This window comes from Acomys minous, assembly GCF_964271855.1.
Source record: "Acomys minous genome assembly, chromosome: 18".
NCBI classification, from domain to species: Eukaryota; Metazoa; Chordata; class Mammalia; order Rodentia; family Muridae; genus Acomys; species Acomys minous.
Genome location: NC_140501.1, coordinates 53,353,378 through 53,423,924, shown reverse-complemented (window position 1 = coordinate 53,423,924; position 70,547 = coordinate 53,353,378). Strand labels below are relative to the sequence as shown.

At 45.6% G+C, this 70,547-nt stretch overlaps 2 protein-coding genes across 7 annotated transcripts in view; one reads left to right on the top strand and one right to left on the bottom strand.

The window, feature by feature from the left end:
- Window positions 1-11,043, bottom strand: part of ESCO2 (establishment of sister chromatid cohesion N-acetyltransferase 2) — a 20,443-nt gene extending 9,400 nt beyond the window's left edge. Inside the window, exons 1-7 of one of the 4 annotated variants that reach the window (XM_084767612.1) lie at window positions 10,813-11,043; window positions 9,544-9,621; window positions 7,307-8,108; window positions 5,815-5,899; window positions 4,024-4,078; window positions 2,595-2,721; window positions 1,888-2,019 (exon numbers count right to left, since the gene is read on the bottom strand). In XM_084767612.1, the coding sequence (XP_084623738.1) occupies window positions 1,888-2,019; window positions 2,595-2,721; window positions 4,024-4,078; window positions 5,815-5,899; window positions 7,307-8,108; window positions 9,544-9,608 (1,266 nt within the window). In that variant the 5' untranslated portion in view covers window positions 9,609-9,621; window positions 10,813-11,043. Of the gene's footprint in view, window positions 1-1,887; window positions 2,020-2,594; window positions 2,722-4,023; window positions 4,079-5,814; window positions 5,900-7,306; window positions 8,109-9,543; window positions 9,622-9,813; window positions 10,043-10,441; window positions 10,723-10,812 lie in introns of those variants that run through there. The other 3 variants (XM_084767609.1, XM_084767611.1, XM_084767610.1) reach the window with 3 other exon arrangements.
- Window positions 11,044-13,825: 2,782 nt separating this feature from the next.
- On the top strand, window positions 13,826-45,718 carry CCDC25 (coiled-coil domain containing 25). Of its 3 annotated transcripts, XM_084767007.1 has the most exons (10): window positions 13,826-13,981; window positions 17,111-17,158; window positions 21,355-21,394; window positions 26,572-26,623; window positions 28,603-28,678; window positions 31,042-31,145; window positions 31,316-31,518; window positions 37,159-37,204; window positions 37,706-37,860; window positions 41,314-45,718. In XM_084767007.1, exons 1-10 carry the CDS (start codon window positions 13,954-13,956, stop codon window positions 41,528-41,530), a joined length of 969 nt encoding a protein of 322 aa, XP_084623133.1. In that variant the 5' UTR covers window positions 13,826-13,953; the 3' UTR covers window positions 41,531-45,718. The 3 variants fall into 3 exon arrangements, with proteins under 3 accessions (XP_084623133.1, XP_084623135.1, XP_084623134.1); XM_084767008.1 differs by lacking the exon at window positions 37,706-37,860 and having other exon boundaries at window positions 13,834-13,981; window positions 41,314-41,551; XM_084767009.1 differs by lacking the exons at window positions 37,159-37,204; window positions 37,706-37,860; window positions 41,314-45,718 and adding an exon at window positions 33,676-33,763 and having other exon boundaries at window positions 13,833-13,981.
- Window positions 45,719-70,547: the final 24,829 nt, after the last annotated feature.

The window sequence follows — 70,547 nt, the reverse complement described above, 5'->3', positions numbered from 1 at the left end:
GGTCTTACCCTATATCACGTTTGAGTGTGAAATGTCTCCCACAGGTTAATGTGTTTGAATACTTGTTCTCTAGCTGACAGTGCTGTTTGAGAAGACGACTGTGGAATCTTCAGGAAATGGAACTTCACTGGAAGAAGTGGGCTCCTGGGGGCAGGCCTGGAGGTTTTATGGCTGGGTTCCATTTCCTGTCCACTCTGCTTCCTGACCACAGTGTGACCAGCTGGCCTCCTACTCCAGCCACCATGCGTAAAGCTCTGTCTTCCCCATATTGGGATGATTCCCTCCAACTATAATCCAGAATAAACCCTTCCCTCTGTAAGTGAGTCAGTGCCCAGTGCTTTGTCATAGTAGGGAGAAAAGCATTAATTCTCTACACAAAGGAATGCAGAAACTCTCACCCATACCCCTTTAGTGTTTCTGCCCACACCCCTCTAAAGATGTAGAACCTTGGAGGATGCAGTCCTGGAGAGTCTACTAATTGTGCTAGGCTCTCTATTTCCATGGTTTCTGTCAACGAATCTTCTCTTTCTTCTTTCTTTCTTTTTTTTTTTTTTTTTTCTGGTTTTTCAAGACAGGGTTTCTCTGTGTAGCCTTGGCTGTCCTGGCCTCACTTTGTAGACCAGGCTGACCTCGAACTCACAGGATCATCCTGCCCCTCCCTCCCTGAGTGCCAGGACTAAGGGTGTGCGCCACCATGCCTGGCTTCAGTGAATCTTCTCTATGCTTGTGCATATATAAGGGCCATGTATGCACAGGCAATGTCCTTATATTTTTGCCCCTATACTTCAAAAGAGTCCACATTCATTGTGCAGGGGTTTAGTTAATAATGTTGTACACTGGATTGCTAAATCTTAAATGGCACTATATAACAGCCTAACCTTTAGGTTTAGGAATTGCTCCACAGTCACACTTGCCTAGTATATGCAAAGACCTGGGTTTGATGCCCACTACTGAAGGGTAACAGAAAAGCTAACCTTGTTTCCCCCCCCCCCCCCGAGACTGGGTTTCTCTGTGTAATAGCCCTGGCTGTCCTGAACTCCCTTTGTAGACCAGGCTGGCCTCAAAATCACAGAGATCTACCTGTTTCTTCCTCCCAAGTGCTAGGATTTAAGGCCCGGCTAAAAAGCTAACTTTTTAATAGCATCATCAACCTCAAGTATTTTCCCCCTAGGGTTTGTGTGTGTTGTATACATACCTGTGTGTATGTGACAGCCAGAAGAGGACACTATGTCCTCCTCTGTCATTCTCTTCGTCATTCACTAAAACACGGTTCTCACAGACTCTTTAATTATGCTGGCATGTAGCAGAGCCCGAAAATCCCTCTGCACACTTCCTCTCACAGGCCTAGAGTTCAGGCTCCTATGCAGCCACATCTGGTGCGGCGAGCACTCCTACTCTCTAAGCTATTTCTGTAGCCTGATATGTTTGCATTCTTTTTTTTTTTTTTTTTTTAAGATTTTTTTCATTGTGAACACAGTGTTTTGCCTGCATGTACCAGAAGAAGGTACAAGATCCCATTACAGACGGTTGTGAGCCACAATGTGGTTGCTGGGAATTAAACTCAGGACCTTTGGAAGAGCAGTCAGTGCTCTTAACCTCTGAGCCATCTCTCCAGCCCACGTTTGCATCCTTAAGACACGATTCACTCCTGTAGGCCAAACTGACAGACTGGCCCGAAACTATGTACCCAAGAACAAATCTGAACTCACAATGATCCTCATGCCCCAACCTGTTCCCAAATGCGGGACCACAGGTGGGAGCTGACATGCCCAGCTAGCTTCTACTAAAAATGATGACATATTTATGGATATATAGATCTTTTTTTTTAACAATTTATGGTACCAAATGTGTCCTTTCACACAGTTTCACTGAGCCTTCTCGACTCACCACATATTTAATTCCCTCCAGAAACCTGTGGTGATGCTGGAGATGATGAATCTCATCTTCAGGGTTGGAAGCAGTGTAGATCATGCCACAGGACTTACATATGGTCGCCCCAAAATGTTTCTGACCTGCATCCTACAATTGAAGAACAAACACAATCATAAACATTGCCTCGTTTAAAAGAGAAGGGACAACATTCTGAGACTTCTATATCAATCACAGTGTTTTTTGTCTTAAGTCATTTGGTGTGTTAAATTCTTTAACATTACGTATTAATTAAAATTCCTTGCCTCAAGAGTTGACAAAGCTCTACAAATCTCATTCTCATAAAGCATTATTTTCTGTTCTTCGAGATAGGGTCTCTCTGTGTACCCCTGGCTGTCCTGGACTCACTTTGTAGACCAGGCTGGCGTCGAACTCACAGCGATCCACCAGCCTCTGCCTCCTGAGTGCTGGGATTAAAGGTGTGCGCCACCACACCTGGCTTGATCAGTAATTTTCTTAGCCAGGAACAAACCATTCACCATAGCATCCTACTCAAATACTAGCACTGCCTAAAACTAGGAGCCCCAAAGTACTGACTAGATTTGAATGCTACCACAACAAAACTGACAAGTACAAACTTGGAAATCTACAGCCCAAGATAACCACGCTAAAAGGCTGCCTGTGTATTCTATGTGTGGAAAGACCTTTGTTTTAAATTTACTCACAATGATGAGCTGGTCTTTTCCTCCTTTATTTGTATCTCTGGAATTAATATTTTTCTGTACATTTGTCTGTTTCAAGAATTTACTACATGCAGTGGATCCCACAGAAGACTGTTCTTCAGGCAGTGACCTTGGAAGAGAAAGTTGGTGAATTTGGAACAGTGAGAAACCCGAGGCTCATCCAGAAATAATCATTTAACGCAAAGGAACATAATGAGTGCATTCAGTGTCAAGACTCAAATCCATATATGACTTACATGCAAAGAACTTTCCTCTGGAGAATTAGACACATACAGAAAACCACTTTGTAAGCTAACTTTACTCTATAAGTGGACTTTGCTCTGTCAGGTCAATATTTACCCATTTGAATATTTACACAAAATTCCTAGGCAGACATTAATGTTGACCTCACAGACTCAAGGCCATCAGTCACCAGCATATTAGGATCCAGCAACTTTTTACTTGGGCACGTGGAGTGCCAGTGAGAAGCCCAGTCTCAAAATGAGGTGAGCAGCTTCTTAATTATCACCCAAGGTTGACCTCTGGCTTCTACAGGATGTGTATACATGTGCACAAGTGCCCACATCATTGTGTACATGTAAATACATGTGGGGGGGAGGGGAGGGAGACAGGGGGAGAGGGAGGGAGGGAGGGAGGGAGGGAGGGAGAGAGAGAGAGAGAGAGACACTAGGCCAAAAATCTCTTTCCAAATACTAGTCATTCAACACCAAATAGGTGGGGGTTAAAAAAAAAATCACAAAATCAGTGTTTTTCAGAAAGATGTTCAGACAATATAAAACTTACACCTTCTACTTGTCTTGTTCTCTACCTACCCACACCACCTCCCCTATCACATTAGCTAGCTTTAGCCACGACTTATAACAGCATTAAACTACTATTAATTATTAACTTCTCTGATGATAATTTTCCCCATCTCTAAAATGGAAACTACTAGTACCAAATAGAATATAAATGCTCATTAAAATTTATTTATTGTTAATATGGTCATCCAGGGAAGGCAATATTCAAATGTGAATATATTACTTGCCCTAGCACTGAGCACCTAGTAGCTGTGCAATGGTGGCTAAATTATTGTTTCCTTAGCTGAGATGATTACAATTATGGCAATACTTATAGTATTTACCTGCTAGATTGTCCTAAGGATTGTTATGTGAAACAATAAACTAAGTGCTATAGGCCAGGTACTATATAGTACCCTAACAATTATTACTCAAGTTCATGAAGAGCTATTCCATCTCTATGGAAAAAACAACAACAACAACAAAAAACTAATATCATCTCCTATTCTCAATATTATTCTTATTGCCCCTTAGTGGTAAAGAAAAAAAAATAATAAAATAGCCTTATAAAAGAAAATTAAACCTATATAATTACTAAAATTAAAACATTAAAGCAAAAATAATTCCCCTACCTTTTTGTATTTCCTGAAGAAGCACTGAAGATGGGATAGACAGACTCGGAAGAAACTGTTAGGGGAAAGCAGCGATAGGTTGCATTACCAAATAAAATTTAAGCTCTGACCTATCAGACTCTCAAGGTTAAAAAGAACAAAACATTTACATTACTTTACTTCAAGTGCCAACCATAATTAAGATAGTACAAACTGTCAAGAGACGAGTAGGTCAATCATACAAAAGAGGTCAGAAATTGGCCCACACAAAAATAAAGCAACAATTTTGGCAGAGTCAAAGATAGTCATTGACAAATGGTGGTGCTTGAGTAATTGAGTACCTGTCCAAAATGGATCATCAATCAAAATGTAAATTATGCAGTGGTGGTGCATGCCTTCAATTCCAGTACCAGGGAGGCACAGGCAGGTGGATCTGAGTTCAAGACCAGCCTGCTCTACAAAAGAAACCCTATCTCAAAAGAGAAAAAAGGTATAGAATAAATCTCATAACACTAGATTAGAGACGTCAATATGAACTCATGCTAAAACATGAGGAAGGAGACACAGGGAAACTAGTGTGCTCTCCAGCCTTGCCTGGAGAGAGGGCCTGGGAGCAATAGCACTCTCAAAAGAATTATACTCAGTGCCCAAATCTTGATTTCTAAATACCATTCTCCAATAACAGAATCAAGGGAGATACAGAATGAGCCCATAACACCAGGAACTAAGACAGTGCTCAGAAAACAAAACGAGACATGCCAAAGAGAACTAACCTGAAAGAAACAACCCTCATGATCAAACAGAACAAGCTGAGCAATAAACATATATTAGAGTTGGGGCTGGAGAGATAGCTCAGCGGTTAGGAGCACTGACTGCTCTTCCTGAGGTCCTGAGTTCAATTCCCAGCAACCACATGGTGGCTCACAACTATCTATAATGTGATCTGATGCCCTCTTCTGGCCTGCAGGTGTACATGCAGGCAGAGCACTGTATACATAATAATAAAAAATAAATCTTTAAAAAATATATTGGATTTAAACACAAAATGTAAAATAAACATTCACTTATCCATAACGACACATATCCATGAGCTCATTTGTTTATTTACACGAAGGAATAAATAAGAGATAAATCTGATAACGTCTAACTCTCTAGAGAGGGTAGGTAGGGCTGGTAGCACAGCTCAGTAGATAAATTATCTAGGCCTGATCCCAAGTTCAAACCATGTAATAATAATAATGATGATGATGATGATGATGATGATGATGATGATGACGATGATAATAATAATGATAATAATCCAGATGCAGAGTTTGGTGCCTATAATCTTAGTACTCCTATGACAAGATGGAGTTAGAGTAGAATCACCAAGGAAGCCCACAAGTTAGTTAGTGGGAATATAGAAAACAGAAACAAGAGACCCTGATCAAACAAGGTGGAAACAGTGAAGGCATTACAGAAAGTTGTCCTCTGACTTCCTCACATGCACCATGCCAAAAGTGCACCTACACTCCCACGCAGAATAATAAATGGAGAGCTAAGGAAATTAGAAATAACCAGAGATTTCCTAAGGATAAATTTGTTTTTTCTTGTTGTTGTCTGATGTTTTAATCTGAAAGCTTTCATGCTTTTCAAACCATGGCATTGCTTTATCATAGACAAGTTCCCTAGAGATAACAGATATTAATGATAAGCACAGCAATTTTTTAAAAGGCCCAGAAAATATTAGTATATGTAAAATTTCATGTTGGTGTGTACAATGAAGCATTGTTACAAGTTGCTAGGCTAAGTAATGCAAATTTTCTTACTTACTTGTTTTGTTCTCACCAAATGATTTCTCTGAAGGAAAATTATCAAGTTTACGTTCCTTTGAAGAAACTACTGCTCCCGAGGAATTCTGAAAATAATGAACAGATTAAAAGAATGAAAGAAAACCCCCAATTCTTAGTTGTTTTCCCTTGGGTGAGTGATCTCACCGATTTATCACATGTAATGCTTTATAGCAAGATTCATCTATTTTCAACTTGTTTTTTAATTTCTTCTTCATTCATTGAATATGGATATCTTTTAAACGTCAGATACAGACATAGAGACTGTAATACTGTAAAAATGCATGCTTCAAGGGTTGGAGAGACGGCATAGTTGCTAAGAGCTCTGGCTGCCTTCCAGCCAGATTTGGTTCTCAACAACCACATAGTGGCTCAACTCCCTGTAGCTCCAGTTCTAGGGTATACAGTTCCCCCACTATACTCACATGCACATGACTAGCCACAGGTTAAACTCTCACACACCTTAAAATAATAATAATACATCTTTTAAGTATACTTCCAGATGAAGATGGCACAATGAAAATTGTAGACCATTCTTTTCATAATAATGAAATTAACTTTTAAAAAAAATTCAGGCTTACCTTAGTAAAAAAAAAAATTTTTTTTTTTTTTTGGTAAATGATTTATTTATTTATTTTGAATACAGTGTTCTGCCTGAATGCCAGAAGAGGGCACCAGATCTCATAGATGGTTGTGAGCCACCACGTGGTTGCTGGGAATTGAACTCCAGACCTCTCTAGAAGAGCAGACAGTGCTCTTAACCCCTGAGCCATCTCTCCAGCTCATGAAATTAACTTTTTAAAGTTAGTGAAAATGGAAAAAGATAACAAACATTCTCTTAAACTAAAAAGGGAGAATTCTCATAATGGACTTTAAAAAAAAAATACCTAGGGCTTGGGAGAGAGGTAGGTGGTAAAGTTCTGGCTGTGCGGTATGAGGACCTGAGCTGGATCCCAGCATCTGGTGGTACTGAGAGTCCCTGGGGTAGGGAAGCACAGACAGGCAGCATAATTGGATTCTGGGCCAATGAAGAGACCTCATCTCATAACAGTGCCTGCTTTTTGTTTGTTTTTCGAGACAGGGTTTCTCTGTGTAAGAGCCCTGGCTGTCCTGGACTCACTTTGTAGACCAGGCTGGCCTTGAACTCAGAGATCCACCTGCCTCTGCCTCCCGAGTGCTGGGATTAAAGGAGTGCGCCGGCCACGACTCCTCAGTTCCTGCTTTTTAACAGTAGCAGAGAACTACAAAGTAGGAAAATTCCTAACATTCCAGAAAATACTGCTGAAAGCCATAAGAAGTCTCATTTTTTCCCCTACCTGTCTTTATGTTTTCTGATTTTATAAAGGTGAGCCTCCAAACCGTAAAGAGAAAAAAAAAATTCCATTTATGTGAGCTACATAATCTTACACACATAATTTATACTTAAGTTTTATTAAACTGCCAACTGTTTTAAATGATACATTTTTTTTTTTTACCTTTCTTAGTTTCTCTTCACTTTTACTTCTTGCATCCAGTAGTTCAACATCTGATTTCTCTTCCACTAACAAGGACTTTGGTACCTGCTTTGCCTCTGGAGCAGAATCTTCAATCCCCTCTCCTTCACTTTTCTGCAAGAGCATTGGTAACAACGTCTTATCCTTCGGAGATGATTTTTTAAGAGAGTTTCTTTTCTTAACAAAAAATGCTGCTCCACCCTGGAGTGTAACTTGTGGCTTTATTTTTTGGCTTAGAACTCGAGGAGTGTTTGGATGATTTTCTGCTGGAAAACAACTGTTCTCTTTATCCACGACTGGCTTATAGCTCACTTGACTTGGCTTGGCATTTTTGGGGTTTCTTGATATAGACTTGATGTGCTTAGAGTTTGGTTGATATTTAGCAGTTAAACTCTTCTGTGGTTTTCTGTTCCTCTTGATACAGACTGTTTTTTTCTGCATTCTTTCTGTCACGCTGGGAAAAGGTTTATCTCCATCTTTAGTTACTAGATGAATGGATCTACACTCTCTTACCAACTTCCTCTCGAGTGGATTGAGGTAGTGCTTATCCTTATTGTAGAAAGATACAGCAGACACACATTTAAATAGTGAGCTGTGATTTGCAAATGGCAGCCTATTATTTTCAGTTGTTTTGAGTGGGCTTAAAGTGAAATGGCATTGCTGGGAATAAGGCTTTTCTACCTTTCGAGTAGTACTTTGACACGTATGTTTTTCATTAGGTGATGGAAAGAGATTTTCAGTAAATCTTAAATTTAATTTGCTTGATGAAATATCTGTTAATAGGCTACAAAAAGGAAAGAAACAAAATTCATCAGTAAGTTTGTGTCCTTCTTTAAAATTTATTTAGAACCACTAATAAACTTCTACTAGTCATACAAAAATAATGCATTCCTCTCCATTGTTTGACATATTCATATTATCTATTAGTTTAACAGAATCCTCAAGTTCTGTCTTTATTAAATAAAGCATTTAAAGATATTTCTAAAGATAACATTCATTAGCTGAGCATGGTGGCACACATCTTTAACCCCAGCACTCAGGAGGCAGAGGCAGGCAGATCTCTCTGAGTTGGAGGCCAGCCTGATCTACATATGGAGTTTCAGGACAGCAAAGAGACCTTGTCTCAAAACCAAACAAATAAACAAAAAAAAAATAACATTCATAAAAACAAACATGTTTACAAAAATATTTGATATACATGTATCTATATTTCAAAATCTATTTGTGTAGGCCATATAAAAATTGTCCTCCATTGAGTCTGGGTATGACATTCAGGAGGCAAAGGCAGGAAGATCGCAATTAGTTTGAGGCCAACCTAGCATGCATAGTTAAAACTGTTTCAAATAGTGGACGCAGTGGAACATGCCTGTAATTCCAGCACTCAGAGAGGCAGAGGCAGGCATCTCTTGAGTTTGAGGCCAGCCTGGTCTATAAAGCAAGTCCAGGACAGGCAAGACTACACAGAGAAACCTTGTCTTCAAAAACAAACAAACAAGCAAACAAACAACAAAAACAAACAAACAAAACCAAAAAGCCAAAGGGGTGGCTTTTTGGAGGTATGGCTCAGCTGTTAAAAGCACTGGCTGCTCTTCCAGAGTACCCAGGTCTGACTCCCTACACATGGTGGCTCACAAATGGTTTATAGCTTCCATCTATCTATGGGTACTGTACACATGTGGTACACAGACATATATGCAAACACAATACCCACATGCATCAAATAACTTAAAAAAGAAACCATACAAATTATTCTCCATGCATTTTCCTCAATTAGCCATTAAAATACCCTATGATAAAATTTCTGTAATAAATAATCTTCTTGAGACCTTTTGTATCTTTGGCAAGAATGGATTTTTTTTCTTTTCTCCCGCCCCCCCCACCCCCTCCAGACAGGGTTTGCTGTCCTAGACTTGCTTTGTAGACCAGATTGGCCTCAAACTCACACCTTTGCTCTAACAAATGCATGCATTCTTCTCCTGAGCTCAGTCTTTTCCCTATGTCCCCTCATACATAGTTGGTTTGGTTTGTTTGGGCTTGTTTGTTTGTTTTCTCTGTGTAGCCCTGGCTGTCCTGGACTCACTCTGTAGACCAGGCTGGCCTTGAATGTATTAAGATCCGTGCACCTCTGCCTCCCGAGTGCTGGGATTAAAGGTGTGCGCCACCACACCAGGCTGGATTTAATTTTCTTAAAGAAATCATATGTGTGGGTTAAGACCTACCTATCACCATTATCAGCATTCATAGCATGTTGTTTCCTCTTCCTTGGAGTAAAAGCTGCCATCATCTTAACTGAATTCCTAAAAGCAATAAATAGATCAGTAAGAATGGTCAAAGTCATCAAATAGATAGAAAATGTGCTATGTCAAAATGTTATTTTTAAATTATGAATTCCAAATAAGTGATAGCAAAGAAATTCCCAAGTGCAAAAAGTTATTTTTGATATAGGGCCTCACAGAACTAAGGTTAGTCTCAAATTCAAACTCACTCACTCTGTAGCCAAGGAGGAACATGAACTTTTGAGCTTTCCAAGGCTGGGATCACAGGCTAAGCCCCCCAGGCCCGGCTCCAAGAAGCAGATTTAAACAAAGAACAAAAATTCACACCAAAACCGAACTACAGAGGTGTGCAGGTGCCAATGGGAGGCTCAGGCAAAGGGATCCCGAGTTTGAGGCCAGCCTGGAACACAGGGGTCTAAAAAAAAAAAAAGAAAAGAAAAGAAAAGAAAGAAAACAGTAAAATATTTTAATAGAGACTTAAAATAGTGACAGAGGGAGGAAGAGCAGGAGGGTGGGTTGGGGAAATACTGCACCACAGTGATGAGAGCAGGAAAACATAGGGATCACCTGCATTTCAGGCTGAAAGGTGATCACTACTAACAAGGCCAGCTGGTCCCTAATTAGGGGTACACTTCCCTTTAATTAAACTGATCACATCAAGTTTTAGCACTCTTGGTAGGCCTTCCTTGGCACTGTCGTCCTCCGCCCCTGCCCACTGATGCGCTCTTATGCCCAGCTTCCCTGGCACCTTATTCCTCCTCCACACACGTAGGCGACTTTCTGACTAGGTACCTCCACAGCCTGAACGTTCAGTGAAGACAGAAGCTGTGCGGACCCTTACCAGGAATCTGGGCAAGGTAATATGGGGAAGACGGTCCTCTCCACAGATCCCGTCTGGGCTCTCTCAAAGGAGCTTCCGTATTTATAAGCGACTCGCACCTCGTCAGGCAGCTGCTATGGAGCGACCGCAGGCAAGCGTCTTCCGGAGGGAGATATCTCTAGAATGTTCTTTCCTCCCTTTCCCCTTCCTTAGAATCGGGTATGTCAGTCCTACAGAATTCCACAACCTCTAAGCTAAACAGACAAGTCTGCGGGGATGAGGGAAGACCTATCGGGGCTGCGTGAGAGATAAGCCGGAACCCGGAGCCCGAGCCCCGCGTGAGGAGCAGGCAGCGTGCACCCACATCCCAGGCCCTTGCCCCGTGACGTTACCCGCGTTCCTCAGTCTCCCTCTGGACCAGCGTCCACTCGGGCTGGGTACCCACGCAGAGTGTCTCCGCACCTCAGGACCCCCACAACTCTCCTCACAGGAGTCCGGCGCACAGCCAGAGCATTCAAATTCACGCGCGCACTAAGGGAGACCGCCGCTGCTGCGTTCTGATTCGCCGCTGCTCAGAGCTTCCTAGAGCCTGCACTGTGATTGGTTTCTCGCTAGCCCTTGCCCCGCCCTCGAGGAGTGGTCTCTAAGATTCTCCCGCCCTTGAGAGGCAAAGCGCTCCCCAAGTCGAGGAAGCCACGCCTCCTGAAATCCTGCAATAACTTCTGGCTCCAGACTGCCGGCCTGTGAAAGTGCACTCTGGGAATTGTAGTTTGTGGATCAGCCGACTCCGAAGTCAAATTCTAAGGCAGTTTAGTGTAGGCAGCTACCATAAAGTGATTATCTCTTAGGTATTGGAGGCTCTTATTTTTCATATTGGAAGCCTGATTTAAAAAAAAAAAAACCAAAAACTGGGGCTGGAGAGATGGCTCAGAGGTTAAGAGCACTGACTGCTCTTCCAAAGGTCCTGAGTTCAATTCCTAGCAACCACATGGTGGCTCACAACCATCTATAATGTGATCTGATGCCCTTTTTTGGCCTGCAGGTGTACTTGCAGGTAGGGCACTGTAAAGAAATCTTTAAAAAATAAAATAAAATTAGAAAAAAACCCCAAAAACTCAGTGATACTTAGGCTTCCATTTCACTCTTTTATTCTTCAAATTATGCCATGAACGTTTACTAAATTCTAAGTGTTAGGTACTTTACATATTTTTAAAATATTTTATTATTCTTTGCTTATGTACATATCTACACGTGGGTATGTGCATGTGAGTGCAGGTACTAGCAGAGGCAAGAATAATTGGGTTTCGTGGATCAAGTTTTAGACAGTTGTAGGCCACCGAACATGGGTGCTGGGGACTGAACACAGGTCTTCTGCAGGAGTGTGTGTGTAGTCGGGGCGATGCCCTTCAAAGTTGTCTGGAATGAAAGAGCACATGACTAACAATTTAGTTATTAATATTATTGGCTATTTTCATGATTCATGAATGGGTCAGCTTCTGTGTTAGAAGATAGAATGAAAGTTTCCCTTGGGCAATGGTATGTTTTGTTTGGGGAGATGTCTTTGAAACTGAGGCCTCAATGCCCCAAACTCGGCTACAACTTAAAATCAACCTCTGACTCCTGAGTTCTAGAATTCTGACTATAATAGGGTCCAGACCTTAGCACAACTGACTCCGCGAGAGAAGTACCATTCAGGCTGTAAAACTCAGCACTGCCAGCCAAAAGGAAAGCAAAGACCTACTCCATCAAAGTCCACAGCTCTGGGAACATCTCTAAATGCACTAACTTTGCATTTTGGCTTCTGTAGTTCCGCTTCTGGCTAACTGTTTTTATTAACTGAATTATGTCAACCCAGAACATGGTTAGTGTGCTTAAAAGCTCACACAGAGAAAGACTAGGGCTACACTTGGATCCCAAGCACCCAGTGCAGTAGCTTGCCAGCACACAGAGCCTTTCTATTGGTTTAAGCCTGTGTCTGAGCTGTCTTCTCTGGTGGACACTCCACAGCACTGACTAGCTCCGTGAGACCCAGAAGAATAGTGGGTTCTGTAAAGTAAAAGAAGCAGAGCAGTAGGGAACCTGGGTAATAAGAGACTACAGCTAGTTTCTACTTAGAAAGAGCTAAGGCCAGGAGACTTCTTTATCATGCAGGTTCTACTGGACTGGAATTTCCTGTTTTTAGGAAAAACAAGGCTCTCCTAGGATCTTAAAGCTTCAGTTTTTGTAGCATTTTGTGTCTTCTGACGTGTTTGGGCTCATTGGAGGGATTCAGTCAGAAATGGAATGTTTATCAGCAATAAGAAAAATTACTAAGTTTGGGCTGGAGAGATGGCACGGAGGTGAACAGCACTGTCTGCTCTTCCAGAGGTCCTGAGTTCAATTCCCAGCAACCACATGGCGGCTCGTAACCATCTATAATGTGATCTAATGCCTTCTTCTGGCCTGCAGGTGTACATACAAACAGTGCACATCATAAGTACATATCATAAGTAAATCTTTTTTTTTTTTTTTAAAGGTGCTGTGGGAGCATCTTGCAAATTTATAGCAAGACGTTCTGAAGTTCAGAGGTTTGAGATTTTTGAGATTTGTCTAGTCTTGGAGGTAATAAAGAGCAGACATTAAATTTAAAGCAACGACAATAGTCTGACCGCAAATTCCAATAGGCATACTGCCTCTGGGGAATAACAATAACAATTCATTTGGGTACGTTCTATGTTCACCAACTTAATTGTGACAAGGCAAGACAGTGCAGAGGTTCCTCCATCTTGTATTCTTGCTGAGGCCTTCTTAGGTTTAAATATAATTTGCTCTATTCTGTCTAGGTTGGTAAAGCCAAAAAAGGAACAAAACAAACAAACAACAACAACAAACCTCTCACCTATGTCAAGTAATAGGAGAATGAGTCAGCTAAAAATGAAATGGCTCCTACTGGGTGCCCACTGATGTTACGGGTTAAGTGACTTTTATCTATGAAAAAGGCAGTTTCTGTTTTCAAGGAGTTCATACTGGGTTGAGGGGCAAGGCATAAAAAGGAAAGAACAACTCTCGTGCCCACTTGGTATAGGCTCTAAACATAAGGTGTGCCCATAACATTTTTCCTTTATGGCTTCAAACAAGATGTAGTTTCCCGCTAATTTCCTTCAACCAGTCGCTTGAGCAGAATCCTCAAAATAGCCTCAGGGGGCTGGAGAGATGGCTCAGAGGTTAAGAGCACTGTCTGTTCTTCCAAAGGTCCTGAGTTCAAATCCCAGCACCACGTTAGTTCACAACCATCTTCAGTTATGCATTTATACTGTATAAATAATAAATAAATCTTTAAAATATATATATATATATCCTCCGGACACCCGCTTCCCGCCAACACCTTTCCCTTCGCCAGGACTAAAGATGGCGCCCACAGGACGGCGTTGTGACGCGACCCCACGTCCGCCGGAAGTGTCCGCAGGAGCGCCTGGAAGCCGGCTCACCCTCGCGCCCGTGGTGTCCTGAGCTTCGCGATTTGAGCAGGAGCCGCTACTCTTCCTACCAGGATCATGGTGTTCTACTTCACCAGCTGCAGTGGTGAGTGACGTCGGGCTCTCCGGGGACCCTGCCCGCAGCTGCCTCCAAAGCCGGGATTCCCCAGGCGCCGCTGGGCTCCGACCTGGTCCTGGAGCGCGGGCGCCTTTCCCAGCGGCGCCTCCTAGGTCCCTGCGCGGCTGTCTTCTCGGCTGCCGGGTCGTCCCCAGGGCCTGGTGGGAGCGATGGGGGAGGCGCCCCCGCTTTCCTGACGTCGGGTAGTTATTCTCATCCCCACCTGACAGACCCGCCAGCGCTTCCTGGACTTGGGCAGTGCGTGGGTCCCTGCATACCGTCCGCGTCACTAGCCTTTGCTCTAGCGCTGTAGCAGCTACCAGGAGTGATAACGTTGACCAATGAGACAGGTGCCAATAAATGTCTCCTACGGGAAAAGTACCTTGCCCCTTCTAGGAAGAGTCTAGAATGCCATGCAGGGCTAGAATGTCAGTCAGTACAACCCTTCGCCAGGCAGAGTTGATGTTCCAGTTAACATATGGCTACTGAGTTGGTTTTGAAAGGCCAGAAAGTGATGTTTTGGTTTCCAGGAAATGCTGTGTCAATTTAGTTTCTCTGCTCATATTACCCTCTTTTGTCCAGGATCAATCTCTAATTTTAAACTCTCACCCTGATAAACAGTTCTGACTTTTCCAAGATACATTTTAACACCATCTTTCCACGTCAAGATTCTACATTCTCCCCCGCCCCCCCATCCCACCCCACCCCGAGGCTCTTCCGTAGCATTAAAAGCAGCCTGCTAGAGCCTCGGGGCCTTACTCATAAAGTTTGCTGCTCTGTGTTGAATTTTATTTCCCCTTCTTGAGACAGTGAGAGTGGCTCACGCTGGCTTCCAGCATGGACCCTCCCTTAATGTTGCCGTTACTTTCTAGGTTCCCCCCCCCAACCTGAAGTGCTTGTTCAGTGTGTGCGTTTTTTTTACAATGCTTTTTAATTTATTTTTGAAACAGTTTCTCGTTCCGCAGCCCTTGGCTGGCCTAGAACTCACTCTGTAGATTCAGGCTGCCTTTGAATCTGCAGAGATCTGCCACCCTCAGCGTTGCCTCCCCAGGGCTGGGGTTCAAGGCCTTCACTACCTGATAACCTTTCATGGCACTTTAAACGGAAGCAGGATTTTGTAAAACATCTCTCGGTGTGAGAGTGTTTGTCTGTTTGTTTGCGGTCATACTATTTCTAAATATCCTTTTATGTCTAGGTGGATCGCCTAGAACTAGAGTGACAAACAGTTGTATGAGTTAGTGGTTTTGAGCCAGGCGTGGTGGCACACGCCTTTAATCCCAGCACTCGGGAGGCAGAGGCAGGCGGATCGCTGTGAGTTCGAGGCCAGCCTGGTCTACAAAGCGAGTCCAGGACAGCCAAGGCTACACAGAGAGACCCTGTCTCGAAAAACCAAAAACAAAACAAAAAAACAAACAAACAACAAAAAAAAGAAATCCTGGCTTTGATCTCTGGTACCACGTAAACTGAGTGTGCAATCCACACCTGGAATCGCGTGTTCAGGAAGTGGGGTGGAACCTCCCTGGCCTTTGTGACCATTTCAAATCTATGGCCTCTTACCTTTTCTTTTGCCTGGTTTGGGTTTTTTGAGTCAGAGTCTTGGGTAGCCCGGGCTGGCTTTGCGCCGGCCTCTGCAGCCGAGCGAGTGAACTCCCGACCCGTCTTCTCCCTCTCAAACGCTGGGGTTATAGGCACACAACAGCACCACAGCTCTGTACAGTGTGTTCTGCTCAGTGCTGCGGCCTCGCCAGCCAACCCTGTTCCTATCTACCAGGCCTTGTGCTTTATTTATAGACTGAAGACCACGTCACAAATTTAGACTCATTCAGGATTTGGTAGGGCCTGCTCCAGTCTCCTAAGCTTGAACTTTAGAGTCATGACAAAGGAAAGCTTTCTAAACAACAAAAATGCCCATTATTTCACCATAAGATGTGGATTTAGTTTGTCTGAGCTAGCTGGAGGGGGCCAATAGAATGTATGGTTAGAGCCAGTGTCTGAAGAGGTTTGAAAGCTGCGGTTCCCCTGAATAGAATAGGGCGTCCACTCTTATAGCACACTGAAATATAAGTAATGCCAGCTAGATGAAGCTACACAAAATAAAAGCTAAGTTTAGGCACGTGTGGGCACATACACACACGTAAATTTATTTATTTATTTATTTATTTTGTTTTTTTGGACACAGGTGTCTCTGTATAGCTCTGGCTGTCCTGGAACCCTCTCTGTAGACCAGGCTGGCCTAGGACTCAGGGATCCACCTGCCTCTGCCTCCCGAGTGCAGGAATCTGTTTTTTAATGCTTGCAGTAGAGATTTTTACTTGGGAGGGGGAGCGGCTGCTGCTCTTAACATTATCATTGATGAAGGCAAAGGTGTAGGACTGAGCTGGAAGTTGCCGTTACACTTTCTCCCCGAAGGGAAATGAAAAATAAAAAGAGCTATTTCCCTGAAAAGGAGGAGAGAGCCACTCAGCAGGAAGGACTGGGAAACATCTTCTTTGGGGATAAGATACTGTAAGCCCAGTTAAGACTTCTGCAGTCTTTGTTGTTTAATCTTGCCCTGCTATTATCAGTCACTGAAAAGTATAAAACATACTTGTTTTTGTTTTTGCTTTTTTATTTTTCAAGACAAGTTTCTCTGTGTAGCTCTGGCTGTCCTGGAACTTGCTCTGTAGACCAGCCTGGCTTTGAACTCACAGAAATCCTCTTGCCTCTATGCTGGGATTAAAGGCATAAACCACTATGTCCAGCTAAGACAAGATTTTTGTGTGTGTGTTTGTTTGTTTGTTTGTTTGTTTGTTTTTGGTTTGTTTGGTTTGGGTTTTTTTGGTTTTGTTTGGGTTGGGTTGGGTTTTTTGGAGACAGGATTTCTCTGTGTATCCTTGGCTATCCTGGACTCACTTTAGATCAGGCTGGCCTCAGATTCACAGTGATCCACCTGCCTTTGCCTCCTGAGTGCTGGGATTAAAGACATGAGCCTGGCTATTAACTCCAGGGATATGCAGGAGCAGGTGTGGTAAGGCAGTGTGTGGAAAGCCGGTGTGGTAAGGATATGTAAGCCAGGTGTGGTCTATGGCCATGGTTTGCATCCTCACTAATTGTCTTTTTGTTTTTGTTTTATTTTAGCTAATTCATCAACTTACACTATTTACATGGGAAAGGATAAATACGAAAGTAAGTTTACAAAAGCATTTGATTTTGAAATTTCAAGCAGGTAAGTGCTGTTCCTGTGCCCTCTTTGCTAGGTTTATGGGTTTTGTCAGTAATTTCTTTAATTCATTTTGGAAATTAGACTCGACACAACAATTGTCCACCATTTTGAATACAGTGTTTTGACACATACACATTGTGCAGTGATCAAATTGGAATCCATAGCTCATCTGCTACCTCAAGCATTTATCATTCCTTTGCTCTTAGAATATTAAAAACCCTGTCTTCTGGCCATTTTGGCATAGACTGTGGTAACCGTATTTACTCTGTGACAGAATACCAGAAGTCCTCCTGTCTGATCGTTGTTTTATCTGTTGACTAGCCTCTCCCACAGCGCCCCAGCTGCTGGAAGCCTCTGCTTCTTTGAGGTTTGACTTTCTGCTTCTCCTCTGCTGTCTTCTTCCATCTGGGTCTGCCATGTAGCTTAGTTGTCGTCAATGTGCCTTGTATGCCTATAATCCCAGCATTATAGGGGACGGCGGGGCTGAGGGCTTCAGGAAGGCTCAACTCAAAAACTACAGCTAAGCTACGTGCCCGACCCAGTTGGACACTTTTCCCCCTGTGAGACCCGGTTGCACTATATAACTCCAGCTGGCTTAGAACTCATAGCAATCCTTCTGTCGCGGCTTCTGGAGTGCTGGACTCATACACATGTGAACCACTGTGGCCTTCTTGGTGGTCAGGGGAGCACAGAGTTTGCAGCACTGATCCTCACAGTGAGAAGGTGAGAGAGGCAGAACTTCAGAAGGAACTGGAGAGAAAGAACATCAGTTCTCAAGATCTGAAAACACAGCTGCCCTTCCCCTGGGGGGCAGGGTGAGGGTTAGCGGAAGACAGCTGTGAGCTCATACACGAATCAGCTCCTTAGCAAACAAGTTGTAGTTACACAAACTCTTCAGACCTCAAGTTTCTTAGATACAAGAGGCTCATGGGCTGTAGCTACTGCACAGGGTTGTCAAGGTTGGGGAAAGGACCTGTTGCAGTGCCTACCCTCTAGGAGCACTCAGTAGCTGGTAGATAGCATCCCTGCAGCTTTGGAAGCTCCAGGTACCACTCCCCCACCTTGCTCCTCTGGGAACACTGTCCCTGGGCTTGGGTGCCTCTGCCTCAGTAGTCTCAAGAGTCACGGTGTTACCTGTGTGTAAGGCTTTTGGTTCTCCTTGTCTGTTTTCTCCTATTTCTTTCTAGAACTATCAGTGTCTAGTTGGGGTGCAGTTTGACATTGACAGCAGTTAGAAATTGACAGTTTATATGCATTAGAAGAGGCACACATAACCATTCTTTGGTTAAGAGATATTTGACAGTAGTGAAGTAAACAAGACCAAAAGATGGTTGCTATAAAGCAGAACTGGGAAGGCCAAGAGACTGTGTCATTATGAAGAGAGAAACAACAGATAACAGCAACATAAAGTAACTCACAATTTGAAGCAAGTTTTCAATGTGATGAATTTATGGCACCATTGTGACTTAATGGTAAGTTATCCATACCATAGTAATTCTTGAGTTTTGGATTTCTCCTTACAGCCCATAATATCACTGGTCATTTTCACGTATCCCCCAGCATCCTCCTGGTATCATGGAGGAATGGATGCGGTCTCCCTGTTCTACATTGAACAGTAAGCCACCACCACAAAAGATACTTAGAGTGGATATGAAAGCAGATCTGTTGCCAAACACCATGGTCTTTCTCATCCATCAGAGGAGGAGCCTGAGACTGCAGCCACTAGATAGTACTTGTAGCCATGCTGCTTCAGGAGGGGTGCAGGTGTTGCACTGTATAACTGGGGGTGGGGGTGGGGCGGGGAGGAGGCCAAGGCTTTACAGAGTTTCTAGATGAAGGCCTGCCCTGTTCTGGTTCACATGGGTGGTCTAGCAGTGGTTCTGACATTCTCGCCTGCCTCTCTTTTCCTTCTGTGGTCCTCTACTCTTTATTGAGGGCTGTGTGTGTGTGTGTGTGTGTGTGTGTGTGTGTGTGTGTGTGTGTGTGTGTGGCGGGGGGGGGGGGGCCGGCCAGGGGCTCAATCCAGTGTGAGGAAGACTTTGGTGGGGCCTTTGCTGCTTTCAGGCACACACACACACAAAGAAACGTATTGATTTTTGTTCAACACAAAATATATTAGATAGAAATTAGATCTGAACTATAGATAGAAATTAGATATAGGTATAAATTAGCACTGAAATATAAAACATGTTTTAAAATGTGGACAAAATGCAGCCGTTACTAGCTAGCACATGCTGTAGACAGGATGGGGAGTGTTGTTTGAGGCACCGACCTGAGAAGTCTTCACATTCATGGTGGAATTCATGCTTAGAGACACACACCTAGGTGTGGAATCCCTTTCTGCAGCCGTGAACTTGCATGTCTAGAGCCCTCTGGTGTTTTATGTCCCTGTGTGTGTATAGAACATTTGCTCATCTTGCTGTCAGCCCTCCAGGTTAGCCTTATAAGAAAGAGAGCTGCAGTTTTAAGCCTCCTTTAGGGGGTATTTATAGGACCTCTCATTTATTTCAAGTAGCCCTGCAGCTTCCCAGTAAGCCCTGGCTAGAACAGTGGTAGAATTTTTAGGTGGTGCATTTACCGAAGGGCTGATAGGTCTGTTCTCTTCATAGCCAGCAGGTGGCCTCAGCCAGACACAACACTCTTAGGAATGTTTAACTATTAATATTTTCTTTGACTTTTCGATTATTTGCTCAGCTTTCCAGTTGTATAGTAAATCCCTGATGTTTTCCAAAAACTCCTGGTGTCTGCTACAGCCAAGAATGCCCTCTCCTAAGAGTTGGAAATATCTTAGCCAGTAGCCAGTAGGCTATCCTTTCTTAGGTACACTTAAAATCATCACATAGGATTCATGTTTTCCTTGCAGTTTTAAATTAACTGTTACCTGCCACATGTACAATTTAAAGTATCAGATAATACAGTTCTTTTTTTCCTTCTTCTTTCTTTCTTTCTTTTTTTTTTTTTCTTTTTTGGTTTTTTTTCCCTGTTGTTGTTGTTTTGTTTTTTTGAGACAGGGTCTCTCTGTGTAGTCCTGGCTGTCCTATGCTCACTTTGCAGACCGGGCTGGCCTCGAACTCACAGAGCTCCTGCTTCTGCCTCCCTGAGTGCTGATTACAGGTGTGCACCACTGTGCCTGGCTAATACAATTCTTACAATTAAAAAAAAAAAAAACAAAACAACAACAACAACAACAACAACAAACCAGTTCTCCACCCCTAGTAGCTCATTTCTCTTTATCCTTCCTGACTCAGGTTCCACTCTCTGCCTCCAGAGCACTTCTTTTTACTTTTTCACATCCTCCTCCTGCTACTGAATCTCCAAATATGATTTTTATTTTACTTTTACACATATTTTGTTCATAATAACCTAAAGTATACAATCAAAGGTAGTTTGCTTCCTTTCCTCCACCACGATTCTAAGATGGGGTCTCACTAAGCTGACCTTGGTCTAGCTTTTTAGCCCAGGCTATCCTCTTGTCTCAGCTTCCCCTGTGTGTGCAACCATGCCCTGCTGCATTTTTGAGGCTTCTCTCTGTCTCTCTGTCTGTTTGTTCTTTTGAGACACATTCCAGGATGGCCTTAATTTCCTCACCTGGCCATCGACGACCTAGACTTTGATCCTCTTGTCTCTACCTCCCAATTGCTAGGATTGTAGGCTGTGTGAACCACATGTGGCTTCAGGGGCTAGGGATCAGACCCAGGGCTCCGTGAATACTAGGCTAGCAGGGCAGCCACTGAACTATATTCCCAAACTGTTATTACTACTACTATGTAATTCGTAATTTTAAAGTTTGAATAAAATCATATTAACATTTAAGCATTATAGTTAGTCAGAATCACCTAATTTCCCAGCTGCTGAGATTTTTAAAAACAATATTGATTCATTCAAAGAAAGTGTCTGTGAGGTTTGGATAAGAAGTGTGAAAAACCTAACCAAACCAAACCATGCAGTGTATATTGTCTGACTATAAACACTGTCACTCTTTCTTCTCAAGTTTCTAGGTCCTCACCACTGTTGTCTCCATTAAGGAAGAGGAAAAGTGAAAGGGGGGATGGGGTGAGATGGGGTGGTATATTTTTACCTTCCCAACATAAGAATCCTGGTATATTTCCACTTGACAGTTTTCTTAATTTCTTTGTCCTTCCTCTGTATCTTACTGTAGATGAAGATTTGATAAAGTATGGCTGGCCTGAAGATATTTGGTAAGTAGCATTTTTTTATTCTGCTTCATTTGGTCATTTAGACTTTAGGCTTGGCCATCCACCTGCCTCCCATAATCCAAAGCACTCATCTGCATAGTGCTTGCCTTTGTGGTGTTCATGAGTACAGAGCTGCAGTTCCCTTCATTGTCCCATCCCTGTGACCCAAGAGAGGTGTGCAGGCTCCAAACGCACCTGCTGAGCCACTTTCTTTTTCTACTGCTTATTCTGACTGACATATTCATATTCATATTCTCTCTACTGGAACCTAGTCTTAGCATCTGAGTCGGGTGTCACTGTCCCCTGGGATAGCCTCTCGGGCCTGTGTTCTTGGGTGTGATGGCAACAGTGCATGTTTTTCAAGCACTTGACTGCTAAATACCATCTTGTCAATACAACCTATGAACTATTGCTGTCACGCCCACTTTTCAGATGAGGACTAAAACAGGTCTGTGCTGGTTTTAACTGGCCCAGGCCAAGATCTCACAGGTCCAACTCAGCTTCTAAGTTTGAGTCTCCCTCACCTTAGGGCACCATTCTTCTGGCTTCAGTTCACTGCTCCCCGTTGCCCCCCACCTCAGGCCCATTGCTGCAACTCTCTACAGAGCTCTCTTTCCAGCTGTGGGCTCCCCACCCCCCTTATTTCCCTAGAGCACTGAGAGGTTAAATGGCCACTTTTCAGAGGAGCTGGTTCAGTTTCCAGTAAGGTGTACATCCTTGAGCATTTAACAGGGACGTTATTGTACAGAGAGTAACTCAAGCTCCCACTTACAAGTGGCTCTGCTAAGGGGCCCCCACATATCTATAGGGGCTCCGCAAACAGTCTTTTGGACGTCTGCCTACTTGGTTATGAAGGGCTCTGGTTTGTGGCTCCAATGGGCATGTCCTATTAATCCAAAGACCACACTGAGAACCAGGAAGTGGAAGAAACATGAGGAATTTGAAAGGTTTAAAAAAACAAAAAGGATTCCAGCAGTGTCCAAGCTTATGAACTCAAATGTACCATCAGGTCAGATGCTGCTTAGGGCCCCTGCACACAGGTGGGCTGGGAACTCCCGACCTTCCTTCAGAAGGCCTGTGTCCTCCAGTGAGTCACCTGCTTTGTGGACACGAGGTCATCAGTGCTGGCACATAACAACATTCGATACTTCGCTCCCCTGCTGCCTTCCTAGAAACGCAGCAACTGAACGCTTCCTCCCTGTGAACGGTTCCTTGTTGTCTCCCTTGAGTGTCTGTCACGCCCCAGCTGAAGTAGGTCCTGTTAGATGCCAGGCTCTGATGCCAGCGTCTGTACTTGATACCTTTCCCCCTTTATTTTTTTAAGGTAGAGTTTAACTCTATTCCAGGCTTTCCCGGAACTCAGTGTGTAACCCAGGCTGCCTTCGAAAGCACAGAAGTTTCTTGTCCCAGTCTTCCAAGTGCTAGAACTACAGCACTGTGCTGCACATTAGCCTACAGATTTGAGGCGTAGCTGCCTATACAGGGAAGGTTATATATTAAGATAGGAAAGTTAGTTTACCATAACTTTTAAATTTTTTTTGTAAGTAAACAGGTAGAAAACAAATTTCTAATTTAAGCCTACACTAGTAAATTGTGGCTTGAATTTTTGATTTTAAAGTTGTGAGTGACTAGGCTGATATCAGCAGATACTTAGAGATCCTGTTGGGCACCTTTAGTAGTCTAGAGAATAATGACCAAAGTTTAGTACAGTTGACTTTTATTTTCAGAAGTTATTTGAGAACTCCAGGGAGCTAGAGCAGCCCCAAACCTCAGCGCCTGATGCAGTTCCTATACTGTCAGGCCTGACAATCTTCAGGGAGTGCTAAGATCACCTCCTCCTCTGCATCCCAGGGCTTTAACCTGCTGTTCTCTGGTGCCAGTTTGGAGAATTTAAGCAAAGGATTTTCTAAGGATTAAATGAGATTAGAAACAAATTCGTTTTTCAGTGAGGAAAAGAGAGATGGTGTATCCTTGCTGCCTCCAGACTGCCTAATGAGTAGTATTTTCACAGACCCCACCTAAGGGGTTGAACCACTCCCTGTGGCCCCTGAACCCTCAGGTAATGGTTGCTCTTCTATTGCAAATTCTAGTCTCTGAAGGACATCAAGATGAGCAGGAACGGGGGCATAACCAGGACCAGAGGCTAAGAGTGGGCATAGTTTAAACTTTGAGTGAACAGTTTTAGGAAAACTGGACAGGCTTTCCACAGGAAGTAGTGCTGTGAACGATGTCAGGGGAGGCTAGTTCAAACCCTACACCTCTGTCTCTGCCCGTTGTAAGCCCGAAGATGGCATACACAAGCTGTGAAGAGACACCGTGAGCACAGCAGCTCTTGTAAAAAGAAAGCATTTAGTTGGGGCCTTGCTTACAGTTTCAGAGGCTTTGTCCCTTATCATCATGGCCGAGTATGGTGACACACAGAGCACTAGAGCAGTGGCTGAGAGCTGCGTCCTTGTCTGCAGGTATCCTGCAGAGAGAGAGAGAGACTGCCTGGCATGGGCTTTTGAGACCTCAAAGCCCACCCCCAAGGACATACCTCCTAGTCCTTGCAAAGCTCCCTTGTGACGAGGCATTCAAATATATGAGCCTGTGGGGGCCCATTCTTAGCATTCCATAGAGGAGAGCTTGAAGAAAAAGCAGGTCTAATAGACCTAGTATTGCTATGGAGGAAGGGTTGTGATTAATAAAGAGCTGTCACTAAGCAACCAGAAGACAGAATGGCACGTGTGCCTTTTCAGTTGAGGTCAGTTCATAGCATAATATTTTTCTTAAGATTCTGAAAGGAGAATGGGATGTATAAAATTTCTAGATTTGTAAAAGATACAGATTTTTCTGGACAGAAAAATGTCTAGCTAAGGGTGATAATTAGTATGAATTTTGCATAGAAATGCAAATGATTAAATGAACAGCTTGGAAAAACATGAATCAAATTGATGTAATGCCCATTTTTGGCTATCAGTAATAACTAAGAATAAGAGGCAACATAGATCATTTGCCTGAAGTCTGAATATTGTTCTGTATCCAGAACAAATAACCAGATATTTAGCATCTTTGAGGGCATTAGAAACAGTGTAATCATACCCTTTGTACTGAATCGTACTTGCTCCATCCTGTACTGAGTGTGAATGTATGTCAGGAACAAGAAAATGCCTTTCAGCCGGGCGTGGTGGCACACACCTGTAATCCCAGCACTCAGGAGGCAGAGGCAGACGGATCTCTTTTACAGAGTGAATCCAGGGCAGCCAAGGCTACACAGAGAAACCCAGACTTGAAAAAACAAAAAAAGAAAAAAAAGAAAAAAAAAAAAAAAGGAAAGAAAGAAAATGCCTGGTGAAGTCTAATGGGATGTAGCAATGCTTCCTTAGGTTTTTGTTTCTTTGTTTTGAGACAGGGATTTGTTTACTAAGGAGTCCAGGCTGACCATGAACTCATGATACTTCTCCTGTCTGCTGGGGTTTCAGATCTTTGCCACTATGCAGGGTTTCCACAGGCCTCCTCAAACCTTGTTAGGAGCTAAAGTTAACAGATCACAGTGTCAGTCGTGTGTAACCTTGTTCACCATTAATGTTTAAATTCTAGGCCCATCTCTGTGTGTGGCACATTGAATTAACTTTATTTGGTGAATTATATGGGTGAAATATGTCACATCAGTTTTGTTTGGTTTTTGTTTTTTTCAAGACAGGATTTCTTTATGTATCCTTGACTGTCCTAGACTCACTTTGTAGACCAGGCTGGCCTCGAACTCACAGCGATCCACCTGCCTCTGCCTCCCAAGTGCTGGATTAAAGGCATGCGCCACCGCTGACCGGCTGTCACATCAGTTTTAAAAGATTGCATTAAATTGATGAGTGATAAGAACCCTGTCTTAGTTAGGGTTATTGCTGTAGTAAAACACCATGACCAAAAGCAACTTGGGGGAAAGGGTTTCTTTTACTCACAGTTAGGGTTTCTTTCACTCACAGTTCCGTATAACACTCATCATCAAAAGCAGTGTATAACACTCATCATCAAAAGCAGTCGGGACAGGAACTCACACAGGGCAGGAGCCTGGAGGCAGGAGCTAAGGCCATGGAGAGCTGTTGCTTACTGGCTTGCTTCCCATGATGCTCAGCCTGCTTTCTTATATATAGACCCTAAGTTTACTAGCCTAGGGGTGGCCCCACCCACAATGGGCAGGGCCTTCCCACATCAAGCACTAATTAAGAAAATGTTCTACAGGCTGGCTTTCAGCCCCATCTTATGGAGACATGTTCTCAATTGAGGTTCCTTCCTCTGATGATTCTAGCTTGAGTCAAATTGACATAAAACTAGTCAGTACAAACCCTAAAGAAAAGTGAATTTATGAATTTAAGTTTCTGTCTCACCTTATTCCTAGCACTTGGGAGGAAGAGGCAGAGGAATCTCTGTGTGTTCAAGGCTGGTCCAGTCAGTACCAGGCCAGCCAGGGCTATGCAGTGAGGCCCTATCTCAAGAAGAAGAAGAACTAAAAGAGGATGTGGAGCCTTCTGAATGATTTTTGGACAGTGCCAGTGCCATATACACTATGTTTACCCAGGGATGGGTGATGGCGTCAGTGTGTGTGGTAGGGACTGGAGTTGGAAGAATTCTTAGTCTGATTAATTTCAAGATGTAGCTTGCTTAGTGAGCTGGCTTTTCTAAATCTGAACTTGATACTTGGCTTTAATAGTTTTTGCCATCACTTGAAACTTGAGGGCACCAGAAACCATATTCTCTTCTCCAGACTGCAGGCCTGCAAAGCTCCCTGGTCGGAACCAGGGGAATTTCACTGACGTCTTCCATCCTTTCTCATTTGAAATCCTTTCCCTGTTTGCCCTCTTGGCCTGTGCTTTAGTCAGGGGCAGCCAAATCTCAGTTCTTCCGCAGAGCCCTTGGCCACTGATGGCTCTTTGTCCCTTGACGCTTCACTCTACCCTGGACGCTTCCTATTTCCTCTCTGACTGTCCTTGGCCCACAGCCACGCACAGCTGCATAGCTCAAGCTCATCTTCCTCTCCGGTTGCTGGCCAGCCCTTTTGGAGGTGGTGACTGTCTTACACGCTCCGTGGTGCCTCACAGGTGATAAGTCTTGGGGAACACTTTCTTGGAACGAGATGCTTTCAAAGAAAGTGGCCAAGGACATGGTTGTCTTGTTCTTGCTAAAAGTGGTTTCCTTCTTTGTAGGTTTCACGTGGACAAACTCTCTTCGGCTCATGTGTACCTTCGATTACAAAAGGTAACGATGTAAACATGGATCCATGACTTTTTCTTTAGTGATGAACATCGTATATTCTTTTTGTGTAGTTAAGTTGCTAAAATAATAAACGTGTTCAAAGTTGTCAAGATTAGTAAATGTCTTCCTCCTACCCAGAAAATGGTTATGGAAAATTCTGATTCCCCAGGTAGAAGCCCCGCCTTGTCTAGCCAGTTCAGAGCATTGCCTGTTCTCTCTGCTTGCTCTCCCTTTTGGTTCAGTTGATGCTGGCACACCATTTCTAGTGGCTTCTTTTCTCTGACTCATTCAGTTCACCTAGCTCCCAGGGCACTTGTTCTCAGTTATCAGTGTCTTTGGATAGTCTAAAACGTCATGGTGGTAATGCAGGAGCGAAGATTCCATGAGCCCCTGTAACACACATGGCACCCTATTTTTTTCCTAATCTGCCTTTATCAGTAGTTTTAATAGGAAAACTACGAAGTATGTGTGCTTGTTGTATGTATTACATTTAAAAATAAATAAATACTTATAAGATTTCAGAAAGTTACAAAGGTTATATGGCTTTCCCTGTTGCTAGCATCTCATGTTACATGGTAGATATCTCAAAACCAACAGACCAAACCTACTAACTACTGCCAACTAAATTTTGGACTTTATTTGAGCAGTTTTTCCATTAATGTTCCTTTTCTCTTCCAGAAACCACTGTAAGGTATCACAGTGCATGCACTTGATCCCTCTGCCCTGACTTCCACGACAGTGTGCCTTGCTTTTTATAACCTTGACAGTTCACTCGGTGATCTTAGAGAACGTCATCAAGTTATATGTGTTCTGACTGCATAGAAGTTACAGGCTTGAGGGGAAGCAAAGCACAGAGCAGGAGCAGCCTCTCCTTCATCATGTCTGCCCGTACATGACTTAACACTGGAGGCATGAGCCTGGGCTGCCTGGCCAGGGCGGTGCCTCACCTTTCTGCACCATGGCACTGTATTTCCAGACTTGGTTACTACAAGTCAAGTTGGAGTCCAGCTTCTACTCAGGCAGGGACAAAACGTAGCTCTACTTTTTTGGAGGGAAGTAGTTTCATTATTTGGGGTTCTAGCAGAATGGGACTTGTTTTTTCCCCTTTATTTGCATTGGCAAGGACTTGTGTTTATTGTATGTCTTAGGCCCTTGTATATACTTAGGTGCTGTGTTCTGTTGCCTACTTCTTCCTGTATAGAAGGGACCAACTCTTCCCTTATTGGGTCATTGTGAGGGCTAAGAGCTGGCTTTGCAGAGTGGCCGCTGACAGGTACTGGGCACTGTGCGCTTTCATTGTGTTTTAAATCCAACCTGAACCGTGAGGACCAGGATCTCAGCAGTGTTCAGCACTAGACTTTGTCCATTTTGACACCTATAGAAGAGTCTTAACTATTTGGAGCTTTTTTTTTTTTTAAGCTCACTTGCATTGGTAGCTCAAAGCAAGACAGGCCTTTACACTCTTTGAGTTCTTAGGCCCACTGTTGTGAGCTCTTACATTGCTCCTGCTGCTGCTTATCTTACACTGGGAGCAGCACAGTAGGTGAAGAACATAAGAGCTTTACCCTGATTGTGACTGGGAGGTGGATGGCTGGTGAGGTGTGGGGATCCAGAATGCTAAGGCATCTCTTTTAAAGGAAGTTTATAGGGACCTTAGCCAGGTACTATTCTCCCTACCCCCAAGCTTTCTAGAAATGGACGAGGATGACAAAAACTATACTGACATATAACTGCAGTTCATCTCTTCAACATGGTTTTTACAATGTGTTAAGTATAGTTTTCTGTGTGAGTGCCTTGTCTTAGTTCAAGTAGCATCCTATGGTGGCCATGGCAACTCTGCTTCATCTTTCAGTGTTCTGTAGTCTACCTGAGGAGCCCCTGCTTGTTGTCAGCCAGGGGCAGAGAAGGCAGCAGATGCCCTGTGAGTGCTCCAGTGGCCAGCAGTAACAAAGGAGGGTTATTTGGTTTATTTCTTGTTGCAGGGAGAGAAGATCGACGACATTCCGAAGGAGGTTCTGATGGACTGTGCCCACCTTGTGAAGGCCAACAGCATTCAAGGTCAGTCTTCCTAGAGGGGCTTTCTGAATCAGCGCGCACCTTTTTTGTGTCTGGAATGAGGTCATTTTAGTGAGCATGCTGTTGACTTCCACTTGAGTGTGAGGACAGCCAGAAGACAGGTCTGAGGAGGTGGCTGTTTTACGGCTTGTCAGAGAGCTAACTGCTCATCTCCCGCTGCCCTGGGTTTCACTGTCCTTTCTGAGTCTTGCCTCTTGGCTCTTTCCATTTCCTTAAGTAGGAAGTCATCTGGCTCTTTGGCAACATGGCAGTGTTGGGTAGCTAAGGAGATGTGTCTCATGGCTTTGCTGTTAACGCTGGTGTCTGTTACCATCATTTGTCAACAGGTTTTAAAAGTAGAGGGGTCTGCTTCAGTTTTTTTTAAACATAATTTTATGTTTATAATGTTTTTGCATATATGTCTCTGTGCCATGTGTATGTCTGGTACCCTTGGAGTGCAGGAGAAGTCGTATTTATTCCCTGGAACTGGAGTGGCGAACAATTGTGTGCCACCATGTGGGTGTTAGGAGTTGAACCCAGATCCTCTGGGAGAGCATCCAGTGTTCTTAACTGCTTTGCCATCTCCAGCCCCTGTTTGGGTATTTTGAACCAGGATCTCGCTATGTAGCACAAGCTAGTGTGGATCTCGCTGTGTGGCCCAGGCTGGCTTCAAACACACAATTCTCTTATTTCAGCTTCCTGGGCACTGGAAGTATAGGTGTGTTTAACTCCGCCAGGCTTGGAGTCTTAGAATCGTGCTTTCTCTCTTTTCCCTCTCTTCCATGCTTTCCCCTTCACTTAGGTTGTGAAGGTTTGAGTCGTTTGGCTCTGTTCCCTCCTTACCCATAGACTCACGTAGCTGGTCTGGGTGGTCCCTGGGTTTCTTATCTTTCAAAAGCTCTCAGGGTGAGTCCAGTGCGCAGTGGGAGCTGGGAACAATCGCCTTCTGTGTTTTAGGCAGTAGTTAAAGCACTGGGCTTGGTGCCTGCATAATTCTACTAGATAAGATTATATCTAACCGAAAGGTCTAGAAGTATGATTAGTGGGGTGGAGATAGCAGTTAGGGACAGGGCTGAGAGGTTAGGGTCTAATAGGTGAAATTTTTGGGGTAGGGTATAGACCTGGGTATAGAGAAGTGTTAGAAATGAAGTAGGAAGCTGATCCAGAGCAGACACAACTGATAACAGGCCCTGGAGTGTGTGATTAAAGCGATGAGAGCTTAGCAGCTGGCCTTCAAGTAGACTACTGTCTTCAGTCTCAATGCTGGCAGCCCTAATAACAAACTGGATGTGTGGGCAGAGAAGCTTCACACTTGCCTGTTAGAGCCACCAGTTTCCAACTCCATAATCAACAGGTTGCTATAAGTGTAGGACATTTTATTTTATGAGTAAAGTTAGAATGTCTTAGCTTTTCAGCTACTGAAGTAAAAATTGAGACAAGCGAACTGTTTATTCTGTGTCCCAGCCTCTTCCATGCAGCCTTGTTCTTCTTCATGCCTCTGGCTTGCAGATGAGCCTGGCTTCAAAGAGCTGTAGACACCTTATTCTTGGCTCCGTTTCTTCTGAATGTCCTTAGAGTTTGTGAGTTCTAGAGAAACAGGGGCCGGGTGGCAGGGGCGGGGAGAAGAGGCGTGACATGGGGTTACTCCCTTTTCTTCCTCAGCCTTCCACAGTGATCACTTACATGGCAGAGGAGCTAAGCCCCGTGTTTCATTTTTAATGCGTGCAGAGGATGCTGCTGAGGACTGAAGGGAATTGTGAGGTTGCAGAGGACACCCCACTAGCAGCTCTGTAGTTACCAAGTTCCCTTCTGCTCAGCACCGAGGGAAGAGGGAGTGAGCTTGCTGGGTTCTGCTAAAATGGCCCATTTTGGGTCTGAATCAGAGGTTTTACTTAGGGGAAAAGGCTCCACTGATGACCAAACAAACCTCCATAAACCTGTTGACTTCATCAGTGTCAGATGGAGTTAGAGAGGGATAGTCGCCTCTCAGCTTACCCAGCTGGCTGGGCATTGCCAGCTTGGTTCCCTGGCATCCTGGGTTGTGGCTAGTTAGCCATTAGCGACTCTGAGTCCTTCAACACCTACGGAAACTCAGTTGGTCCTTTTCTCTTGAAAACTATGCACATGATAAGTTTGCATTCAATAGTTGGGAGTTCTTGAAAATCAACAATGTTAGTCATGGGCCCTTGCTTTTTCTGCTGTGATACTTTGGCTTAATGCTGAGTTTCCCACTTCCTTTGGTGCTTTGGGACACCGGAAGTGAGCTCTTCTTGAGCCTTGTCTGGTAGATGATGTTTTGCTGTGGGTGAGGGCTGTGCCGTTCAGTCTCATGTTTCCTGCCTGCTGAAGACAGTCTCTCTTGGCAGGCTGCAAGATGAACAACGTTAATGTGGTCTACACGCCGTGGTCTAACCTGAAGAAAACAGCCGACATGGATGTGGGACAGATAGGCTTTCACAGGCAGAAGGATGTAAGTGTTCATAGCACTGCAGGAGGCGGAGCCTGCTCCAGGCTGCATGTCCTGTGCTTCCCAAGGGCATCAAAGTGGGCAGCGAACACCCTGGAAAGCCAAAGCCTTGCCCCTCTTAGGTGAAAGGAAAATGGTTAAGGCTAAGCACTTTTCTCCTACCTCCCTCACAGGTAAAAATCGTGACAGTGGAGAAGAAAGTGAACGAAATCTTGAACCGATTAGAAAAGACCAAATTGGAGAAGTTTCCAGACCTAGCAGCAGAGAAAGAAGGCAGAGACCGTGAAGAGAGGAATGAGAAAAAAGCCCAGATCCAGGAAATGAAAAGGAGAGAGAAAGAAGAAATGAAGAAGAAAAGGGAAATGGATGAACTTAGGTACGCTGGGGCTGGGGCTGGGGCCTTGCCGTCGACACGGCTTATTCTCGCAGGTTCTGCTCACAGATTTTCCCATAGATAATGCCCTGGTGGCTGGAGGCCACAGCCAAGCTTGGAGTATCAGTGAGTTGTTAAAAGGTGGCTGTGTTGTGTGGCTAATCGGCCTTTTATAGAAGTGTTGGGTGTGAGTGAATAAAACTAAAGGTCTGGTTTTACTGCACCACACGTCATCACGAGCTTCCCTCAGAATCCAGTCTGTTCTTGGGAAAGGAAAAGGTGTAGGACCGTGTAGTCTTAGCAGCCGTGCCACTGGAACAACCGTGTGAAGCCGAGCGACTCAGCTGCTTTCCGATGCCTTTTCCGTCCCTTGAAAGTTGACTGTAGTCAGGGCGCTGAGGCCTACTTCAGTATCCTGCAGTTTTCAACAGCAGTTAAAGTTCGGTCGGCTCCTGAAACCTTAGTGAAGGTGGCCGTGAGAATGTTGACTGCCTCAGTTTTCTATCACTTCTAGAACAGATTGCCTCAAATTTAACTCCTCCAAGCAACATACAGACCTCCAAGTAGTTCTGACTAATCAAAACAAACAAGAAGTCGCCAGGCAGCTCTGTTCTGCAGGCTCTGGAGGCTTCAGGCTCAGAGGCTGCCCACATCCTGTGCCTTGTTGCCCCTCCTCTACTTTTAAGGAGCCACGTGACTAGAACAGACATAATCTCATCCTCCTCAGGAATCTCCTGGTCATAAAGAACTGTCACACCTGCAGAGTGTGTGCCCACATGTCTGTGGCTTCTAGAGATTTGGATGTGACCGTCCTGGGCAAGGGAGAGCTTCAAAAGCATCACTCTGCCCGCCACATGGGACGTGGACTGCTGCCCTTGAACAGGCCCCTTGCCCCTGCCTGTTTCTGTCTGAGTGTGGTGTTTGGTTGTTTGGGATAGCTAGCCTCAAACTAGTAAAGCTCCTGTGTCTGCCTCCTGAGTGCTGGGGTTACAGACATGCACCAGTGCACCCAGCTACCCCTTGATTTTCTTTTCTTTCTTTCTTTTTTTTTTCCCCCTCTTCTTTTCTTTGTGTAGTGCTGAGCACTGATCTAGGGCCTCCTGTGTACCAGGCATGTGCTCTAGCATAGAGCTGTATCTCTGAGGCTCTGGACTTGTCTCCCTTAATGGGAATTTGCCTTGTGACTGTAATCATGGTTTCCATGGCTGCCATTTGTGATCTGTGCACCACAAAGGCCAGAAGAACAGTGTCGGGTGACGTCAAATTAAAAGCCCCCTGTCTGGTCTTGTCCTGGCCCAGCTTCCCCTGAGTACTCTGGGTTCTTAGGAAGCTTGTGGGCAAGGGCATAGCTGCTGTGACACGTATGTTCACCTGTGAGGTGCCTGCTTGTGTCTCTGCCCGGGGTCTCCTGAGTCGGGAAGGCTAGCTTCTGAGGTTAACCACGCAGGTGAAGCGCTCTGGGAATGTTTTCCTGCTCTGGTCTGCTGATTAAAGCTGACAGATTCATAGACTTGGGCACCTGCTCTGGCCTGCAAATGAGAGAGATCCTGCTGCGAGTTGTGTAGCTTGCTTTGGTAACATTTGTGAGCTCTGGCCAGCAGGATTTACAGCTGTGTTAGGGTTTTTATTGCTGTGAAGAGACACCACAACCACAGCAACTCTTATAAGGAAAGCATTTAACCGGGGCTGGCTCACAGTTCAGAGGTTTAGTCCACTATCGTCATGGTGGGGAGCATGGCGGCATGCAGGCAGACATGGTGCTGGAGAAGGAGCCGAGAGCTCTACATCCAGATCCACAGGCAGCAGGAGGAGAGAGACACTGGGCCTGGCGTGAGCATCTGAAACCTTAAAGCCCACCTCAGTGACACACTTCCTCTAACAAGGCCACACTTCCTAATAGTGCCTATGAGCCTGCAAGCAGGCAGCAGGAGAGCATTTTTATTCAAACCACCACAGCAGCTAATTTTGTTTTCAGTTTGGAGCAGGGGAAAATTTCTTTTACCCTTGGGTCTTTAACAATTTTGTTTAGCAACATGGATGTTTTATGTTAGAAACGCAGTATCCCTTCATTTACATCTTTGCTAAGGGAATACCTGACATTTCACATTTGCCATCTGTCTTACATGGCACTTGCAAGCGCTTCCTGCTAGTCCTCCCCAGCAGTGGGATGACTCTGTTACCTGACTTTGTAAAAGAGGAGAGTAAGCCTGAGCAGCGACTGAGCATCTGCTGAGAGTCACAGCTAAGTGAGTCTGTCCGGTTCTTAAATCGACACATTACTTCTGCCCTCCAGTTAATTCAGCTTTGCACAATATTCATTCAGAAGAACTGAGTAACATAAAGATGCTATGATCTACCTGAAATACAGTTTTGGTTTTGAATTGAGCCAGTTTGGGGGGTTTAGTATGGCTTTATTAGTTTCAAAATGGCTAGCATTTAAACAAAAGAACCCATTAACAAAAACAGTTTTACTTTCTTCTAGGTTTGTTTTCAAAGTATATGCACTAAAGCATTGGTGGACCTGAGGAGATGTTATGGTCTTGCAGAGTAAACTCTGCTCGGGAAGTTCATCCCGTTCTTCCGTTTCACCCAGGCTGCTCATCCTGGGAGCTGCAGACCATGAGGCAGGGTCACTGTGCCCGTGGGATGATGACCTGCGGAGTTTGTGAAAAGCTCCAGCAATGGGCTTTGTGCTGCTGACATCTCGGGTGTCTGTTTTGAGACAGTCTTACTAGTCCAGGCTGGCCTCAAGTGAAGTCTTGGCTCCCCCCTACTCTATGATTTTAATACACTTATTAAATACACTATTTTAATTAATTAATTTATTAATACCTATTTTAATACAGGTATCATGCTAACATCTCTTTAAGTTCTGTCTTTGAATCTTCTAACCAATAGATGAGACCCTGTGCTTCTTACCTGCTTTATTTTAGTCTCGTGTTTTATTTGACTTTTTGAATTATCAGTCAAAACACTTCTGACCATGAAAGCCGATCCCACCATATAGACCGTGACCAAAAGACAAAAGCGGTGGTCAGGAGAATGGAGCTGGGAAGGTAGCATGTTGGAAGTTGGGCTGGGATGATAAAGGATGAGACCTGTAGCTGCAGAGTTGTCAGAGATGCCAGAGAACTTCCTCTGACATCAGAGATATAAGTTGGAACTTATGGCTCTGTGAGGCAGAAGTACAGGATGGAGGTACAGTGGAAAGTCATAGGCCACAGTGTCACCAGTTTGAAGACATAAACTTGGTTTCCAGGCAGAAAGCTCTTAAGCAAGGAGATTCATGTGTGACTGCTGTAAGTGGTAGAGAGGAAACGGACCCACCAGTAATAAGGAGTGTATTGCCTCTGATACAAGGCCAGACTCATCTAGCAATGTGAAAACTGGTGCTTTTAGTGGCTTAGAAAGATTGAGCACAGTTGGCAAGTGCTGTGGGGTATTTGTAGTGGGGTGGGCTTGTAGCAGGAGCAGCATGTGGAAGACGTGAGCACAGAGCCTTGGGGAGAAGATGACCAATCAGTAAGAGGCAACTGCTTTACCTCTTTTTTATTGCTCACTGCCTTTTTAAAAGAGTGCTGGGGATTGAACCCAGGGCCCTATGCTTGCAAGCACTCTACCACCAACTGAGCTTGAGGAAACACAGTCTCACCAAGTTGCCCAGGCTGGCTTCAAGCTCACGATCCCCCTGCCCTAGACTCTGTATAGTTGGGATGACAGGCAGGGGCCACCACACCCAATCTCCTACTACTGTCAACTGTCACTGATACTCTGTGTGCCAGGACTCATCCTGTTGATTGTAAGTTCCTGCAGAGCCTTGTGACCAGTGTACAAGGTAGCATTTTGCATTGTATCATGAATAAATACACAAAACTGAATAGCTTCTAGAATAATTCTAGAAGCTGAACAAAGATTCAAGGAGCCCTTTGCCTGTTTTGTTTTCCTCCCGAGCATTGTGATGTCATGTAAAAGTTTCAAGCAGGGCTGGGAAGATGGCTTTTCTGTAAAAGTTTTTGCCCCACAAACTTGACGAGCAGAGTTTGGTCTTGAAATTCAAGGTGGAGGAAGAGCTGACCTCTGACCTCCACGTGCATGCTCACTTACATATCCTATGCACACACAAGAAAGAATTTTTAAAGTTTCAAGCAAAGGTGATGAGGCTTTTGAGTGAGTGAGTGAGTGAGTGAGTGAGTGAGGTTTTTTTTTTTTTTTTTTTTTCCTTTTGAGGCAGCATCTCACTCTGTGCTGGCTGTCCAGGAATTTACTGTGTACCCTAGGCTGACCTTACACTTGTGGCAGTCTCCAGGTTTTGCAGGCATGGGCCCAGCTGCGGGCTTGTGTTTTAGTAAGAGCTCTTAGCCTGTTGGAGTATAGAGGGAGCCAGAGGCAGTGTGGACAGAAGTGAAGTGGTCAGCTTGGTCCACACCACAGGTGATGCCACTTGGACTCTTAAGAGGCAAATGACTGGAGAAGTGGTAGGGCCAGTTAGATGGTGGCTCAGGTTGATGGGCCCAGTTAGATGGTGGCTCAGGTTGATGGGTCCAGTTAGATGGTGGCTCAGGTTGATGGGCCCAGTTAGATGGTGGCTCAGGTTGATGGGCCCAGTTAGATGGTGGCTCAGGTTGATGGACCAGTTAGATGGTAGCTCAGGCTGATGGGTCCAGTTAGATGGTGGCTCAGGTTGATGGGTCCAGTTAGATGGTGGCTCAGGTTGATGGGTCCAGTTAGATGGTGGCTCAGGTTGATGGGCCCAGTTAGATGGTGGCTCAGGTTGATAGGTCCAGTTAGATGGTGGCTCAGGTTGATGGGTCCAGTTAGATGGTGGCTCAGGTTGATGGGCCCAGTTAGATGGTAGCTCAGGTTGATGGGTCCAGTTAGATGGTGGCTCAGGTTGATGGGCCAGTTAGATGGTAGCTCAGGTTGATGGACCAGTTAGATGGTGGCTCAGGTTGATGGGTCCAGTTAGATGGTGGCTCAGGTTGATGGGTCCAGTTAGATGGTGGCTCAGGTTGATGGGTCCAGTTAGATGGTAGCTCAGGTTGATGGGCCAGTTAGATGGTGGCTCAGGTTGATGGGTCCAGTTAGATGGTGGCTCAGGTTGATGGGTCCAGTTAGATGGTGGCTCAGGTTGATGGGCCCAGTTAGATGGTGGCTCAGGTTGATGGGCCCAGTTAGATGGTAGCTCAGGTTGATGGGCCCAGTTAGATGGTAGCTCAGGTTGATGGGCCCAGTTAGATGGTAGCTCAGGTTGAGGAGAAGCTAAGAATGGCTCCTGGGTGTCTGGCTTGAAGTGGAATGGATGGTGATACCATTCTAGGCAGTAGGAGAACGACATGTGTGTGTTGCTGTCGGAGAATAGATTTTCTTTTCATTGGATATAGGCCAAAAGTGTGGGGATGTCTTAGAAATCTAAAAAGATATTGGGGCAGTTGGGTTAATAGGAGAGAGCCCAGAGGGAATGTGGCCTTCAGAAAAAAACTTCAGAAGTTTTTTTCTGAAGGCCTACTGAGCCTTCCACAAGTGTGGTGACCATCTGTCGGATGCTTGTTGACACAGTAACCTCATTTGGATTTTAGGGTGCTAGCCACTCACGAAATGCTTATTTTGAGATAACCTCACTTTGAATATTTTCTTTCCTTCTAGGAGCTACTCATCACTAATGAAAGTTGAAAATATGTCCTCAAATCAAGTATGTTCATGTTTCTTACTCTAATGTTGTGCCTTGAAATACTTCACAGAGCGTCTTTAGTAACTGTGCCACTGACTATGGTTGGCAGCTAGTGGGTGAGAGTGGATTACAACAGCCACTGCCTTCCTTCCCTGTGGTCTTATGTTTGCTTTCACATGGGTCACTTGGCAGAAAGAATCTAATCCCTCACCTGCTGTGGAGAGCAGGCCTGTTAGTATTGTGATGTGTGTCAGTCAGCTTTCTCTTACTCTCAACACAATGTCTGAGGTAATCACCTTATGAAGAAAGAAGGTTTATTTTGACTCAGGATTTTGGAGGCTTGGGGCTGTGGTCAGTTGCCCTGCTGCTGTGGCTCAACACTAAGATGACATCATGGTAGCAACTCATGGGAGGGCAAGCTGCTCACCTTATGGCAGCTGGGAAACAAAGAGGCAAAGAGGAAGGGAGGGTCTCAGAACCCTGTGAAGGGCATGCCTCAGGCACCTGACTTCTTCACACCAGGCACCACCGCTCAGATGCTCCACCTCTCAGACGCACCATGGGCTGGAAAACAAGCCTTCATTCAGCACATGGCCTTTGGGGACATTTTCAGACCCAACCTGGTACAGCACTGTAGTGCAGTTCTTTTCTCGTTTCCTATTCCCAGGCTTGCAAAGGTAATTTCCTTTGTTAACATCTTCTACTAATGTGTCTATAGATTTCACAGTATAGTTAGACAGAGCCAAAATCATCCCTTTCAGTTAAGAAAATAAATCTACCAAATACAGAGATCATATGCTATAGCCTAAATACCAATATTGATCTTTTTTTTTTAAATACTTGTTAGGGCCTGGACTAAGTGTTGACATGCTTTGGGTTTTTGTTTTGTTTTGTTTTCTTTCAGACAGGGTTTTGCTTTGTTGCTTAGGCTGCCATAAAATTCCCCTTAACCCAGCCTGGTCTCAGATGCACAATCTTCCTGCCTTTGCTTCCCAAGAGCTGGGTTTGCAAGTGTGCACCATCACATTTGGCTCAGAGTCTTTTATAATGGTTTTAACACAGATGCTTTACATCTGCATTGTCAGATGTGCTAGACACAAATTGCAAATGCTGTTTAAATGAAAATTAAGTTAAAAACCTGTGTTCTTCAGCCACGCTAACTGCGTGTGGCCCAGTAGCCACATTTCAGCATAAAGAACCTGCCAGGTGGATGTGGTGGCGCACGCCTATAATCCCAGCACTTGGGAGGCAGAGGCTGCTGGATCTCTGTGAGTTCGAGGCCAGCCTGGTCTAAAAAGAGAGACCAGGACAGCCAGGACTACACAGAGAAACCCTGTCTTGAAAAACCAATAAAAGAACCTGCTGTTACCACACACAGTTCTGCTCAGTGGCTCAGCTTTCCCCTTAAGGTTATCTACTCAAACTCCAGGTTAAGCTTATGAATTGGAATCAGCAGGATTTTAGACATGGTTTATATCTAGTACCTGTCCAGGCATGGGCAAGAACACATCTTCGCTCCCACCTCTGGGAAGGACTAAATTTTTGAGGCTTTTTTATAAATCAAGATGTGTCTGTATAAATTATTTCTGAAAACTTCCAGAATAGCACTGTGTAGTCCATCGGGGCTAAATGTGACATCAAGAGATTTAGACTCACTAGAGTGAGCCTACTACACCTTTAGCCTTTCTGGGGGAGACGTTACCTCATGAGGCTGTGGTAACTATAAACAAATGTGCACCCGAAAGACCATGTTAGACTCGGCTGCTAGACTCGGTCCTGGCATAGGTAATCATAATTGGTCTCTACGTAGAGTCCTGAGTTTATTTAGGGCTCTGCACATTTTTCTTGGCTTTCCTGAACCTCAGAGAAAAGGTTACCCTTAGCAGAGGCCTATGATAGATTTCAAGTTAAATTCAGTTAGAACCTGATGCCCCTGTCTTTGGGAGGGACCTTTCCACCAGGAATCTGGCCTATGTTTCAACCCTGTAGATATCGTTACTGTCACAGTGGATCTTTTAAGAGCTTACATGTTGCTCCAGAGTTGGAAACACATGTATGTATATGCACACACACTCATGTATACATATGCATGCACACACATATGTTCCCACACACCGTCTCTTGAAATGTTTGAGGCATTGGTTTCAAGGCCATAGGAATACTAAAACATAAAACCTATAGATGCTCAAAACCCTTATGAAATGCAAAAAGACTTTTTTTTTTGTAACTTACATATTATTCTGTGTACTATCACTTATATCAAATACAATGTGACTGCAGCACAAATAGTTGTCCCACTGTGCTGCTTAGGAAATAATGACAAGAAAAAGGGCCGTGCCCATGTCTGTGGGATTCCTCAGTGCTTTCTGTCTGTGTTTGGTAGGATCTGCAGACCTAGACCCCTGCAGATGCCGCGGGCCAGTGATGCACATGTGGGCACAGGCACTGCCATTAAAAATCTTACGACTACAGTGCTCAACGTGAGACAAGCGTTCCCTCCTCCTTCTGCTCTGTTACTAGCTGCCATGTGTGAGGTGCATGAATGGAAAGGCTTCCATCTCCTTGTAACCTTTTCTGCTTGGTTACCACCTTGTCTTTCACAACCTAATTTGTAGTGTGGTCCCTTAGTCTTCATTCCAAGCTTACAGGAGCTAGCACTGTACAAGCTCATAAGGGAGAGTGCTGTCCCTGCCTGAGCTAGATTTTCATCTGAATTGTTAGTGTTCCACTTAGCATAACCTCTTTGAGCTGTAATTTTTAGTCCTGTTTTGTTTATGCTTGGAGGCACAGCTTGTTACTGTTACATTCCTCTTATCTGTCTACCACTGGGTGACTAGCGGTCTGGTTAGCTGAGTAGTGTAAGGACTAGGAAACCTGAAATGTAATTGTTGTCCAAGGCAAGTCTTGGACAGCAGATGTATAGTTAAACATCCCCGTTGTCCCAGAACACCTGCCCTTGGGCAGTGGGAACTCTGTGCACACATGCAGTGTATAGCCCCTGCAGGGAGTGTGCACTTCCTTTTGTGCTAGCCAGGTGGCCTTGCTGAGTTGTTTGTCTCACTGGCTGGGCAGAGAAGCTCACATTCTTTGAAGATGTCTCTGATGCTGCTTGTCCAGTTAGGACTCACTCCAAGGCAATCAGTCCTGGGTCTGGGACAGAACAGAAGCAGTTGAGGCAAGTTTCCTGCTGTTCTGATTCCTGTTCTAGTAAAAGAGAAGCAGGCAGGCTGGAGACATGGCCCGCTCTCTGTTCCCAGCACCCACGTGGCGGCTCACAACCTCTTAAAATGTGAGTTGCAGGGGATTCAGTGCCTTCTTCTGACTTCCCAAGGGTTCCTGCACACATATGGTACACACAACCACACCCCCCCACATGCACAAATAGATATTTTTTAAGAAATGTATTATTATTATTTTGTGTGGGTGTTTTGTGTGCATGTATAGCTGTGCACCACACGCATGCAGTGCCCTGGAGGCCAGAAAATGTTGGGTCCCCTGGAGCTGGAGTTATGGATGGTTATGTGCCACCATATGGGTTCTGGGAATTGAACCTGGGTCTTCTGCATGAATAACAAATGCTCTTAACCACTGCACCATCTTTGCAGCCCCTAAAATAAATATTTGTTGAGAAGGAGCAACATAGAGCGAGGCACCGAGGCATGAGGAAGTAAGATGCTGTTCATATAGTGTACTTAGAGCACACCTTATTGAGGACCAGTCCTTTTCTAAAGTTGTGTGTGTTTAACATATCTGGCATCTAGGAAAATAGTTTCCGTAGCCCTCATCTCAGTTCCTCACTTTTTAAAGTTCAGTTTTCATGCTAAATGACTAGCTATTCTCTACCCTTCCACAGGGTCACATCTCCTTGTAGCCGCTCTCATCACGCAGGCCACTAGTTGGGGTGGACTTGTATTGTAATTTGGAAGTTGAGGTAGCTGGCACCTTGGATGCTAGTCATTCCAAGACCTAATGACAGCGGGGCAGTGGTGAGTTTGGTCATCTTCCTGCTAGTTTTCTGAACCCCAAGATTAGGAGTAAGAAGGGGCTTCTGGTTAGCATGATAGTTATAAACGTAAAGTACCGATTGACTGTTTCAAGGCCTTTACACTTTCACTTTTCATCTTCTACAGGATGGTAATGATTCTGATGAGTTCATGTGAACTGAGCAAAGGCCCCTGGGAAGACACGGATGTGCAGACATTACAGATCTTTGGATTTCATCTATGCTCTGAATTACAGCAGGAGCCAACCAACCAAACTCTACCTTCATTCTACATAGACAGCGTTCATTTTTGGAGTTTTAAAAAAAAGTCATTCTTTTTGCTGATGGAAAGAACAGATGTATAATATAGCTGAACTTGAAAAGAACGTATAACTTTAGGAAGAGGAAAATATTTTTTGCAGAACGTTCATCAGTACCTCACAGAGGCCGACTGCCTCTGTCCTTGAGATAGACATTCAAGCAGACCAGCTCTGGAAGTTTCTGTGGCTGTGGCCTGTCCTGGAGTCAGACGTCATGAAATGTGCTTCCTCCTTCTAAAATGTCTCTATTTCTGTTAAGTAGACTATTGGTGGTTTACTCAGGCCAGGCCCTCCTGATGATTTCCTCATGGAAGAAAGGCATATGGGTTCTGAAGACAGTAATAGGACTTACTTAGGTTGGCTTTCAATATTGACAAGTTCTTTCTTGCTGGTGTCAGAGTAGCTAGCCCAGCTCGTAGCTTATTCTGAGGTTTTATGTTCTTGCTCCTCAAGGTGAGGGCTCCCTCAAGGTGAGGGCCCCCATCTTAGCATCATACTTAGACAGTTGATCCTAACCAAGTTTGAGACCTGGTCGCCTGAACCACAGGTGACCCAAGCCCCAGATGTGACAACTAGGCTCTGAAGTCACTTCTCTGTGTAGAGGAGACAGGAGGGGGCGCTCTGCCAGTAGTGACACAGATTGCCTCATTTTGTCTTGACTGTATCATGAAACAAAAGTCTACAGTGGGTTGCAAGTTTTAGAAAGAATCACGCATTTTTCCTAACCAGCTAAGTCATCTATTTCCTTACTTTGAAATAATATTTATGTTGGATTGTAACCCCAGAATTGTAGGCTTAGTGATTTCACATGTAGCACTGTATTGGTCTGAGCCACCTGCTCCCCAGTAGAAGCCTTATTGCAGTGGTTAAGGGAACCCCTACAGAGACAGCAGGACAGTGAGAAGAAGAGCAAAGCCTTCAGGGTCGTGAGTGGTGTGCATATCCATAATTTAACACAACACACAGTGCCCACAACACTGGTGTGCTGAGCCAGCAGAAATGATTTCTTCACGGACAAAGGCAAAACCAGAAGACCCATGATCCCTGGTGTTCCAAGTTCAGTATGTGTTGAACTGGACAGTTCCCTGAGGCATAACTCATTAGCCAAATTTGAGAGGGTATGGAAGTCAGTGCCAGAGCTATGTAAGAGAGAGAGAAAGAGGGAGTGAGTGTGTGTATGTGTGTGTGCGTTACTTAGACTGGAGTTCTGTGATTTAAAAATATAATAAAAGTATCACTTTTTATCAGAAAAGACACTGATATATGAATTCTTAGAACTTGTATTCTATTAAAAAAAAAAAAAGCAGGCTCCACATCCCAGCTGGTTTGAGGCTAATTGTGCTATAAAACTCATTTGTCAGCCAGGCGGGGTGACACATAACTGTAATCCCAGCATTCAGGAGGCAGAGGCAGGTGGATCTCTGTGAGTTCAAGGCCAGCCTGGTCTACCAAGTCCCCGAGTCCAGGACAGCCAAGGCTACACCAAGAAACCCTGTCTCCAAAAACAAAACCAAATGCATTTATCATAGGTTCTGTCTATGAACTTAAGTCTTACGCATTCGAGGTACGCATTGGGCCACAGCCCCATCGCCTGCAGGCCCTGCCGTGAGGCCTGCAAGGGTGGCCTTCTCACCCCATCGCCTGCAGGCCCTGCCATGAGGCCTGCAAGGGTGGCCTTCTCACCCAATCCTGCAGGCGTTCCTTTAACACTTCAGCTCCTTAGGTCGTGCCTATAGACACCTCGGTGGGAGGCTCTGCTCCCAGCGTTGCCTGTGTCCCCTCAGCCTCTGCATCTGCAGGACCTTGAGTGCACACACCGGGGGAGCTTTGGAAGACTATCTCCTCAATGTCAGGCGCCCAGCTCACAGGGGAGGGTGTGTAGTTGACTCAGCTTGCACGGGTTTAACATTTCTGAGTCCTCAGAATTGAATACCTCACCCTGTTAGCTGTCCCCCGGCCCTCTGCCCCAGTCTTATATTTTTCCAGTTCACTTGGTCTTGGAAAAGCAGAGACCTTTTCTTTTAAGGACATAGTTCATGAATCCAACTGCTGTCATCAAAGCCATCATTTCTTGCTGCTGGCATGTGTCCTAAGTGTTTGATAAAGAAGTTCCACATTGTTCTATGCTTATGAGCTGCACCTTTGATCAGATCTGTGTGAATGAGAGTTCCCTGCCATCTCTTTCCAGTCTCCTGCCTCTGCCCTCGTTGCAAAGGAGGCCGGCCTTATCACTTAATTAACTTCACCGACTGCGGTTGTTACATCTGGGTAGTTTTAGCTCTCCTGTTTCTTACCTTTTGCTTTGAGGTCAGGATGCCTGGGCAAGGTGGCTGCAGTGCTTGTGTTAGAATGGAGCTGAGGAAGGTTACTTAATTGACAAAGTCTTGACCTCAGCAGAGTAGGAGGCTTTGGTTGAACCCATGCAGGGTTTCTGTTTTGCTATCTGGAGGTAGAGCTACTAAAAAAAAAAACCTTCGAATTATTCCTTGTCAGTGGTCCTGTTCCCTCTCCCCCAGGAAAAACTGCAGAGAGCAAGAATCTACTCCAGCCTCCAGCTAAACATGAAACCCTGCTACCCTTGTGTGTAAGGGTAGGGGTCGGGTGGGGGGTGCTCTAGTTTTTCTAAACTGGGACCATTTAAGGGGAAAACAGCTGGGTAGCAAAATGGAGTAATAATATGATCTTCCAGCTTGCCCTTGGTCTTGAAGCCAGCATGTGGATGACATCCCCAAATTGAAAACAGTCGTATTAGAATGGATGGGTGACCTTTCAGCTTTAAAGAAGAACGTAAAACAAGCTAGAAGTTATAAAGCTAGAAGCTTAAATTCCAGATCAGGCGTCAGGCTCCACCCACCTTACTCCAGCAAGTTCTCTAAAGTTGCCCTTAGCGCTCATCCTCTGCAAGGTACCTGGGAGCCCAGCATGGAAGGCTCCGTGTGCGACCTGTTATTCATGAACACTGATTTGGACAAGTGCTCTGTAAAACACAACAAAACCTTGCCATTTGAGTAAAGCCATGTGTGCCTGCAGGGTTTCTCCATGTTTGTCCTCTAGGGGCTTATCCTCTATCTGTTGTGGGACGTGCGTAGTGACTTTAGGGGGGCCAGGAGGAGAGTCTTATACAGTGATACCTTTCAGTTGCTTTGGGACCTAAGTAGGAGGAGAGGAGGAGCAAATCAAAGGAGACTATTACCCAAGAGTCCCAGAACTGCAGGCTAAAAGGCCACCATCATCTGCAATTTGATTCCCTGTCTACCCCAAATTCTTACTGGTCTATCTGGACTTTAGGCTGGTAATGTTAGTCTGTTCTGGGTTGCTATAGTATAACTTGCAGCTGGGTGCTTTATATGCAAAAGATTCTGGTGGTTCCCTGAGGTGTAATGGCGCTAGCATCCTAGCGAGGGGCCTCTTCACTGCACCACGACACAGAGAAGAGGGAAGGAATGGCTGCGTGCAGAAGGGACCAGGCATGGAGTGGGGACGGGCTTTATGACTACCCACTCTTGTGAGGACTGATTCCTGTGAGGGCCCTCGGCCATTCGTGGTGGTGGAGCCCCTTCGTAGCACTTGAGCAGGACCACAGGGACAAGCTTCCAGCACAGGAACCACAGCAGCTGGAAGGAAGCTACAAATCCGAAGGCTTCCTGGAATGGTTTCCCTGGTGACCAGAGGGCTCTGGGTTGGTGTTCTGTTGGTTCTGCGTTTCACCCCTTCATCGTAGCACATACTGTAATGTTACTGTTGATAGAGAGAAAGGGTTTTTCTCTCAGGCATAACGGTAGTTGAATTCTTTTTGAAAAATACACTATTATTTGAGAATTTCATACATGTATATAATTTATTTTGGTCATATTTCATTCTCCATTTCTCCCTCTTAATTCCTTCCAGATCCCCTCCTATGTCCACTTTCTAACTCCATATTCCCCCCTCCTTTAAAAAAATAGTTCACTGAATCCAACTAGTGCTGCCCATCTATGCATGGATGTGGGTGGGCTTCTCTGTAGGAATGTGATCAAGTGGCTTGCCCTCTCCTGGCAACCATCATCTGTCAGCAAATCTTCAGCTAGGGGTGGAGGCTCCCTAGAACACAACTTGACATTGAAATATATGTACATTGAATTGCATGTACCTCCATCTTGCGCGGGTCACTTTTTGCCTTTTTGATTTCACAGCTGTATCAGCTGTTAGAGGAATTTTGAGCTTTTTAATGACTGCGCTGCGCCCAGACCACACGCCCAGACCACACAAAACACAAAATGGGACCTTGTCGTTGGCATGCTCTGGCTGGCGCCGACTCAGCGTTTTCTACATTTGTAACCAGCCATGGGATGGCAGCCATGGGGAATAATTGTTCATTCTGGGAAGCCATGGAGCTTTCTCTGGTTCTCAGACCTGGTGAGTAAGTGTTAATATTTAAGGCTAGGAAAAAAAATCTCCACCATCAATACTGTGCTTCCTTCTCACATCTATACCATCCTACAACCCCTGGAGTAAAAAATAAAACCACTTTGCCACACAAAGCCTAATGACATGAGTTTATATTCAGAACCCATGTAAAACAATAGGGGGGGAGGGGAGGCCAGATAATACTAGGTGTAATCCCACTGCCCCTAAGTGAGATGAGAGATGGAGACAGGAAACCCACAGTCAGCTAGCCCACAGTACCGCACAGCAGCAGAAACGAGAGATCCCGCCTCAAAGTAAGGTAGAAGACAGACTCAACTCCCAACAGTTGTCTTCTGACCTCCACGCACCCGCTGTGGCATGTCCGCACACCCTCCCTGGAGGGCTAGCGTGCACACAGGCATGCCTGAGCTCCGTGGGAAATGGTCCATGGAGGATGAGCCATTTGCTTCTTTGATGCTGGAGGGAGGAGGGTGTAGAAGGAGCATGTGTAGGTAGGAACAGGACTAGCTCTGGACAATTCCAGACCAGTAACCAATTGCCTTTGATTCTCTGCCCACGCTCAGCTTGCTCCCTTAGCCAGATGGGGCCCTGTCATCTCACCCCATCAGAGGAAACTAGGAAAAAAAAGCCAAGCAGTATTTTTGCACACCCGGACTTTCAGAGACAGCCCTGTTACTGTGTATAATGTTACAAGTGGCATGCCTCTCCTCTGGGTCGCCATTTGTCATCTGGAAAGTGAGGAATGAGGCCAAAGCGGAGACTAAAAATCGCAGTGCCGTGGCGTACACAGGGCAGATGACGTGTAAGGAAGGCAGGTGAGGTGAGCATACACTGCTAAGGCTGTCCTGAAGATGCAGCCACAAATGCTGCCGCAGGGAAGCCAAGCTTACAGAGTGAGCCGGTGAGCTGCGTTGGAGGAGCTGAGCTGCATAGCATAGGACAAAGGCAGTGGCTCTTTCCCCCCCAGTCACCTTCTTCAACAGGGCTCCTCTACTCCACACTTAAGTGCCATCTTAGAACCAGACCAAGTTCCTCAGTGTTTCGATCGCGTTGCACCTAAGCGTGGCTTCATTTAAAAATATTTCTCTTAATCTGGTTTTAACCAGAACTTCCATATGAAACATTCTTCTGCACAGTCACACTTCAAGCCACCCCCAGTTCCTTCCTCGGGTCTGCACCTTCACTCTGCCCTTCCCCCACAGGCAGCTCTAAGAAGGCCAGCTACTGAATAGGCCAGATGGGACTGGACAAAAAAAAAAACGGGAAAGGCTGTCTGGGTATTGGTGGCCTCCAAGAACAGGTGACCAGATGCTAGTTCTTCAAGGCTTTTCTGTGGGTGCTTGGAGCGCACTAAAAACGAGTCGGTGCCATAGCTCCTGATCCGGGGTGACTTCTCGCAGCTCCTTACCCCCATCTCTGAGACTGGAGCCAACTTGCCTTGGCGGTTGCCCTCCCCAGTGAAGACACTTTGCCTCGCCTGTAACCCATCTTTCTTTTGTTGCTTTTGTTTAATCAAAAGGAAACTTCATTCATCAAATGCGGCCAGAACAGTTTGGCCAACTGTACCACAGCCTCTCCACCTGTTCACTGTGGACACTCCAACCTGTGTCCTGTCTGTAGACGTCTCCAGGCTGGGTCATTCTCTATGGGAGACCATACCAAAGATGAACCTGCAGGCACACTGAGGCCGTATTGGAAGATGGCATGCTGGTCTCTACCTAGGACATGGACCTCCCCTACCCCAGGCCACCTAAAGGTTCTGGAAGAGCCCTGAGTGTTGAATAATTGCAGCTCTCCCTGGAGGCCTGTATGTTTACGTCTGTGTGTCCTGTTGAGTTGTGCCTCAAAAGGCTGTGGAAGTGACTGCCTTTTTGGTCACTTGACAAGACCCACAATGCTACGTCATGTAACTGGACTACAGTTGTACACACCACTTCTTGCTCTTTATTTTGAGATGTCATGGACATCCCAGAGTTCTAGATAAAGTTTCTACATTTTTATAGGTTGGCTTCAAGTTCTTCCATAGTCCATGAGCGGTGGGCCGTGCATTGGCCACAAACTGCCACTCAGTTTGAGCAGGGTCTTGTCAGGCTGAGCGCTGAGCTCTCTCCAGCCCTTATCATCTGAAAATGTATCATTTTCTGGGGCTTCGTAAAAGCACCAGATGTATCCCTGGGCGACAGAAGCTCTTGATTTGTACCATCCTAACCAGGTGTCATCAGTGCCCTGCACAAATAAGAGACGGAGGAAAAGGCCAGCAGAGGGCAGGCGAGAGTAAGCCGGTCTCCGCTTCTGTTTCCGGTAATCCTTATGAATCCGGATCACGCTCCTGCACATGATCTGGAGGTTGAACACAGCATACTGCAGCAACTGGGAAGACATATGCTCCTAGGCAGCAGTGGTGTCTCAGAGCACTTTACTGTTGGACTAATTGAAATACAACACCGCTCATTGATTAAAAAGAAAGAAAAAGAAAAGAAAAGAAAAGAAAAAAGAAAAGCTATCAAGAAGACAGTGCTTGTATTTAAAAACAAGGCGCTGGTTCTGGAATCAGCTTCTGTTTCTCTTTGTGCACACAATAATGTACAAGTTTCACAGCCTCATCTCATTGACAGCATGGTGTTGAAGGGTCTTCGGGGGTTATTTGAACCCATTACTCTTCTGTGGTACCCTCTGCAATGGCATAAACAGAAGGCTGAGCCCTGCTTGGGACAGTGGCTTTAGCTACTGGCCATCCTGGCATCTGGTACCGCGGAGTCCAGGTCGGATTTCTCTGCCATATAACTGGTTTTGGAAAGTTTGAAAACAGCTGTTAGCTGCTCCCAAACACTTCCTTTCTTTTGATTCACTAGGACCAGCAGGGAGAGCAGGCTCCTGAGATCATGTGGAATGTGGGCCCCCAACAGCTCCTGTTTGCCTGACTGCTCAGAGGGGACAGCCCTTGAGCTCTGCGGGGTCTCTAGCCAGGACCTCAGATGGCCAGAGCATGGTAGAGAGGGTTCTGTGACTCTGAGTTTATTGTCAATCAAACCTCTGCTACCTGCCTTTCTCTGGGATTTGAGATTTTCTGCAACATGTTATAAGACTTTATTTTTTAAAAAATAAATTTAAAAATGTATATTTTATGTACATTCATATTTTGCCTGCATGTATGTCTGTGTAAGGGTTTTGGATCCCCTAGAACAGGATTTACAGATAGTCATGAGCTGCCATGTGGGTACTGGGAATTGAACCCTGGTCCTTTGCAAGAGTAGCCAGTGCTCTTAACTACCAAGCCATCTCTCCAGCCTTAGACTTTACAAAAATTAGCAACAAATACATAGAAGAGTATGTGGACAAATACAGTCACTTGAAGAGTTACCACAACAACAGAAGTCCCCTCAAAGCCCACTTTGAACCCTTCCCTCCATTCCTACAACTCTTGGTTTTTGTCATGTTTTTTCCTTACTTTTCTCCATCTTTCACCCTGATGGGCACTCCTCTAAAACAACCCACAGTTAGTTTCTTGTCACTTTGAACTTCATATGGAACCTATGTCACTTTTCGCTGCAACTCCTGCCGAACATTTGGGCATTTGTTTGTAAGAAGGTCTCCTCACTCTGGACCCTAGCTTGGTCTTGAACACTCACTCAGTGATCCCGCATTAACCTCTGCAGTGCTGACATTATTGGCCTGTGCCACCGCTACTAGCCTTCAATATTGTTTTTGATGCTTTTTTCCTATTAAAGACGTCTTGGAATCCATCAACAAACTGATTTGAATCCTAATTAGTAATTCTAAGATTGCTTTGTGGAGTGTGTGCATGCCTGCGTGCCTATTATGTGTGCAGACGTATGTATGTACACCAGTGTGGAGGCCAGAGATCAACCTTAGGTGTTGCTCCTCAGGTGTGCGTGTGTGTGTGTGTGTGTGTGTGTGTGTGTGTGTGTGTGTGTGTGTGTGTGTGAGAGAGAGAGAGAGAGAGAGAGAGAGAGAGAGAGAGAGAGAGAGAGAGAGAGAGAGAGAGATGGTCTCTTAATAGCTTGGAGCTTGCTGATTCAGGTGGACTGGCTGGTCAGCAAGGTCTAGGCATCTGCTTGTCTCTGCTGCCCCAGCTCTGGGTTACAACATGAGCCACTGTACCCGGACCCTGCAGATCAGACCCCAGTCACCATACGTTCAGCACAGCACTTTATCAGCCGGCCCACCTCCCCAGCCCCATAATCACACTCATAACCATCATCTATATGTCTGCAAATTCCCTGTCTATATCATCTACGTGTCTGTAAACGTTCTGTCTATATCATCTACGTGTCTGTAAACGTTCTGTCTATATCATCCAGGTGTCCTTATGTTGTCTACATTATCTACGTGTCTGGAAATGCACTGTCTATATTGTCATTAGGAAATTGGAATCACACCCAATGCCGCAGGTCTTGGATAGTTCCTTTACCAAACATCCCTTCTGACAGAGATCAGTCCAGTGTTCAGCATTGTTTAACACACTCCACCAGTTGCAAGACCTCTGGATTTTGCCTTAATCTGGGCAATATTTTCCTCCTTGCTCACGTGGCCATTAAAACACACCTTGTTTGAAGTACAGATAAGAAGTATTTTTGGCATCTTCCTGATATACCAGTCCTGCAGCCTTAAAGGAAAGGAGGCAAGGCTTAGGGACTGTGAATATAATGCTGGCCCCTGGATTCCATGATTTCACCTTCAGCTCTTGGCAAGCTTTCCACCTCCAGAATTCTGGGAATTCACCGTGGCCCTTTGGAAACTCAGAACAGCAAATTCAGATTCCTTGTCTTGCCCTCTGTGCTTGACATAAGCATTTGAGGGGTCACTTCACCAAGGTATCCTTCCCATGGGCCAGGAAGCTAGGACTCACCAATGTCAGAGGCCGGAGAAGGGACGGGGACAAAGTCCTTAATGGTCAGCTTCACGAACCTGGTAGATGACATCACACCTGGCTTTGAGCAACAGGAGTGGGATTAAAGGCCTGAGGACGGAGGAGAAAGCACACCTGTGGGAGGAATGAGTCATGAGGCACCAAGGGAGGTGACAGCTAGAAAGACTGTAACCGGTCCGTTTTCTCCATCTGGAATACGACAATCGGGCTGTAGACGAAACAGCTGAGTGACACCCTAAAGTGAACTTAAGGTGTTGATGAAGGCCCAATTGGTGTAGAGGGCTCAGCCTCAGAGCAAGGAAATCAGATGTGGAAAGGGGGTGTCAAGGAAAAGTGGGTCATAGAACCTGATTGGGGTTCTGATGAGGGGTGAGTGGGTTACAGTACAAGGGACTGAGTGTAAGGCTGAGCAAATAGATACACTGAAGAAGGTGACCGTGTGGGCTGAGGATGTGGGGCAGTCTGCTGAAGAGGGGCACGGGGGCAGGAAGGAGCAGGTGGGGGTCAGGAGGGGTGCTCCCCTGAAGGTGCTGGGCAACAGGAACACAGGAGTCCTTGGTGGCCCGAGAAGAGGGTCGTGGGAGGAAGTAACTGACCGGGCAGCCTTTTGGTGGGTGACAGTGTGAGTTAAGGGTCTGGTTTCTTTCATGGCCTTGGAAAAAAACAGGCAGAGGAGTTGGACAAGAGTCAGCCATTTTAGATGCGGTGAAGGGTGGAAGGTGAAAAGAGGTTTAGGGTGAATGAAATCATAAGGGGAGCGTGAGGGACAGCAGCCTTTGCAACAGCAGCTCCAGGGACGAAGCGTTCGTTCAGGGTGACGACAGGACATGGCAAGAAGTGTGATGCGGAGGGAGGCCCAAGGGGCTGGCAGATCGGCGAGAGGCCTAGAGATCTCTGATGCTGCTGACTCACAGCCTCCCTCTGGGGAGATGATGATCTCACTAAGCACAGAAACCCAGAGGCAGGCGCTCTGACGATGAGCCAGGAGTGCAATGCACTGTGGGTAGGCACTTCCGGAGGCTTTATTCAGCTTCACTCTGGCCAATACTGCCTCCCCCCTCCTCCCCTCACCCCCATGGTGGGGGGTAGGAGTTTATTAATGGGAACTTATCCATCTCCACAATGGGCACCTTTTTTGGTGGCATGGAACAGACATGTGACATGCACTGCCATCCACACTGACAACAGCCACAGGATAATCATTTAAAAGCCAGCCATGGGCCTGGAGAGAAGGCTTAAGAGCACTGACTGTTCTTCCAGAGGTTCTGAGTTCAATTCCTAGCACCCACATGGTGGCTCACAACCATCTATAACTGTAGTCCCGTGGGATCTGATGTCCTTTTCTGGTGTGCTTGAATGCAGACAAAACACCCATATATGTAAGATACATAAATAAATATTTTTAAGCTTTAAAAGCTGTAATGTAATGCCCATTAGCCAACTACGTGCCCAGACTTAGCACTCACAAGCATTTCATTGCAGTTGAGTTAGTCAATACCAAACATCAAAATTCACCCTAGGCTAAGGGAGGCTTCTAAAGCCCCAGACAAACCCCACTCATGCACGGTACAGTATGTTTCTTCCTGTATGTCCACTCTCGCACTTATGTTTAATTCATAAGCAAGACACAGTGAAGGAGTAGACTGTGATGAAAGTTATTTACAACTTATAGACTGCTTATTTCTGAATTTTCCATTTAATATTTGCAGGCTGAAGTTCACAGTTGGTAACAGATCATGGGGGAAAAATTGCTGGCAAGGGGGCTGTTGTGCCTTCTGATGTTGCGTTCCAAATATAAGCACTGCCTCTTTCACCCAGGCTGCAGAGTGACTCTGAACTTGGATGGTTCGGGGGGTTTGGGGGGGGTGGAGGGGAGGAGATGATGGCTCTTTCCCTTTCAGAAGAAGCACACGAGAATCATCCTCTGAGTTTCTGTGGTTAGGAGAACACAGACATCTGACCTCAAGGAAGGAGAAGACACAGGCTTGCCCTATTGCCTTTATACAGTGCTCTGGGATTTTGATTGCCCTGGGAGGGAGAGAACATTCACCCTCCAATGTCTTTGGAGCTGAAAAGCTACTTTCACATATCATCGTCATCACCAGCAGCAGCTTCTGCCTTTTCCCAAGAAAACACTTCTCATTCTCAAGGGACCCAGAACCACACCCTCTGCCTCCCTGTATTTGAAAACAGGGATGGGGGGGCTGGAGGGAGAGGTCCCACAGGCTGAGCCCCAGGGTTCTGTGGAGTCTGAAGGGTCCCAGGCCTCCCATGCTCCTTTGGACTCCATCCTTTTCTTCCCTATTCTGGTCTAGTATTGTCAAATGAACTACCACCACAACCCGCCTCCCGCCCACCTCCCTCCATCCAGTTCAAGTAAGTAAAAGTTCATGAGGCGCTTTGTCCTCTTCCAGCCTGGCTTGGGTCCTTGATGAAGGAAATGAGTCTTCCTGGTGAGGTCAACGCAGTCTGATGTCACAACAGGTGAATGGCGACCAGATGACAAAGGGCCCTGAGAACACAGAGGAAGGGCGATTCCCAGGCCAGGGCCAGCAAAGTTTCTCCAGAGAAAGTAGTGTTAGGTACCGCTCTGGAAGGGCTTCTCAGAATGTCCCAAGGTGACTCCAGGCGAGCCAGACAGTGCCACAGTGTGTGAGTGCTCAGGGCACGGTGTGTGAGGGCCTCTGTGTATTGGTAGCAGAGATGGCACCTGAGGGTCTGGGGTGAGCCTGAGAAGTTGTAACTAGAGATGAGGACAGCAGAGAAAGTTTAAGGGGCATGGACAGACAGACAGAGGGTAGAAACTTTGCTGGCCCCAGCATAGGAATCTCCCCTCCTCTGTGCTCATGTGGACTTTTGTCATCTGGTCACCATTCAACTGAGAATGACCTTGAATTCTTAATATTACTATCTCTGTTTCCTAATGCTAGGATTATAAACATGTCCTGCCACACCCACAAAACTGTTCATTTTTTTTTAAACGATATAAACACATGTCTGATTTTGTGTACCTATGTGTGGAGATCAGCGAACAACTTTTTGGACCTCAGTTATCTCCTTCCACCGTGTGGATCTCAATAATCAAACTGGGGTCCATCTGATTTGGTAGCAAGTGCCTTTACTTGTCGAGGCATCTTCCCGGTCCTTAATTTTTATAGCAAGAGTTCGCAGGAACTAATTCAAATATCAAAATCAATTAATCCTACATTTGGCAAAGCACACTAAGGTAATCCTCCCATTCCTTTGTGTGTGTGTGTGTGTGTGTGTGTGTGTGTGTGTGTGTGTGTGTGTGTGTACCTCTCTATATCCCCTTTTTTTGTGGTGTGAGGACTAAATACAGGGTCTCAAGTATGCTGGGTCAAGTACTGTACTAGCAAGCTCCTGTCCGTGTATCCTATCAGTCTTATAACTGGTTTATAACATGGAGAGTTACTATAACAATATAGTTCAAAATAAAAAGTATATTTAATATTGAGGAGTCTGGCCATGCTATGATTCTACCTACTCATTCTCCTATGCATACCTGCTCCATCAGGCTGGATTTAAACATATACATGTACCAGAGGCTGGAGAGCTGGCTCAGCAGTCCAGAGAACTTGCTACTCTTGTAGAGGACCTGGGTTCGAATCCCAGATTCCCATGTGGTGGGGTCATATATGTATAAAACCTATTCGATCCATTAAGTGCTGTTAATATGCACATGTGTTTAAGGCTGACCAATTTTGCCAGTAGGGACCATTCTAACCAGTGTTTTAGTTTTTTCACGTGTTCTCATTTTTCTGTGAACATTTTCTTATTTTCTGGTATTTAAAAAAAAAATCTAGGTTCATATGATATATATATTTTTATAGACTCAGTCATTTTCCATGGACTCCTGGGTCTTTCTGTTGTTGTTGTTGTTTTGTTTTTGAGGCAGGAGTTCTCTGTGTAGCCTTGGCTGTCCTGGACTCACTTTGTAGACCAGACTGGCCTCGAACTCACAGGGATCCACTTGCCTCCGCCTCCCTGAGTGCTGGGATTACAGGTGTGCACCACCACACCCAGCTCTCCTGCGTCTTTTAATAGTGCACACGTCGGGCACGGTGCACTGATGTCCGTAAGAGCCTTGCTGCCCTCGGGCCCTCTGTCTCCTCTTTGCAAGCCTTCCCTTTCTCTACTAAACTAGGGAACCAGACCATTGCTTCCAAGTCCAGCCAATCCCATGACCGGACCTTGCTTTCTCTCCTCTCAGGTTTATACCTATTTTCTCTGGCAGCAGGGGAGCTGTCCCAGTTTTCCCGTGTGTTTTTATTCAACTTAGGGATATAGCCAGCCGCTGGACTCCCCTGCCACATTCCCTGGTTCATTTTTATAAGACTTCCCAGGACTGGCCACCTCCGATAAGTGGCTTTCAATCACTTTTACTTACATCCTGTTAGTCAGAACGAAAGTCAACAACCCATCTTATTACAAGGGAGGCTGAGATTCATGTCTGTACTGTGCCCAGGTGAAACAGGAAGCATTGTGGACGATAGCTGGCCAGTGTCTGGCACACACAGCGACACTGTTCCCAGATGGTGGTTAATCAGTGCATGCCCTGGAGATAATTCTTATCAACGTACAAAGGACATCCTCGTTCCTTTAAAAAAAAAAATCTTGAGTATGCTGTTTTCTTCCCTTTGCATTTCCTTGGTCTCTGTGCATGTCTGTGTGAGCCTGCAGATGCCATATTTTGTGTGTGGAGATTGAAGGAGTCAGTTTTCTCCTTCTACCATGTGAGGTCTGGGACTCAAACTCGGGTTATCAGATTTGGCTGCAAACGTAGATGGGCACTTGGATTAAGTGTTGGGAGGCAGGAGTGTATAACCCTCCATAAAGTCATTTTGTACAGATAAAGATTTATTCAGTTAAAGATGGGGGGGGAGTACATTATGGTTTTGGTAAACTTACTAAATCACCTCCTGGGGAGGTGGCTTGAATCCAGGTCCTCACACACACTAGGTAAGTGCTGTACCACTTACCTCTGCCCAAACTGTCCTCTTTTGCAAGCATTTCTCTTAAGAGGTAAGCTCAGCTGGGCGTGGTGGCCCATGCCTATAATCCCAGCACTCGGGGAGGCAGGGGCAGGCAGATCTCTGTGAGTTCGAAGCCAGCCTAGTCTACAAATCGAGTCTAGGACAGCCAAGGCTACACAGAGAAATCTTGTCTTGAAAAAACAAAAACAAAAACAAAAAAACAAAAACAAAAACAAACATACCCCACATGCATATAAGTAAACAAGCAAACAAGAAATATATTTTTAAATCTCTTAATTTATGACTTTCCTTATTCTGTTATTATAAAAGCTTCATAAAACTATTAACAGGTTGGAACATGATATTCAAGGTAACTTGATTCTGTGTCCCTAAGCCATGGTTGGCTGCTCACAGTTGGCTCTAGAGCAAATTCTCCTCCCTTTAAGGTGAGAGCTATGTTTTTGTGTCAACAGCTAACAATGTGTTTGAAATAGTCTAGTGTCCCACATGCCGTGTCAACTGTCAGCAATGACGAAGGAGAAGCTCCTAGGAGTCTATCCCTCCGTGTTGAGCTGTTGGCTACTGACAGACTCTGGGGGAGAAACAGTTGTTGTCTTCAGATGTGTACCCAATAGTGAGCCCACCAGACTCCAGCGGGGGGGGGGGTAGTTGCAGACACACTGCCTGTGCTCACACAGACTCCTGGTTAAAATCACTGGGCCCCAAAACAAAAAACTACAAGGCATGGATGTGGGAAAGAGACTTGTCGGGAGGAGGAGGAGGGGCAGACAGGGGTGGCAGGGAGATAAAGGAGGGTGGGGGTGTGAGAGGGAACAGAATACACTATAGGCAGGTGTGAAATTGTCAGAGAAGAAATTTAACCAATAAAAACAACTCAAAAAGAAGAGGAAAACTCAATACTTAGCAAAAGTGCAAGATCCATGAGCCTCAGATCGCAGTCATAGAAAGTATAAAAGTAAATAAAAACCAGTACCCCCCATCTCCGACTGTGCTGTCACTTGCCACCCAACTCTGGCTGTGTCACCATCACCACCAGCTCCTGTTGCCACAAAGGGATTCTTTAGAGGCAAAGGCATAATATCGCTCAATGTGAGGTCAGAAACCACACATCCCACACCGTTTGATGTCTCTGGGCTTACAGGGCTGTTTCTTCCCTTTTCCCTTATGAAAGCTGTTTGCTGAAGGAACCAGGTTATTTTCCCTACCGAGTTTCCCACATTCTAGATCATGCTGCGTGAAAGAAAAGCTGCACCTGGGTAGTTTGGCTGGTGGTGGTGACGAACAACGTCTGTGGTTTTAGAGAGTGGCAATGTTAAAGGCCTGGAATCAAATTATCATGGGCTGTCCTTAGTTTCCTGATAGCCATTTACTGTGACCTCATGTCCTTGCGGTAAATACTTTGGGATGTGTAAACCGACTCCCACCTTCTAACAACCCCAAAGGCTAAGAATGTCACCATGTGTCATCGGAGACCTACGGCAGAGATTTCCCTACTCAGCTGTAACTCACCATGAACCAATGTATTTTTAAAAATACCTTGATTTGTGCCTGGAAAGATGGCAATGCAGTTAAGAGCACCTGCTGCTCTTGCAGAGAAACCAGGTCCCATTTCCAGCAGCTGACAACCATCTGTAACTCCAGTTCCTGGCGATCCAGTGCCCCCTTATGGCTTCCTCGGGCACTGCACCTGTGATGCAGAGACACACACACAGGCAAAACACCAATACTCATTAAAAACAAAACACAACAAAAAAAACCTTAAAATGCCTTGATTTGAGACCAACAATATGGCTTAGTGAATAAAGGTGCCTGCTGCCAAGCCTGAGATCTGGGTTCCATCCCATGCTGCAAGAAGGGGTAGGCTCCTAGGAGCTGCTCCCTTCATCATTACTGACAGTTGACATGGCAATCTTGAGCAGGCCCAGTGCAGACAGCTGTAACTGCTGTGAAGTCATTTGCCAAGGCTGTGTCCTGCCCGAAGTCCTTATCCCTGACTTTCTGTTCTTACATTCTTTCCACCCCTCTGATGTCATCAGAACCTTAGAGGATGTGATATAAATGTCCCACAAATGTCCTGTTTAGGGCCAACCACTCAACCATCATTTATGCTCAGCACTTTAATCACTTGGTCTAAGCACTTGGAACCGCCATCAATGGCTTTGTATTTAGTGACATTCACTGTGGCTTTTGTTGGTCTGGCCCAGGTGTGGTGGGTTGTTTTCTATAGCACACGTTTCCATGAGTCACAAAAGCCAGCATGTATGGCGGATTTCTGCCTCCATTGCTCTGGGCCTGGAGCCTCTCTTAGCCTAGCGCCCACCACTTCTGAGGAACAGCAGACCACCTTTCACGTGTTCATGGCATCTCCTGTGTAGACACCCTTCCTATGCTCCTGCCTGTGAGAAAGAGAGGTTGGTAAGGACGACAGAGCAGAGTCTTGACTCAGAGGCCTCTACGAAATACAAACAGTGACTGTGTGACTCAATCCTGCAAAGCAATGTATGCAAAATAATTTGCAGAGAGAAAATGGTATGCAAACGTAAGGCGAGACTGTTTTCATTTTCAGTTCCTTCTCAAGAGAGGATTGTTCTTGGCCCCCAAGCTACAAGACTGTAAGACACGGGAGTAAGGGGGACTTGTTCAAACATAAGAGAAGTCTCTCTTTGACTTTTGCAATCGACCACTACCTAATTCACTGACCAGGAGTGTTAACACCTGCTTCCAAGGGTAGAAAAGCCCAGACCCGGTATGTTAGTCACCAGCAGGGAGGGTGGTTAGGGCACAGGGAGATGACCAGAGAGAGTGTCTGGTATCTGGCAAAGAGTTGAAATGTGTGAATCAGAGTTGGCTGCGGCCAGGCATCTCAGGCATCTGGGTCAGGCAGATGGCACAGCTGGATTTTCTGGCTCTGGACTAAGCCAGCGCCCCATTCCTCTAGACACAGGAGGGCCCATCAGCTGGCAACTGGCCAAGGAGGTCACTGCTTCTCAGGGTTTAAGGGAATGGGAGAGTGAACAAGTCAGTCTGAACTGGCTTCCATGGGACTCGAACCCTGTCTTCCCCAGTTCTTCCTTTTACCTTAGTACTGAATTTCAATTACCCGCAGGTGTGTGCAACTGCAGGCTCTGGGGTTCACTGAAGAGAAAAGCAGTGTGGTAAGGAAGCTCAGGTAAGAGATTGTCTGCAGCAGAGACCAAGTCCCCTGCCTTGGTCCTTTCTTCTCCTCCCTGGCCCATTACCTAGGTCCTAGGTATGGACCAGTGACCTTGTAATTTAAAAAAAAAAAATCTGTTGTTGTTGTTTGTTTGTTTGTTTTTGAGACTGGGTTTCACTGTCTTTTGATTTTTAAAATTAAATTTACATTCATATGAGCAGGTGTGTGTGTGTGTGTGTGTGTGTGTGTGTGTACATGATATTGTGTGCATGCCATGGGGCACATGTGGAAGTCAGAAGACAGCTTTCAGGGGTTGGTGCTCTCCTTCCACCGTGGGTCCCTCTTATCTCTGCTGTGTACTCCAAGCTGATTGGTGCCCTCACCGGGGATTGGACATTAGGCCTTGAGCATAGTAAGTGCACACTATGCCACTGAGCCACGTCCCTGGCACAGTTCCCATGCTGTTCCCATAATGGCGACTTTATCTGATGATCTATTTGCAGAAGGGACCCTGTCTGTAAACAACATGTGATCTCCATTTGGAGGTTCCAGTACTTGTCACCTCCCTGAAGAGTCTAACTTTCCTGGGGAAAGATGACTATGGGCAAAGATGACAAGAGGAAAGTCAAGGGAGCCAGACTGCCTATGGTTAGACTTCTGTCAGTCACTTTTTATTTTTATTTTTTGTTTCTATTTGTTTGTTTTAGTTTTGATCTTATCTTCATGATGGGGTATCTGGAGTCCTAAGTCCCCTTCCTCCTCTGTTCTTTTCCTCCTGAGATCCCCAATCCCCAGTCCAAGGGGCAGGTATCTGACTTAGAAGGCAGAGAGGTTTCCACCCTGTGCCCTCCATTTCTTGCCCCACCCTCCTCTCTATCCTGCGCCCTCATGTTCTTCTGAGCCTCTCTCTCCAGCCCTGGGAGGTAGCCTAGCTTTTCCCAGAAGCACCCTTCCAAACTAGGACCTGTTTCCTCCCGCTGGAAGAGCTACTGTCTTCCCGTGTCCATGTCTCCAGGTCTCACCTCTAGAAAGCGAGTGTTTCTTTGTCCCTGTGCCCACGTTTGCCCACCTTCTTCCTCCCTGCCCTCTGTTCTCATTTGTTTTCACCTAAATCCTTCTTCCAACCATGTCTTCACCCTCTTTTCATGTCTCTCCTCAACTAAGCCTGCACTTGGAAGCACTCAGATGGAAACTGTCCTTTCAAGTGCAAAGTCAAGGTGGAGTTTAGGCTCCTGCATGGCTCCCAGGGCCTCCGGGCTCACACTTCTATTTTCCTTCTGGACTTCTCCTCATAGCACCTTCTCTGCTCCGTCTGCTGAGCCTGTCCTGTTCCTCCGTGCCGCCATGCTGTTCCTGTTGTGCCATGCTTTTCCTGTTGCACCAGCTCTTTGCACTCACCCCCTTTCCTTTTCCATTTCCTTTCCCAGGATTCTTCCTTGGTTGAAAAAAAAAATCTCAACTTAGATGTCACTTCGGCAAACATTCTTCTGTCTCCCTAATCATTTCAGTGAGAATGGTCCCCATAGACTCATAATGTTTGAGTATTTGGTTTCCACTTAGTGGAACTGTTTGGGAAGTATTCGGAGGCGTGGCCTTGTTGGAGGAGGTGTGTCAGTGGTGAAGGGCTTTCAGAGTTCAAAAGGCTCGGGCATGTCTATTGTCTCTCTATTTTCCTATTTGTTTGTAGCTTCTGTTGCCATGCCTTTGTTCCACCATCGTGGACTCTGACCCTTTGGAACACTAAGCCCAATTCAACCCCTTCTTCTATAAGTTGCCTTGGTCATGGTGTTTTATCACAGCCATAGAAAAGCAACTAAGCTGGGTGTGGTGGTGCATGCCTTTAATGCCAGCACTCCAGAGGCAGAGGCAGAGGCAGGTGGATCTCTGTGAGTTCGAGGTCAGCCTGGTCTACAAAGCGAGTCCAAGACAGCGAAACCCTATCTTGAAACAAAACAAAACAAAACAAAACAAAACAAAAACAAAAACAAAAGAAAGAAAGAAAAGAAAAGCAACTAAGCCAGTAATCTATATGTTCTTTCACTTCAGGGACAGAAATTTGGTGACTACTGTGTCTCTGAGTGCCTAGCATAGCATCTGACATGTAGATGACACACATAAAACCCTTGTCCAGCAAATGAATATATGAGTAAGTAATTAGATACCCATGGTCAGGTTAAAAAACACAGAGTTTGATCAGGACCCCTGGTCAAACTAGGGGTCCTGCTCAAACTATGGCACCAGCCAAGGACAATACATGCAGTAAACTTCGAACCCCTACTCAGACCTACCCAATGGACAGGACATTCTTCACAGTTGAGTGGAGAGTGGGGTCTGACTTTCACACAAACTCTGGTGCCCCATATTTGACCACGTCCCCTAGATAGGGAGGCCTGATGGTACTCAGAGGAAGGATAGTGAAGGAACCAGCCCCCTTAAGGACCCCCATCAAAGCCAAAGTCTGGGAAAATGTAAAAGTCAGCCTACTCAGTCCTCCCTTAAAGACCCCCATTAAGGCCAAAGCATGTACATTTCTAGGGGGTCCAGCTTGAACCAAGAACAGACAGATATCAGATCACTGTATGTGTGTGGCAGGGACAGGAAAAACCTTGAAGAGTCCAACTTGACTCAAGGTCTCAGTCTGTGCTCAGACTCAAGGACAACCAGCTGTGTTTAAATTTTCCACTACCCCTCCCCAACTAAAAAAGTTCCTAAACTCCCCCTGTGACTGCCTCAACCAATCTTTCCCATAGGTCAGCTTGCCCCTCCACCCATCATCCAACCACCAAATGCCAAGACTTGTAGCTCCCTGCTTGCAGCTTTTCTGCCCAAATGCCAATTGTAAAACTCATTTCTTTGTCTAAAACCTATAAAAGGCCTGTGCCTCTGTTTCTCGGGGTCTGCAGCTTGAAAAAGCTGGACAGACCCCATTGTGATGGCTCAATAAATTCCTATTCCTATGCATTTGCATCGACAATGGACTCTGTCTCTTAGTGGGGACGCCGGGAATAGACTAGAGATCTCTCTAGAGGTCTCAGTCTTAAAATAGCAGGCTACCAAGAAGAGACTTGATACCCTATGAGCATATACAGGGGGAGGAGGTCCCTCTCAGTCACAGTCATAGGGGAAGGGAGTAAGGGGAAAATGGGAGGGAGGGAGGAATGGGAGGATACAAGGGATGGGATAACAATTGAGATGTAATATGAATAAATTAATAAAATATATTAAAAAAAAACACAGATAGTAGTTTTAATGAAAAAGACCCCAGAGGATCATAGATTTGAATACTTGCTTCTCATTGGAGGAACCACTTGGGGAGGGTTAGGAAATGCAGCCTTGTTGAAGGAGGTCTGTCATTGTGGGGTCAGCTCTGAGGTTTCAAAAGACTCTCAGCGTTTCCAGTGTCTCAAGATGTGAGCTCTCAGATACTGTTCCAGCCCCTGCCATACCCCTGCCATGATGGCCTCGGACTCTAACCCTCTGAAACTGTAAGTCCCAAATGAACTCTTTCTTCTATAAGAAATGTCTATGAATTGCCTTGGCCATGGTGTCTTATCACAGCAATAGAGAAGTAACTAGGACAACAAGTTTGAGCCAGGTGGTGGCGCACGCCTTTAATCCCAGCACTCAGGAGGCAGAGGAAGGAGAATCTCTGAGTTCAAGGCCAGCCTGGTCGACTGATGAGCTCGTTCCAACATAGCCAGGGCTACTAGGAAAGACCTTGTCTCGACAAACAAAACAAACAAATGAAACAACCCCAACCCCAGCTTTGAAGAAGTCAAGCAAATAATTTAAGGTCACCCATTGGGATCTGGCCCTGAAGCCCTACTATGGTTCTCAAACCTGGGAAGCTTGCTCGGTGACGGGGTGCACCGCCTTCAGAGTTGCTCATGTTTTCCCAGCCCCCGGCCTCTGGCACCAAGCTGTTGCTTTTGGCTCTCTCCACTCAGTGAGGATAAAATTCCCTGGGCCCTTGGGGTCCCCATCAGCCTTGATCTCCGGCTGGTCTCCATCGGGTCTGCCAAAGTCTAGCAAAGTCCTGTCAACTAGTGCCCCGTAATCAAAGACGCCAGCCCTGGAGGGAGGCAGGTGGCGGTCACTCTGCTTACAGTGCCAGGCTGCTTTGGCCTGCCCCTCCCCTCTCCCTTACAGAACTCATTTTTCTCTGGCACCCAGGGACATATAAGGCCGTGAAGAGTTTTATAGGGACAGAAGGTGGAAAGTGTGAGGGAAGTTCTCACTAATCGGCCTATAACGGCTCCCTTAATGAGCACTGGTGTGAGTTCCTATCTGGCCCGAGTCTGCACAAGGTTGCGTCTCTCGGGAGATGCCGGGCTGGAAGTTGAGATTATATTCTGCAGCTTTTAAAGCAAACATCTACTTAGAAAACATGATGTCACTGGGCACAGTTTGATTACCCTGCAGGGTGCTGGCAGCAAAGGCCCCTCCTGCCTCGGTTTGTATTATCCTTAGGAGAGGGACAAGAAAAACACTTTGAATTAGGAGGGAAGATGCTTCTGGATAGGGGGGGGAGAAGTGAAAGGAAAGAGGAGAGAGAGAGAGAGAAAAAGACAGAGAGAGACAGAGAGAGAGACAGAGAGAGAGAGATTCCAAGGAGAGAGAGAGAGAGAGAGAGAGAGAGAGAGAGAGAGAGAGAGAGAGATATGAAATTCCAAGCACAGGAAAGGAGAGGAAAAGAGTGGGGAAAATCAGACCCGGAAGCCAAGCATAGAAAGCACACCACATACACTGGCTCCGTATGTGATTTTAAGGACTGTACAGTGAGTCACAGCTGAAAGTACATGTTCAAGAAGCCCCCTGCAATGTGTGTGTGTGTGTGTGTGTGTGTGTGTGTGTGTGTGTGTGTGTGTGTGTGTATGTGTGTGTTGTTTTGGGTGCTTTTGTTTTCTTTTCAGACAGGGTTTCTCTATGTAGTCTTGGCTCTCCCAGACTTGCTTTGTAGACTAGGCTGGACTTGAACTCACAGCGATCGGCCTGCCTCTGCCTTCTAAGTGCTGGGATTAAAGGCACCAGGCTGCACTGACCAAAATAGATTCTGTTTTAAAAGGTCGATGTTGAGCCCTAAGAACTTGCAAGATTCTTTTTTAAAATTATTATTATTATTATTTATTTTTACTTGCAAGATTCTTTACACTGCTGTCCACATTTTTTTCTCTCTCCTCTTACCCCTTCTCCTTTGGTGTTGATTTCTTCCTCTTTTTCAATCTTTCTTTTTTTCTTCCTCCTCTGGTGCTTAAGACAAGGTCTCTGGCCCAGGCTGGCACCCACTCCCAGTTTCTGGAGTGCTAGGGATGGGACCTGGGATTTTGGGCAAGCTGAGCAAATATCCTGCGCTGAGCCACACCCCCACCTAAGGTCCTCTTCTTCCCTTTTCCCTCTTTCCTGCTTCCTTTTCCTTCCTCTTTCTCTCCTCGGGTAATACTACCTAAATTTGTGTATCCGTTCTGTAGGGCCAGCCCCTTATTCTGCTGATGTCTCATGGAGCGTCTCATCTAAACTCCCTGCTCCCCCTAAATGATTCTTGCTTCAACGGGCAGCATGGTTAAGCAAAAGACAAAAACACAACTTGAAAAGGAAGCCACTCGTAGCTGGGCAGTGGTGGCGCACGCCTTTAATCTCAGCACTCGGGAGGCAGAGGCAGGCAGATCGCTGTGAGTTCAAGGCCAGCCTGGTCTACAAAGTGAGTCCAGGACAGCCAAGGCTACACAGAGAAACCCTGTCTTGAAAAACAAAACCAAAAGAGAGAGAGAGAGAGAGAGAGAGAGAGAGAGAGAAAGAAAGAAAGAAAGAAAAAGAAAAGGAAGCCATTCCTTATTGTCCATGCTGACATCCTGTTGTTTAGTCTCCCAAATTTCTCTCTACAAATGAGTAAGCGCTTCAAGCCCTTCCAGGAGGCCAAGCATGACAGTAGAGGCCTGTAATCCTAGCACGAGGAAGGTGGAGGCAGTAGGATCAGGGGTTCAAGGTCACTCTGGGCTACCCAACAGAAACCCTGTTTGAAAATGTCAGGACTGGAAAAATGGCTCAGCAGTTAAGAGTACTTGCGGCTCTTGAAGAGGAGCCAGGTTTGGTTCCCAGCACCCACATAGCAGGTAACGATGATCTGTAAGTCCCAGTTTCAGGGCATCCAAGGCCCTCTTCTGGCCTCTTCAGGTACTGCTTGCATGTGTTGTGCATTATATACATGCAAGGCAAAAACCACTCACATCATTTAATTAAACACACACACACACACACACACACACACACACACACACACACACGCACACACACACACCAGCAAAGACCACAAACAAACAAATGCAGAAAACAAAACAAGACGAAGAGTCTCCATAAGTAGAGGCCTGGGTTTGAAAGAGCTATGTGATCTTGGTTTTTTGTTTTGTTTTGTTTTTTTGAGACAGGGTTTCTCTTTGTAGCCTTGGCTGTCCTGGACTCGCATTGTAGACCAGACTGGCCTCGAACTCACAGCGATCCACCTGCCTCTGCCTCCCGAGTGCTGGGACTAAAGGCGTGTGCCACCACTTCCCCAGCAAGCTTTGTGATCTTGATTGACTCAGTTTCCCCAGGCCTCACCTGGAAATAGTTCTGGCAATGACAGCTGGTAACCACGCCCACTGCAAGCTGAAAGACCAGCTTTTTCACTCAAGAAAGCTTTCAGATGGTCGTCCCCTTTTGCCAACACACAAAGGATAGACCTGGTTGCTGGGCCTACCCAGCTGCCCCTCCCCTCCCCGGGCCACACCCTCGCTTTCTCCACTTTCACCATTTCTGCAGAGTCTTTGGAAATCCTTGCACTCTGGCTTCCCATCCATCTGTACCAACAAACGCAAAAGTGCTGCCCCAGCGCTCTCTGCATCCCCAGGGTATCCCCAGGCACAGGCTCTGATGAACAGGAATGGTGCATTCTGAGGCTTGTGGTGCCCACCTAAGGAAAGGGATGGGAGGTGCCCTCCTGCGGCTGGGGGATGATTTTTCTTCTGGTGTTTCTTGGCCAAGTTTCGTGGCCCAATGCTCAGGCCCCAGGGCCAGAGCTAAGGGCGTGGGCGACCTTGAGGCTCTCAGCAGGAAGGCTTTCAAGTGGGTGCCAGCTGGACTAGGGTGCCGGTGCCTTAACCCTGGCAGGGCCAGAGCTAGAGCTTCAGTGAGAAAAACACTGTTGGAGAGTTGCCTGACAGGAACAAGAGCAAGTAGACGGGCAGGTACTGGCGCCTGTGTAGGCAGAGGTCAGAAAGGCCATGGTGCCACCGTGCAAAGGAACCAACCCACCTATTTCACCAAAAAAAAAAAAAAAAAAAAAAAAAAAAAAAAAAAAGCTGCTGCAGAGGCAGGAGGGACAGTCTGCCCTCCCAGGTGGAAAACAGTTTCTGAAGGCTGCTTTGGTCCCCACCCTAGGCTCAGAAGCCTAATCAGGCCAGACACGGTGGCATTGTTCAAAGCCCCTCCTGTCCTCAATACCCACAAGAGACCAGAGTTCTGACAAAGGAGGGCCTGAGGGACTGAGCTGGGAGGACAGAGGTCCAGGGACCCAGGGAGGCAAGGGCATGCTCACCAGCCATTCTCTCTCCAACTGCTTATTTTCTATCCCAGGCTGCCAGCCCTGGCAAAGTGAAGGCTGTTTTTGTTTGCTTATGGGCACTTGAGCAAACTGCCCCAAAGGTCAGTGCTGGTCCCAGGCGGCTTGGGGCTGGGCAGCCTATTTGGGAGGTGTGGAGTGAAAGGAAACTACAGTGCCCCCCTCACCCCCACCCCCACCTCCCACCCGAAGGCTCAGATGACTTCATTGGATCAGGAAATGAAGACGCAAGAGGAAGGAGGCTGATTCTGGAATACTCTGGCTACCCTATACTATTTGAATAGGCCTGAGGTCAGCAGTTTATCTGCTTTCCAGAACACCCCACAGAGGGATAAGATCTCAAGCCCTGGGGAGGTCCTGGGTGAGCCTGGGTCTGCAGAGAGGTCAGCCAGTCACTGCTTTAGGCTTCCTGCCCCTGCTCAGCACTGGCCACTGAAGTTAAACTTTGAAGTCTATTCTGGGCTTTGGGCAAACATTACTGAGCATACATCACATGCCTGTTGCCAAGCCCAGGGGAGGAGACAGAAGCGGTCCAGGGTTCTGCAGATGATAACCAGCCCTCCAACTTGCTTGGGACTTTCCCAGTTTTGATTGAGAACATGTACTGTCTCCAGAGGTTCAGGCAACCGCTTAGCTCTGGGCAGACCTGGAGAGTTGTTCATGGATCCCCAGAACCAAACAAGACATGTGCCAAAGCATGTCTGCAGGAGGAGGAGGCAGATGCGCTCTTGGAAGAGAGAAGATGTCATCTTACTGGTGGACAGAGATGACCCTTTGGGAGTTTAAGAAATGAACTCTTGTGGGCTGGAGAGATGGCTCAGTGGCTAAGAGTATGCACTGCTCTTCTGAAGGTCCTGAGTTCAATTCCTAGCACCCACATGGCAGCTCACAGCTGTCTGATGCCATCTTCTGGTGTGCAGATGTACATGAATATTTAATGTACATATTCATAAAATACATAAATAAATATATATCCATGAAAAAGATACTTTGTTTAAAAAAAGAAAAAAAGCCGGGCGGTGATGGCGCAAACTTTTAATCCCAGCACTTAGGAGGCAGAGGCAGGTGGATCTCTATAAAATTCGAGGCCAGCCTGGTCTACTGAGGGAGTTCCAGGACAGCCAAGGCTACATAGAGAAACCCTGTCTCAAAAAAACCATAAAGAACAAAACCAACCAAACAACAAACCCAAAACTGCTTTGCGGCATTATTTACATCCGACACATGCACAGGCCAGTGGATTTAATAGACATGCCCAGTCACACAGCTGCTCTGCTCGTCAGAACCTCTGCACCATCCAAGAAGCTGTCCTGAATCTTCACAGTCAGTCCTGCCCATCTCACCTGGGCACTGGGACTGTCTTAGAACTCTGAAACCATACTCTGTTCCCTTTTGATTGACTTCCTCTGCTCAACCTGTTTTAATGTTTATATGCTGCCCTGTAAAGCCAGCACTCCCCACAGAGGCTCAGAAGTTCAAGGTCATCCTCAGCTACAAAATGAGTTAAAGATCAGCCTGGGCTACAAGAGACCTTGTCTCAAAAAATCAAAATCAAAACCAACCAAACAAAAAAATACCTGGGCTGGAGAGATGGCTCAGTGGTTAAGAGCATCTCCTGTTCTCCCAAAGGTCCTGAGTTCAGATCCCAGCAACCACATGGGCTCACAACCATATGTAATGTGATCTGATGCCCTCTTCTGGCCTACAGTTGTACATGCAGGTAGAACTCTGTATATATAATAATAAATCAATACATTAAAAAAAAACCCAACCCAAAACAACAACAAATAACACAAACAGGAACAACAATAAACCAACATTTTCTCTCAGCAGTTTTGTAGTATTTTTGAAATGAAGGTCATATACATCCCGTAATAATTTCATTTCTCTGTGTGCTTTATGTAATTACTACATGACAATTTAATATTCCTAATTTCTGCTCTTATTGTATAGCAGTATGAAGAATGCTTGCATATTGTCCTATATTGTAAAACTGATAAATTGTTGTAGGATATTTGATCACACTGTGAACCCCAGGGTTGTGTTGCTTACTGGAAAAACCTGTTTTCAGTTGTGGTGTGGCTCAGACATAGTACACACCTTTAATCTAAGACAGGATTAAATAAGGTCGAGAGGTAGAGTAAGTAGCCAGTTGACAGGGCATGAACATAGGGGGAAAAACAGAGAATAAGAGGAAGTCGGGAGAACAGATAGGCACCCAGGAAGTAGAAGGGAGGGACATTGAGTTTGGGGGGGTGTTGGGTTTGAGAAGGAGGTTTGTGCTTTTTCCTTTTGTGATATTGGCTGAGGAGGAAGTTCAGCTGGGTGCTTTCTCTGCCTCTCTGAGCTAGCAGGTTTTCACCCCAGCATCGGGATCTGGCATCTTTATTGGTAAAATCTGAGCGACTGAGCGACTGTCGACTGAGATTTTTTTTTTCTTTTTGGTTTTTTGAGACAGGGTTTCTCTGTGTAACAGAGCCCTGTCTGTCCTGGACTTGCTTTTTAGACCAGGCTGGCCTCGAACTCACAGAGATCCACCTGCCTCTACCTCCCAAGTGCTAGGATTAAAGGTGGAAAAACAACAGTAAATTAATTGACTACTATTTTTTTCCTGGTATATCCCTGAGGGTTTTCTGTATTTGTCTATGAATAAAGATACTTTTGTCTCTGCTTTTCCAAGATGTATTTGCTGATCTCGTGTCGTCAGAAATGATTTCCAGTAAAGAACTGAACAGAAGTGGAGCTGAAGATCTTATCTCATTCTTGATTTTAGAAGAAAGAAGTTCCCTCTCTTGCCACTGAGTCAGGGGTTTTGAGCCCTGTCAAACGATTTTCTACTGAAACGTCTAAGTCGTTTTCCTTCTCTGGTTTGTCAGAGTGGTGAATGACACTAATTTGTTTTCAAATGTCAAAGCAGCGCTACATGCCTGGAATAAAGCCTATTTAGTCATGATACATTATATTTTTCTCTCCACTTATTGTATTTGATTTGGTCCGTGTGTGTGTGTGTGTGTGTGTGTGTGTGTGTGTGTGTGTGTGTGTGTGTGTGTGTGTGTACACGTGGGTGTGCTTGTGCACAAGTGTGGAGAGGCTTGAGGTCAGCCTCAGTTGTGGTTCCTCAGGAGTGCTTCCTCTTATTCTTTGAGACAGGATCTCTCCCTGGCAGACTAGGCTGCCTGACCCGAAAAGCCACCGTGCCTGGGTATCCTTGGTGCTGAGATTACAGGTGCACACTGCCACATCTGGCTTTACCCACAAGTTCTGGGGATCAAACTCAAGTCCTGGAGTTTCAATCCAGAACATGGCTGCTTTGGCAAGAGATCAGATCCAAAGACTTTCTAGGTCTGTGTGATCCAGCTGGAATACAGACACACCTTTAATCCCAGAAGACATAGGCAAAGCAGATCTCTGAGTTCAAGGCCTGCCTGGTGTAGAACAAGTTTCAGATAAAGAAAAACTTAGGTCCAGGCATGGTGGTGCATGCCTTTAATCCCAGCACTCAGGATGCAGATCTCTTGAGTTCTAGTCAGTGCTGTTCAGGCAGGTCAGTAGGGTCAGTGAGTTGAGAGGAAGTGCAGTGGAGCTGAGTTCCCGGCAGTTCAGTTCCTGGAATTCAAGGCAGTTTTTACTGGGAGAGTTTGACAGAGAGAAGTTGAAGTGAGAACAAACTAGATGCAGGTAAAGAAAGAACGAGCCAGAAAAAGAGAAGGAGCCAGAAGATTGGAACAGATTGCTAGAGTTAGTTTTAGGCCAAGCAGGGTGATTCAGTCAGAAGCTGAGAGAAGCCAGTTTGAGTCAGTCAGTCAGCCTGGAGAGGAGTTTGAGTCAGAACAGTTGAATTGAACCAGCCAGCCCAGAGTTCAGAAAGAACCAGAAAGAGTGAGTTTATTAAGCACTAAGTCTCGGAGGCTGAAAACATTCTAGGCCTAGATTAGATTGTACGGAGCCTAGAAGATTCTTGAACTAGGCCTAAGTTAGCAGACAGAGATAGCAAACCTCTA

What these genes read in the sequence shown, in the direction of transcription:
- CCDC25 (XM_084767007.1), top strand. Translation starts at nt 13,954, where the DNA reads ATGGTGTTCTACTTCACCAGCTGCAGTG. An exon ending in GGGAAAGGATAAATACGAAA is followed by an intron (nt 17,159 to 21,354) that starts GTAAGTTTACAA and finishes ATCTTACTGTAG; the next exon opens with ATGAAGATTTGATAAAGTAT. An exon ending in GCTTTCACAGGCAGAAGGAT is followed by an intron (nt 31,146 to 31,315) that starts GTAAGTGTTCAT and finishes CCTCCCTCACAG; the next exon opens with GTAAAAATCGTGACAGTGGA.